We start from the raw sequence: 72,089 nt of genomic DNA on the forward strand, positions 1-72,089 counted from the left end.
AAATTCACATTAACTTCCAGGATGTACAAGAGAGAGTTATGCAGGGGTCTTAGATTCAGATCCAGTTACTTCATCCAGTGTGTATCACAGTTACATATGTCTGCTTTTAATGAGTTGCTTTATAAAGATTTGTGAGAGAAGTAACAGCAGTGAGTATGATGGTATCTAACTCATTATTACTGTGAGTGTACATACCTTTAATACTCTTGTTTAAAAGGTTAACTGAGTGAAAATAATGTGTCTCAGAATGAACTGCTGACCTAGACACACTGACCAAACCAGCACTGTTTTTCTTTAATGTTATTTCAGTCTTTATATGATAAATGTTATATTAATGCTTCACTGAGCGCATTTCATAAAGTAACTGAGGCAGTAATTCAGGGTACACATCGAATTCACCAGTGTTAAATCAACACCATTAGTGTAAAAATGTACACTTGTCAACACTCTCAGTGTTAATTTAACACGGGTGAATTTGCTGTGTATCTTTGTAGTAGTATATACATGTAGGAGTAAATGGCTGTAGGGCCGTGGTAATGGATTAATATTTTGTCAAAAAAAAATTCTGTAAACTGCTGAATTTGAAACACAGAAAGTAGTAAATCTGTTCTGATGAAGCTCATTTTGTCATAGGTCTATATCTCAGTGCAGTTATTTTAAACAGGAAAAACTGTACACTGGAAAATGAAAAATGTATTGTGATTATTATCTTCTAATCATCTGACTCTTGTGGGGGTTGTGTGTAAAAGGGGAAATAACACACCACTGATTGAGAGGTTATCAGCTCAGTTTACAATAAAAATGCATTTTGTAGTTATACAATTACAGACAGTTCACCACCCAAACAGTTCCTGCAGTGTGGTGGGCCTACAGGTGCCCTGAAATCTGAATAACAGCGAAAGCAGCTAGGCTTTAGATGCCTTGCTTAATCAGCCCATCAGCTGTGGATTGAGTGATAAACTATAAGCAGAAAACAGTGCACACAAAGAAGAACTAGTGGTTATGACTTCTCTTCCACATTTACAACCACACTGTAAAGAACAGGAATGAAATGGTAGTGAAAAATGCCCAGAGAGCAGAATCTAGAAACTAGAGCTTTTTGCTCTGTCACCTTCTGATGTGAACGTACAGTTAGAGTTAAAGAATTACAATTTTAAAGCTGAGCACTGAACCATTTCTTAGTTTAAATGATAGTGATTCCAGTGTTTAATGGTCTGGGACACAGCACAGTGCTTGTTGCACCACCATGATACGCTGGTCAAATCTGCAACCCACTTTACCCCTCTACTGTGTTCCAGAGAAACACTAAAGCACAAAGCATGAACACACACTAGACACAGCACCAGTACATCACAGGGCACTCACACTTATTGACACTTTTGCATGGGCAATCCACATAACCAATCATGAATATTAACAAATATCTCAGCAGACAATTCGAGCAAACACTGCACCTCACTGTAGCAGAGTTATCCCTTTGCTGTTTGTTTACAGTGAGTATTGTATCATTGACATCATGTTCCAGTTCAGTCCATGGGTACAGTGTCATTAACACTAGAGGGGTACCATGCCCAAGTCCAACTGAACTGTACCCGGGCCCACCTCTTTACTTTTGTAGCCAAAACATGACATGGAAAAAAAACATGCATCAATTTTTAAACAGTACTCAAGCCACGGCCTGGAAAAACATTAACACACATAAACCTGGCTGTGATGACGTGCAGTCACTGAAGCTGTAAACTTTTGCTTGTGTCAGAGGGAAAAAGCACATCTAGCAAAAACAAAGAGCCAATCAGAAATATCAAACAAATAACTTCATACTGAAAATCGAAAACACATTTTTTAAGATTGTTTCAGAGAGAATGGCACAAGTAAAAAAAATAAAATAATAACCTTGGCTTGCTTTGTGCTTGGGGCGGGGGTGGTGTTGCACTATCCAGCAATCTCACGAAAATCTCAGTTTACATGTGCAAAAGTACAAATTAACTCAAATTAACACAAGTGTGTTAACAAAATAACACACTTATGGAGTAGCACTTATTTTACCACGACAACGAGCCCAGTTAGAGTAAAAGAAGCGGCATGGCTATGTTACCTGAGTTTGCAGATGGTGTATTTGTTTTTTTAATTGTGTTAGAATAATGACAGACTCAGGAAAACATATTTCACACTCACATTTTAAAGAGGGGCCAAGAGGAAGATGCCATGTCTTTGAAAATTCCAAGGCACATAAGCTGGATATCAGTCCCACCGCAGATGACAATCATCTGGATAAAAAACTTGCAGTAAAGGGTGGTGAGAGTGTCGTACTAGTAGAAACAAATTTTTTGGATACCATGGAATTCATTCATGACTTTATGTGACTTAATGAAAGTTAATCTCGCCCCTGCAGCACATACAGTACGAACACTTATTTTGCTAATAATGGGAGTTGCTCTTGCCTGGTACAAACTAGGATTTCATGAGTACCACATTATAGTTAACCAGTTTGGCCTCCATAAAGCCTTGTCATGATGTTATATGTTCTGTAAAGGAATGGTGCAGACTTCCTGAGACAACAACTTATAAAAGTCCCAAATTGCATGGTTTATGTTCGTCCATCCTGCTGACTATTATGAAGTCTTTTAAAGTTTGCCACATGAATATTGTCTTTTTTGTAGACCAGTTTTTGCTCTTCACAATTTCCACTATGATGCAAATGCACATGCACAGAACATACTTAAAAGTTATGATTGTGAAAGTAATTGGATATTGTTTTTCACAGGGCTATTAATCTTCTATATGAGGATTATTTAAAGGATTTCCCACCTCATTCAATCTGATAGAAATTGTATTCGGAATGGCCTCAATCTAAATAATCGATTGAGATTGTGTTACCAGTCGGATTATTAATGGATTATCAGGCTGCATGTAAACATGACCTATGACTCTAACATGCCTGGGAGTAAACTGAAAATACCTGGTAAAATGTCATGATTTGCTGATTTCCTACTTTAATATTAGAAATAATTTAATAACACTTTACAAGAATGGTACATTAATGTCAAGTACATAAGACAGTAATACGCATTACTAAATAGATAGAAAACCTCACAATTAATCATTAAGTAATCATAAGAAACAAGGGCTACCATTAATTAGCATTATTTGAGGTTTTTATAAAATGCTAAAATAATGCTAGTTCTTGTTTCTATCATGACTTACAGATTAACTGTGACTTTATATAATTGTTTATCAATGCTTATTTTTGTCTTATTACTTAATGCAGTCTTAGGTTCCATGAATTAATGTATCCTTATTGCAAAGTGTTTCTATTAATTTTAACATAGAGGGAAAAATGTAAACTTTACAATATTATATAACATATTACAGAATTTATAATGAATTTTACAATAGGCAGTGTTATATTGAGGTATTTTCCCCAATTCATTTGATTCAGCAGGTAAACAGTAAAAAATATATTATTACTTATATTCTGGTGGAACATCTCACAACCAATTAGATTTAAGTGACAACAGGTCAGCGACAAGGTTGTGAATAAAAAGAGGCTGTCTTTGTAAAGACCAGTGAAGTTAAGATTTCATCATCTACAGAATATTCTTGATCATTAAATGGTTCAGAGAGTTTATATGCAAGGAACTTTGTTACATTATTAGTGAATGCATTTTGTCGCTGTATCCACAAATGCAAGTTAAAATTGTCATGCAACAAAGAAACTATGTACTGTGTAAAAAAGATCCAGAAATACTGCTGCTGTCTTTGGCCTGAGCTCATTTAAAAATTCCCTATCCTGATGATAAAGAGGACAGTACACAATTAGCCAGCATCCGGGTGGATGTCAAGCAAATTCTGCACATATTAAAGTGACATGGCCAGGGCTCTCAAGTCTCACACTTTGAGTGTGAGACACATGCATTTCAACATGCCACACATGGCATTTCTCATGCTGAGAAATGATTAACTTCGCAGCACAGAAATTAATCCTACTTTGCACTCCTACAGTCCTGAATTAGTGATCTATCGGCCAATCAGAACAACCCCCTCCCCCCACAACACGTAGGGTTTCCCACCGACAGAAAAATCCTACGACACCCCCCTTCCCCCCACCCCTATCTCACTCAAAGCAAACTTGAAAACTTGAGCACCCCTGTGAGGCACATCATGAAAAGATAAATACCACATAGAAGACCCTGAATTGTTGAGCAGCTGTAATGAATGTCGAGCAGCAACAGGAAAATATTTCACTTTCAAAACTACAGAAATCAGTCTCATTTCCCAAACACTTACACAGTGTTGTTAATAAAAGAGGTGAAGCTACACAGTGGTGAACATGATCCTGTCCCACATTTTGGAAATGTATTGCTGGTATCAAATTAGATTTTGAGCATATTTTCAAAAAGCAAATATATTTCTTAGTTTAAAAATTTAATTATGAAATCAATTTGGAATATTTTTAAAGTAATTTTTGTTTTTATTTACATTGTGCTCAGTGTCTGAACATTTTGGAAACGTTAATAAACTAAAATCATTATTTTGGCTTAAAACCCACTGTAAAAGACAAAAAGATGTGCATGTTTACTGAATACGATACGAAGTTGTGTGATTCTTTTTTTTAAATATTCACATTTTGTAATCATTTCACAATAAAATTTAATTAGGTTCGTAAAGTACATGGGCTTATCACAGTCTTTCCCTCAGACTGCTGAGATGCCTGACTGATAATAAAAGCAGTGTTGTGACAGGACTGTGTTTATTTTATGCCTTGACTCCTTTTCTGTAACACTTACCCAACACTGAGAGCGTATACACTGCAACTACTGTGTCTTTTTCACCTGCTGCTATCGCTTCCCAGAGTCCACTATCAGTCTTCTGTAAGTTCTTCAGTGTCAAGCTGTAGGTTTCATTATTGAACTCAACTCTGTCTTTGAGACGAGAAGAGGGTGTGATGTCTTTATATTTCTTTGAATATTCTAGAATGTTTTCAGTTTTATTAAACTTCCAGAATAATGTTCTAAACTCTGGTAGAGGCTCCTGTGTGTGCAGCTGAACTGAGTCACCAACCAACACAAACACATCACTGCACTCTGTAGAGAAAGAAAACAGGAAATGTTTTGGTTATTTTCTGATCATGTATAGTATTTTATATTGCATATGTATTGCTATAGTTTATGTTGTAATCTGTTATATACAGCATAATAAAAAAAAACTGTTCAGACATTTTGGATGGAATCCACCAGAGGTGCTTTGCTGTCTTTGCTGTGTTTCTCCTTGTCCATATCTTAGTAACCAAACAGAACACAAGAGACCCCACTTTGGATATTATAGCAGCAATTAAAAAACACTTTATCAACCACCTAGGATACCATTGTAACGGCTTAGTCACCACCTTGAATACCATAGCATCCATCTGAAATAGCTAAGCAACAGCTTAGTAACATCTCAGCACCTACCTGGAAACCATAGCAATGGCCTAGCCACATCTTAGCCACCACTTTTTATACCATAGCAACCACCTGGGATAGCTTAGCAACAGCTTAGTAACATCTCAGCACCTGCCTAGGATACCATAGTGATGTCTTACCAACACCTTAGCACCCATCATATAATAGATAACATAGATAAAGATAACATTTTTAGTGCCAGGCTGTGTGTTACAATCACTTTGTAGGAATAGCTGAGGCAAAATCTTAGCAACCATCTCTCATACTATATCAACAGCTTATGAACTCCTTAACAACCACCTATGATAGCAGCCAAACAAAATGTTAGCAACCACTTGGCATACCATAGCAATGGCCTAGCAACCACCTGGGATATCAGTTACATTACTACCAAAAGCCAAATCTACAACAGTTTAATAGATATAATAGTTCAGGCATTACCTGCCATGAAATTTGATTTTTGTTGGCACATGGACTTTTGTGATTGATCTGCTCCCTTAAATTTCACGTACAATTTATCTTGAAAGACACAATCGTTTCTCTGTTTTTGTTTTTTTTTTGCACATTACAGGGTGTGTTGTAAGTGCATCCAGAGACAAAGCCTTGTTATTTAGAAACTGAGGGAGTGAGGATAGCAATAGACATGTTCAAGATGAGCTGGTCCTCATGTCAGAGTAACAAACTAGTGACAGGAGAGGCGTCAAGATGAGAGCTGTGTAGTTAGATTTTTTATCTGCAGCGTGCCAAGTGATCCAGCACCCTCTGGACACTCATTTTAGATTTAATATTTCTTTGAAGAATATAAATCATTTAGCAGGGGATTATCATTATCATTAAGTGCTCCTTGATTCAGTGAGTTTTTATTTACACCATTGTCTACTGACCATAAATAAATAAATAAATAAATAAATAAAAATTCACTGCGGAGAACATTGTACAAGTGATATATATTGTTCATTTTCAAAAAAAAATAATAATACAGGAATTGTTTGAAGTCTGTGCAGAGTTTTATATTACAGATTTTCACTTTGCACAAGTAACTGATGCGACTTGGACAACGAAATGATTGAAGAAAAACCCTTTTTTGAAGTTTCTTCACATTAATTAAAATGAGAAGAAAATCAAAATATGAAAAGGCTGTTCCACCAGGAATCCCCTGTTACCTCACTCTGTTTCTGATGTAATGTCACTGTAATAACTTAGTAATCACTTTTTTGGATGATGTACGAATAGCAGTGGTGAGGACTGAATAAACAGCAGAAAAACTTTAATGAAGCAGAGAGTTTAAGGTTAAGAAATCTCCCTGAGACTAAAGCAGTGGCCCTGATCAGGGGATGTCCTGCTGAAACATTTTAACTGTGTTAACTTGCACTTTAACTGCACAGAAGCTTGTCTGAGCCACTGTTTAAGAGAGTTTTAAAACACCTCCTTGATAATTTATTTTAAATATAATTTATGTATAAGTTTTAACATAATTCATTTATAAATTATAATATAATTTAATACAGTAATGTTAACAAATCAGTTAAAGAAAGTAAGCAAAGTGAACAACAGTGTTTTTAAATCTCTGTAGTGTTCAGTACTAACAGTAAATGTAACTATTCAGTGTTTAAATCATAAAATACAGTTTATTTTAATACAGTGAGGCGTGAGTTTTTAACTTAATGATTTCATAACTTTACTTGAATTGTAATGTGAAAAAGACTAAAGCCTGATAATAATTTGATGTGAATCTGAATAATCTGAGGCAGAAAATTAGAATTTAGAAGAGTATTTACCTGTGAATGGGAGCGCAAAACATAGAATAATGATAATGATGATCTCCATTTTACTTTGTGAGTAAAGCCAGGAAATACATTCTGGGGAACTGAAAATGGTGACTTACATTAAGACCTCCTCTTTCTGAATGTTGAAGACGGAAGTATTGTCAAACCTTGTACTAAATACATATAAATATACATTTAAATAACAGTAATATACAAGGTTTGGCTTCCTCTGTTCAAGCAGAATATTTTAGCCAAGGCGGGAATACACCCTGGAGGGGGCGCCAGTCCTTCACAGGGCAACTCACACACTCACACCTACGGACACTTTTGAGTCACCAAGCCACATACCAACGTGTGTTTTTGGACTGTGGGAGGAAACCGGAGCACCCGGAGGAAACCCACGCAGACACAGGGAGAACACACCAACTCCTCCACTGGGCAATTATGTCTGGGAATTATACCGGTTGCCAATAATGTAATTTACAATTGCACTGTATATTTTGGCGGTGCTGGTGGTGAACAGAATAAATATGTGTAATCCTAAGACAACTTGAGCTCTCTTTTTTTGTGGCTGTATTAAACTTAAAGTCCAATGTACATCATGTACTGTGGTCCCATTCTAGTGAGAGTGTACTGGAAGCCTATGTTTACTTTAGTAACAGTAATCTCTTTTGCTCTGTTTGAACACATGTAGTTTGCTGATGTCATGGAGGCTTTCTCAGTTGGTGCAGAGGAAGTTGCACACATAGTTCTACTGACACTTTAGAAAGATAATAATACATCAGAGTTTTTATACAAAAAGCCCCCTGAAATGACACACATTGCTAAATTATTAGTGGAACAAAATGAAATGAACTCGGTGGCTGCACACCCACATTTTTTCCAAAGCAAACTAAAGCACTGCTCTAACACAGCTACATTAAGTGCTATGCAGGACATAGAATACGTTTGAGCAGATTGACAGAATCAGTCACACACTGGGGCTCCAAAACAATGTAGTGTCCTAAAAAACACCCATCCTTATTCATTCCCTATAGAGATGGTTCCCAGTCCTAGTTAGTGACCCCCTGCTCTTTATATCTTTGTGTTTTGTTGACATTACACGCCTGGTCTAACTTGTTCATTAGTTAATATGTTTATATCTCAAACTGTTACTAATCAGTGAAAGGTTGTTAAAAATCACCAATTTCCTGAGTAATGATCAACAGTGTAACTGGAGTGATTCAAGTAGTAGCCAGTGAGAAAGTGAGGAGAATACAAATGACTTTCAAGGATTAATGCTCTTAAATTCTCATACGATTGGTCCAGCATCTGGTATAAAGTCTTTCAAAGGAATATACGCTGTTTATAAACACAATTAATTCCAGAAGAAATGTTGATGCTCCTTCAGTGTTATTGTTGAGTGTCGGCAATTTTTGACAAAATGAAAAACTCAATAAATACTTAAAAAAATAAATGTAATAAATACAGCAAGTGTAATATGCTGCTTTCAAAGTCAGGTTAGAGATTGTAAAAGTTGTGTAGAGTCTGCCCGGCTTCACACTTATCTTATAAAGGAAGGATGTGGGTTTAACAGTGTGTCTTTAGCACCCAGGAGCAAGTCAGTTTGAAGCTTACTGTTTGAAAGTACAATCAGCCCTGGAGATTAAATTGGTAATTTTATAGATTTTAAAATCTTCATTAAGGACAATGGGGATATCCCTTGGCTTAACTTGCTCTCTGTCTGATTAACTGTTTGTTTTATGTCCTTCTGTTTCTCCCTCCTCCTAACCCTAACACTGACCCTAACTCAGATTAGCTTTAATAAGGCCAGCAAACTAATTAGCACACTGTCTCTGGAAATAGATTATTCAGATGAACTCTAATTGTGAAAGACTGCAATGTCTCCACACCTTTGGCTTTGCCAGAAAATGACCTTGAGGTGATCCTGGGTAAATATGGGCGGGCACAATATAAAAACAAAAGCAAAACTTAGGGGGTGGTATTTTCTAATACATTTTCTTTCTTCCAGGTTCTAATTCTCCCTTCCCTCTATGAAGAATGGACTCAACCAGGTAAGTAAAACTCAGCGTCTGGAGCTAGTACTCTTTTCCCTCTCATATGACCCATCTGCAGGTGAGTATCAGTAAGTACAGGTAAGTATACACAATGGTTTCTATTAGTGATGTGTAAGAGGTACTGTCACCACATCCCAATATGTCCCCTAGCGCTCCAGCTCTGAAGCCAACTGTGGGTGTGTGTGAAACAGTCAGAAAGGAGTGTGTCCGTGCGAAAAGTATACCTATGCAGACCGGAGGCAGCTCCGAGTGGCAGGTACAGCTACCCCCACACCATCTTTCCGTGCGAACTCGTGTCATGCTTTCACTTCCTCTCTTTTATAGTTCTGTACTTCCCCTCATCTACCAGGCCCTCTTTAGGGTGTTGTTATTTTCACCTAAAGCATTAGCATTAGCTTAGCACCATTATGTAAAACAGAAAGAACAGTTAACTCCATTAAAAGCAATACGCTGCTTAAATTAATAAAATGTCTTAAACGTATGTTTTTTCAACTTTAAAATCGATCTTCATATTTTAATATTTTTAGGCAAAAATAAATATTTAAAGAACCACTGACAGTTTCATTGGTGAATGGAGGGTCCCTTGGCACCGTTACTTTTCATTATTCAGTATTTGTAATGTGCAGTGTGCTTTAATAATACTGTTCACATCATCACAGTGTTCGCTCTGGACCCCAGTGAATTTAGATAATTCACCAGAGTAAAAATATGAAGCATAAATAAACACTCCATGTGACTTGACTGTGCTTTAAACCATCTTTTCTTAGCAAATTATTTATGGACGAGGAACCATCTGATCCCCTTGTGCTGCGGAATCATCAAAATGACAGTTTTATTCAGGGAAGCTAGAACCCTAACCACTAATTTAGTCAACACTGTGTGAGAAACGAGGAAGTTTTTTTAATAACTGGTAGCTCTTTAGAAACTTGTAGAAAAACAAAGACAGAGTAAGAGACAGATCAGAATATACATGAGGAAACTACATGGTTATACCACTCTCTTTGTGTAGTATGTTATATCAACAACATACTAAATATTTTTTCTCCTGTTTCTGATTTGTTTACAAAGTGGAATTCTCAGAAAAATCTCAGAATAATTCTGAAAAAAAAATGTCAATATAATTCAGAGAATAAAGTCAGAATATTTAGAGATGTTTTGGGTTATTGTTTGTTATAATATGTAGACAGACAGACTCACAGTCTGTGCTCCATGAGTGAGTTGTGAAAGAAGCAGTCAGTGAAGTGAACAGAATTATTTATTAAACACATTCACACGACACGACGACCGTCAGTGCAGCCCCTGACTGTGATGCATAAGGCTTTAGTTTATTGTACGAGTCTGAGCCGTAACACGATGGAGCCTCGTGGCCCCTGTGAAACATGCCCTCTTCTGAATAAACAGGTTCTTGCACTGATTCAGGGTTTAAATACTAATCACAATCTGGTCCTGATGTGGCAGAGGACTGAGTGTTTATTCCTGAAATCTATACCTTAGTATGACTTCAGCAACACGCTGCATTCCTCGGTTACACTGTAGTTGTGTCTGCCCCATTCTACGTGCAGCGAATTATTCCAGGATTATTCTCAGAATTATGACTTTATTTTCTGAATCTTTTCTTTTTTTTTGTCAGTGCCTTGTCCCTAAAACTCTGTCATAGACATGAGATGTACCTAAAGTATAATAATTAAATTAACAGATTAACTTCTCACTTTTAAGATCTTTTTAGTCCACTATTGCCCCCTAGAGGTAGAGGTGTTCAGTGTGAGAATATATATCATGGTTAGGACCAGACTGAGGGCACATGTCTACGTTTCTTGCTGCATTCTGCCACTGGCTCTGTTCACCGCATTTATGGAAATGAAGTAAATATTCTGAAGAGCACACAGCGATACCAGTCTTTGTCCACACCTGACTGGCTACATGAAGTGGGGTTGGGACATTTGTTTGCATACAATTCAAATCTGTCAAACATATTGATTGAAGAATAAAAACAGATTTGGGCACATGGATTTGAGAGAAATATATGAAAAACAACTTGTAAATAATGTAAATATTTGTACTTCAAAGAAGAGGTCTGTGTGCCTTTGTCTTAAAGTGATAGCATCATTTGTTTCTTGGTGGTCAACAAGGGGAAGAGCTCTGGTGTTCATACACAGTCCCAGTCTGACAAAAAACAAGGGTCTGTTTCTCTGCGTCGCTGGCTGGGCCAAGCTCATGGATGTATTTATTTGCAAGCCTGCAATTTAACAGGTGGTTCTAACAACAACAAAAACAACAACAGCATGCTTTTGATAAGACCTGGTCCAAAATATCTTGGTACAAATGTGATTTTAAGCAAAAAAAAAAACAATTCCAAAACAACACTGTCCAAAGCTGCATCTGCACTGAACACAATTAGCATAATACAGCGTTAAAGGAGTTAAACACTTGAGCGCAGCACTGAAAATAGAGTAAGTGTGTGAAGGTTTAGCTGTTTCTCTGTGGTGTGTGGTTTTCCTGCATCAACATCGCTGTTGGAATGTGGCTTTAAATAACAGAAGTATAGAATTGAATTTTAATTTATATTGCTGGTACAAACAAAGGGTTGTGCATTAAATTTGCAAGTAGCTAAATATTATGCACACACACACACACACACACACACACATACACACACACACACAACTACCATTAACACACATGACATGAATTATACTGGCAACATATTATTGAAATGTACATGAATTAAAATAAGACAATATTATGTTACAGTAAAATATCTGACTTTGACATTTTGTGACAAGGCTCCACTAAACAATCAGGAAAACACAAAAAACAAGAAAGTGACACACAGTGAATACAAAACCAAGACGCTGAAACAGTAAGAAGAATGTAAATAAGAGGTAGCAGCAGTGTTTTCCAAATCGTTTCTGACTTGTATTCAGGCGAAAATAGAAAACTAGACGAACCATTTTAAAAGTTTTAATCTGTGAACAGGTTTTATTATGCACTGTGATGGACTGGTGCCCAGTCCAGGGGGTGTTCTGCCTTGTGTCCAGCTCCAGATTCACCACAGCCCTGAACTGGAAAAGCGGTTACAGAAGGAATGGATGTAAGGGAAAAAAGGTTCAGTTTTCAGTTGGTCCAAAGAGTAATATAGTTTATATTGAGAGATTAGATAATATAACTCTTATTAACTGTGTAACTGTATGAGTTTAAGATGATTTCCTGAGTCTTCCTCTGATGTGGACAGTGATGACTGCAGACACCATGAGGATCAGAGCAGTGGAAAACCACACAATCTTCAGTAAACACACAGATACACCAGCAGAGGGAGACACTGAGTCTGAAACACACAACACACACACTGTAATAAACAAAGCCACCAAAATCTTTACATCTGTGACCTTTTTTTATTCTTTGGGTGGTTGTTAATTACAATTTCTCATAATTTCCACTGGCTGATCAATATCAGACTCTTTATATTGACTGTGCAAGTCTTGCTCAATCCCTGACTGCTACAGAAATGATGGTACACTAATGGCTGCACATAGGCCTCATAAAGCCAATGCTGTTAAATAGAGAGCCATTTGAGAGCTAAAAGGGTAATCTATATTTGTGAGCTGAGCCAGATGATCTGATCTAGACAACTACTCCCCTATGCTCTTGATCTATGAACCTGAACCTAAGAAAAAAACGCCCCTCATTATTAAGTGAGCACAGAAACACAGAAGTAAAGAACAATATAAATATATGAAGAAACTGATTTATTTTATAATAAAATGTAAATAATTACATTGAAGAGTACATAAATGTAAAATATTAACACATAAGTAAATCAGATTCTCTCTACATGATATATAGAGAGGGTAATTCTAAGTGTCAGATTATGATACTGTTATAAAACATCAATTAACTATGTATGTATGCATAAACATTTTTTTTTGCATGTCAGATTTTATGTATTAATAAACCTCAATAAACACCTTCATTAGCACAGTCCTGTTTAAGTTTTTCCATCTCCAAAACATCCCTCTTCCAGCTGACTGGGTTGCTATGGTTACAGATGATAACGCTGTTGCTGACAAACAGTGAAAGAGAGACCAGTCCAACTGCTGTCTCTTTCCTCTCGTCACAGGTTTCCTCATCACAGCTGGAGTTGACGGAGAGGTGATGAGTTCTACAGGAGACAGTGATGTTACAGGTTTCCTTGTTTAGCTGGTAAATCAGGACTGGAGCCTCCACTGGGTCTGGGGTAAAACACACACAGGCTCATCAGTGTAATGCAGACAGTCAGGGAACTTAAATCACTCAGCACTGACCACACAGATCATTAAGAGATACAGATCTGAACTGGTCAGTGTGCGTCAACACCACCAAGATCCAAATGAGAAGAGAAAACAATAAAAGCTTAAAGTGTGTTTACTTGTAATGTTAAAGCAATAAAACATATTGTGCATGTAGATAATATATTAACTTTTATTGATCAATCTTTTCTTTTAAAGGAGACTTCAATCCATTTTAGAAATCTTCTGCTTAATTAAATTTAAATGGTGGTAGAAACCAAACATCTGGGAAATGTAATGCCTCTAATGTATGCCCGTGTGGCGGCACGGTGGCTTGGTGGTTAGCACGTTCGCCTCCCAGCGCTGGGATCTTGGGTTCAAGTCCCATCTGGGTGGAGTTTCCATGTTCTCCCCGTGTCTGCGTGGGTTTCCTCCGGGGGCTCCGGTTTCCTCCCACAGTCCAAAAACATGGAGGGTAGGTGAATTGGCTTCTCTAATAACTGTCCTGGTGTGTGAATGAATGTCTGTATGTGTGAGCCCAGATATGGATTGGCGCTCTGTCCTGGGTTAAACCCTAGTGCCCGATGCAGTCCTCCAGGTGGACGGTCGTTTCTGGTCGAGAGTACGCTGTGCTCGTTTGGCTGCCGCTTCTCGCCAGTGTGTGTGAATTGAGCGTTCTGAGCAGTGTAGATTGTAAAGCGTCCTTGGGTGTCTAGAAAGGCGCTATATAAGTGTAACGATAATAATAATAATAAAAATAAACATTAACTCACACAAACCAAAATGATTACAAATATATTGGATATGTTACATGATAGTTTTGAAATGAGGTTTTAGTGTAAAATTAGTCGAATAAAGTCTAAGGATTCATAATTCTGAATGTAGTTTTTTGAGGTTTATCTGTATTATATATAAAAAGCACTTGTGCATGTTCATGGTTTCCTTTGATCTCTGGTTTGAATAACAAACATTAAATTAAGTCTGTTTATTTAAATCCTTGTGCAGTTTTATTACATTATTGTACTTGCATTTCAAAATTTATAAAAAATAAAATAAAAAAAGAAAAATCAGATACTAAACATTTTCCACTGCTTTGCTCTGTACTGAACAACACTTCTGGACGTGTGAGGATTCATTCAGATTCTCACAGATAGCTGTGCATGTCCAATATTTATACATGAGCAGTATTATTGTAGTATTGTTTCTGAAATCTGCAGTACTCTGATATTTCTTCATTAACTAATAGTAATGTTTAAATTTTAATGCCACTGATCTGACACGAGTGACCATACCTCCTCAGTTGGTAACAGTGACTCTTTTATAACTGGCCACTCTTAGACAAGCCACTCAAGCCGAGTGTAGTTTGTTTCTAAATGCATAAGCTTGAGTTTTCTTGGTTCAGTGTATGTATAAATAAATATTACAGAAGTACTGATAGATTAGTACTTTACTAATAATGCCACATTCTGGGTAGGATTCTGACCCACCACGAACCTGAACTGGATAAGCAGTTACAGACTATGAATGATGAATGTTGAATGAATGAATGTTATATAATTACACAATTTTGGGAGTAGGACCATGTCAAACTCCTCCCCTCAGCCCTGTAAACCCAGCAAACTCACATCATTTCTCTGTCTGACAAACTTGCTCCCACCTGCACCCAGGGGCGGACTGGGACAAAAATATCAGCCCTGGCATTTTGGACCAGACCGGCCCTCCACTGTCACGCCCTTGTCCTGTTGTCTGTTTTCCCCGCCATGTGCTCACTAAGCACATGGCTCTGTTTGTTATTGTTCATGTCTCCGCCCATGTCCCGCCTTTGTTCCTCCTCCTTGTCAGTCTCATTTGTAATCCGTCCCCCTCGTTATCTGTTCCAGGTGTCCGTTGTCTTTGTTAGGTATTTAAGTTCTCATGTGTCACTTCCTGGTTGTTGGTCATTTGTTTCCTTCTGTTTGTTTCCTTTGTCATTGTTTCATTTCCCATGTCATGTTGTTTCGGTCTCTAGTCTGTCTGTCCTGTTTGCTTTAGTTCTCTGTGTTTAGGTTTAGTCTGTCTAGCTCTTTGTAGTTTAGTTTAGTCTGCTTAGCTCCCTTTGTGTTGCCTTTCTGTTAAAGTCTCTTTGTTTTGTTATATTCTTTTGTTAATAAAGTATCTGTGTTTTAGTGTGTGCGTCCGCCTCCGTCAGTCCGCCCTCCGCGATCCTGACATCCACATTTGATAACGCACACCTTTTTGGTCTTTTGAATGTGTAAACAACTGTGCAACTGTTTGAAACCATATTGTTGAGTGGTGGCTTTACTACTGCATCTAGAATTATTAGTTTCTCTAGTAAAGAGGCACATAGCTGCATTGGCATAACATACGCAATAGACAAAATGATATCATTTTAAAAAGTGTGATTTTCTTTTATTTTTTCTACATTGTCCCTAACCACCTACATAAAAACAGATTTTTCCAGGGCCAAAAAGTTGCTTAGCCTTGGCCTAGACCACTACTCACCTCACAAACAATAATAGTTATAATAATTATATTAGAATTCTGCTCGCTGACTTACTGTTATTTTTGGTGAATGGTGGTTTTTAAAAGTGTTTTCACATTTAAAACTATTTAGTTCATGATGGAAGACATAAAGTGTACACAATGTCTCATAAGCAGCTGGAAAGGACATTATTAGCTTATTCCACCTGCATTTACAATATAAACTAACTTGGCCATAGAACATTAGCCAAAATTATTTTATTGACATTTTATAATTTTATCAAATTTACCAAGGGTTTGGGTTGCTTTAGCCTACTCATTACATAGCGGTGTTTAGAAAACAAACTCTTGTTTAATAGTGTGATTGGGTGTGATGTCGGCCCAGTATGCCAGATGGCCTGTCTGTCCCTGCCTCCCCTTCATTTCTACCCTTTCGATCCAACATGGACTTTGTGTAAGGGTGACACCCAGCCACCAGAGGGCAGCGGCAGACGGCTAATCAGCCATAACACCCCGCACCTGGTAACAGGTTTATAAAGTCTCACTAGAAGCAGACTGAGTTGCTGGTTCTTTGGCACTACGTGTGTGAGAGAGTCTAGCTGGTAATTTTGGTATCTGTCTGCTCATCTTTCCTCTGTTTTTTTCCTTCAGAAGGCTTAGAGGTGTCGTCCTCCCCTTCTTTTCTCTGTTTTATTAGAAGGTTGAGTGGTCTCGCTCTCCTTCTCCTACTATTTTTAGTGTTTTTCAGTTGGGAGTTACTCACTAAACCTCAGTGTTTCTCGAGGTAGCTAGTCTCACCTGGCGTCCTTTGTTTTCCCCTTCCCGCTCAAACCTTTCCCGAAAATAGGTGGGTTTGTGCGGGGTATTGTTTTTCCACCCATTTTACGTTTTCTGCCATTAATTCCTTTTTATTTATTTTATTTTCTCTTCGGTTCCCCTCCCTTACTGCTTGTCACTTGGGTCCACTCCTCAGTTTCGCTGGTAGCTCACCAGTTCCAGCCTCACCGGGGGCTACCATTACACTTTGGCTTTACAAACATTCTGAAACTACTCTGAACTGAGTTTGCCTCCCTGTTTTAGCCATTGAGAGTGTGATATGTGCTAGCAAATGCTATTTTATAACACGTTTCTCACTCATGATGATCATTATTTTTATGCTCTTTGAATTATAATTTCTAAATTGAGGCAAATATTTGCTGTAATTCCTCTTTTTGTACAAGATCTTTAATCTCTACAGGCCTAGTGTAAGCTGAAAGTGCATTCTTCCAGAATGTTGTAAACTGTGGTAGAGGCTCCTGTGTGTGTGTGCAGCTGAACTGAGTCACCAACCGACACAAACACATCACTGCACTCTGTAAAGGAAGAAGATACAACAAAAATTAATAATTCAGTTGCCGTAAGATAATACAGCATTTAAATGAATTTAGTGAAAATATATTTTAGATGTCTATCAATAATAATGATTAATTAGTTAATGTAATTCCATATTGTTTACATGTTAGTCCTGTTTAAAGTCTTTAACAGTAAATCTGTGTTTAGTCTACAGCTGTTTGTTCAGATTGAAACAGAGGAAACTCAACTGTGGAAAATTTTGGCTTTAAAAAATATTTAAAACATGTTTAGTCTTAGGTTTCTACATAGGTTTACTGCATCGAGTTTAGTCATGTTCTAAGTGAAAAGAAAAAACTTTAATTTAGCCGTATCACTTTCAGTGCTCAGGTTCTTTTTATTGGTTGCATTAGAAATAGAAAAATAAATAAAACATGTCTAAATATTTGTACAGTCCCCATTTAATTAGAACTTGCTTCAAATACAAATAAATAAAACCATAAAATAGTGTGTATATTAATGTGCAGAGGTGTGTTCTGTGGAGAGGAAGTGTTCACTTTTTTCACTTAGTCATCAACGAAACATCATGAACAACTACTCCATCTGACTGTGTGTTAACTGTAATTAAACATGTCTTTAATTTATTATTTAGTTTAACACATTTAGATTTAGCACAATCTCTACACTCCAGTGTCACATACTGACAATAAGCACCGTCTGTTTGGCCACCTGCCTCTGACATCATACATTCTAAACACTTAAAGGAATACAATGTAAGAATTGACTTTGTCTCCTGAGCTCCCCCTACCTGCTGCTGAATGTAATTCACATTTACAGTACTTCCTCAAGTCTCACACCCATCTATATCTCTCTCTCTCTCTCTCCTTCACAGAAACACGACCGGCTCTCGGTCACTGAACAAAAAATGGCTTTTTCCAGCAGTGAATTCTGAGGTGATCATCATTTGAAGTGAGGGGTGTGTGTGTGTGCTTTTAAACATTCAACAATATAATGTATTATATTTATGTATGTATAATGTTTATATAAAATCTCATAAACATTCGTAGCCGCAAAGTACTATTTAGTGTCCTCAATATATTATTTCATGGCCTCAAAATACTATATAGTGGCCATGACTTCCTAAATAAACCCACCATGTCACCTTAGGGACTCTGTATAATGTTTCTGTACTGTTCGGTAAAGCACTTGACATTGTGTATGAAAAGTGCTCTATGAATAAACTTGCCTTGTGTTGAAGGGATGATAATTCTTTGATGTTTGTATTTTTGATGAGACCTGGTTCAAATGTGTTTTAGGCCAAAACCAGTTCTAATGTAGTACTGCGCTGTCTGTGCCGTGCGTCACTGTCACAGGTAGTTTTTCTGTCTACCATTTTTACCAAAGGCCCAAAACTGCACTGAACACAATTAGTACAACACAGTGTGAAGAGAGTTGACCACTGGAGCACAGCACTGAAAAGACTTTCAGCATGTGAATGTTTAGTTGGTGTTTCTCTGTGGTTTGTGGACTTCCTGCATCACCACCGCTGTTGTACTGTGGCTTTAAACAACAGTAAATTAGATTTAAGTACATTTATTTTAAAATTTCAAACAAAGCGTTGTGCAGTCAACAGTCACTTAATTAAATATTTACAGATGTTACACACACAAACTTATATATACACACACACAACAACAACAAACTTATACACACAAGGTTATAGTGGCAACAACAATTGCAAGCTGCATACATTCAGATGAGAAAATGTTACAGTAAACTCTCAGTTTAAGATTTTGTGACAAGGCTTTTCTAACACAAGGATCTAAGAAAACAAGAAAATGACACTGAAGTACAGCTAAGAAACTGTAACAGCAAGAAAAATGAAAAAAAAAAAAAAAAAACAACACACAGCAGTGTTTTCAAATCATTTCTGACCTGTATTCAGTTCAAAACAAAAGACAGGAAACACTTGGATAGGTTTAATATTGGAACATACTGTCCTCTTATGGACTACCACCATGTCCAAACGTTCAGATTTCAGTTGGTCCAAAAATAAAGTTGTTTTAAGCTGTAACAGCTGTAATTAACTGTGTAACAGTATGCATTTAAGATTATTTCCTGAGTCTTCCTCTGATGTGGACAGTGATGACTGCAGACACCATGAGGATCAGAGCAGTGGAAAACAGCACAATCTTCAGTAAACACACAGATACACCAGCAGAGGGAGACGCTCTGAAGTCTGAAATACACAACACACACAAAGTAAGTCACCCGCCTGTCTACACCCAAGTTTAAATATATATTTTTACTTCACTTACTATTAATTTAAATACTTATTTATTCCTCTATTTTCTATTATCTGCATGTCCTTGTCGTTCCAGTAGGGTCTCCCATGGCGAAAAGTTTTGGAGTGAAGATGCAGACAAACATGATCCAAGAAGCACCCCTATGAACAGCCTAAAAGGAAAAAGTGCACCGTTACCTGGACCTACCCCTGGAGCCAGGCCTGGGTGTAGCGTCCGATGGTGAGTCCAAAAAGTCAGTGTGGGAGGATCATGTGGGTTCACCACCAACAAGATCCAGAGTAGGGGTGCGGTGCAATGCTCATCGAGCACAGAGTGGGGTGAAGGGGCCTCTGGCATCGTGGAACTTGGCAGCGGAACCTGGTTCTTGGCACGTGGAACGTAACCTCACTGAGGGGGAAAGAGCCAGAGCTGGTGCGTGAGGTTGAGAGATACCAGCTACATATAGTTGGGCTCACTTTACTTCAATTCTCATGTTGGCAATGACTGGGAAACTTGGAGAGGAGTGATTGGGAGGGACGGCCTCCTGATCTGAACCTGAGAGATGTATTGTTATTTGACTTCTGTGCTAGTCATGGTTTGTCCGTAACAAACACCATGTTCAAACACAAGGTGGATCATAAGTGTACTTGGTACCAGAGCACCCTGGGCCAAAGGGCAATGATTGACTTTGTGGTCGTGTCTTCTGACCTGAGGCCATATGTTTTGGACACTCAGGTAAAGAGAGGGGTGTTTCGTTGAGCGTTGGAAGGAGCACTTTGAGGAACCTTTAAACCCGACAGACATTGCAGCCGAGTGTGAAGCAGTGGTTGCCATGGTTATCTCCCAGAAACTGGTTGCATGCTCCTTTCAGGTCGGGGGTGAGAACCTACCCTAAGTGAAGGAGTTCAAGTATCTCAGGATCTTGTTCACGAGTGATGGGAAGAGGGATTGTGAGGTTGACCATTGGTTAGGTGCAGCGTCTGGAGTAATGCAGTTGTGGTGAAGAGAGCTGAGCCATAAAGCAAAGCTCTCAGTTTACCATCTGTCTACGTCCCCACTCTCACCTATGGTCATGAGCTCTGGGCAATGACAGAAAGAACAAGCTTGCGGATACAAGTGGACGAAATGAGTTTTCTCTGACGGGTTGCTGGGTGAACTCTCCTTGATCGTGTGAGGAGCTCAGTGATTCGGGAGGAGCTCAAAGTAGAGTCACTGCTCCTTCGTGTTGAGAGGAGCCAGTTGAGGTGGTTTGGGCAAATAATAACGATGCCTCCCACTGGAGGTATACTAGTCACGTCCAACTGGAAGAAGGCCCCCAGGGTAGACCCAGGAAACACTAGAGGAATTATATCTCCTGGCAGGCCTGGGAACGCCTGGGGATCCCCCAAGAGGAGCTGAACCGTGTTGTCACTATGACCCTGAGATGGATTAAGATTTTTCTTTTTTTAATGGTTTTGAAACATGAATCTTGTCATTAGCAAAATATTTAGTTAAAGTCTATGAGCCCAAAGCTGTGTTTCTTTTTTCACTTCCATCGTTACATTTGGCAAATTTGAACGGTGTGTAAACAAAATGGTTTACAATGGAAATGAAAAAACCTGCTGATTGTTTCTTGATGGTGATGAAGACAACAATGACTGTAAGAATGATTAAACCACTGAAATCAAGGCAAACCTAAGCCAGTTTGTTCCTTTACCTATTTTCTGATTATTGTCGGAGCCTAATGCTATAAAACAACAGTAAGTAATCTTACATAGAAATGAAAAATGGATTTTTATAACAGAATATACTTCAGCATGAGTTTACACCTTTTTCACCACAGAATCGTCTCATCTCCAAAACAGCTTTCTTCCAGCTGGCTGGGTTGCTATGGTTACAGATGATGGAACTTTCGTTGATAAACACTGAGAGGACAGTGTTTCCACTTTGTGCCTCTTTCTTATCTGGGCAGGATTTGTTATAACACATGAAGTTAATGGAGAGGTCATCACTTCTGCAGGAGACTGTGATGTTACAAGGGTCACTGCTTGACTGCTTTGGGAATGAACTAAGAACTGGAGCCTCCACTGGATCTGAGGTAGACACACACACACCAACAATAAATAATTCCTATCACGACCGTGGCACAGAGAAGTCTTAAAAATTCCTATAAAAGGTTTTAGTAAGGTTACAAACTGCAGTAAACTCAGTTTAAGTTGAGTTAGGTGTCTTTGTCACAAAGTATGCCATCACACTCTAATGATGGAGTCAGTATTTTAGATAGAATATGCTTTAATTTTCAGGGAATCTCAGGGGTGTGCTGCAATCAGGGGTGGACAAAGTAAACAAACCATGTACTTGGGTTAAATCACTGTTGCTCAAGTTAAAATAGTACTCCAGTAAATTAAGTCCTTGTCCTAGATTTCCTCTTGAGTAAAAGTACAAACGTATGTTCCTTCAAATGTATGTAAATGTGCACTATCTGAAATGTTATACATTTATATAGCATTAAACCACTCATCTCAATGTAAAGGTGTAGTGAAGTTAAGGCGTCCTGAGCAGAGAAAGAAGACACACTGTGCTCTGTTTTGCTGTTCTCAAGGCCTTGCTTTTCTCTCTCGGGACGGCTTATAGTCCCACCCTGTGCAAATAAGGGAAATCTTCCCAATAAGGCGCCACCCAGAAAGCACTTGTACTTAAGTATCAAAATGAAAAGTAGCATGATTTGTATGGCTCCAGTGTCCTATTATAATTTTTGTAATTAATCGAGGGATAAAGCATAAAACACTGAAGGCAATCTTTGTCCATTATGTAGAAATCAAGGCATTTTGTAATAAAGTACATCTCATAATGTAGTGGAGTAAAATGTATGACGTTTGACTTTGAAATATAGTTAAGATAAAATAAAAAATAAAAATACTTCAGTAAATTACAGACACACAAAAAAAAACTACATAAATACAGTAACACATTACATTTACTTCATTACTCTCCACCACATCCCACCACCTTCCATCCCATAAGACCTCTAAAGCCCTACTGAGATTGAAAGAGCTTCTCAGGGGAAGGTTGTTCTGTAAATAAAATGATGAACCCAGAGTGTGTTATAGTTTATAAAGGAAGTGTTAGTTACCGAAACAAGCTGCAGCCGCTGTCCACCACAGGTCCTCAGCACACTGTCATGGGGCACATTGGCTAAAATTTCATTGCTGGACACACCTCAGTTCTCCTCCATTTCAGGGGAGTCCAAACCCCATCTAACCAGCCTTGCTTCATGCCAAAGATTAGTAATGAAAAAGTAATGAAGTACAATGTATACATCATCAGTGTATTTTTATCTGTACTTTTTACTCACCAAATTTTGCAAACATTACCACAGCAATGCCATTGTCAAACATTCTCAGGTTTAAAAACATCATTGGCCGAGCAGAGCAGGCAGCATAGAGCTATTTTTAGAACAATTAAACACTATTGAATATATGTAAATTCTTACTCTGTGGCATATCCTCATGATCCACATCACACAAGTGCAAAATCACTACTGGAGGCAGCACTACCTTCGAGGAAAAAGAAACGTAATCCAAATCCAAAAGATGGGGGTGAATGTGATTGGGCATTGGGTGGATATTTTCAAATACCTCGCTTTAAAGCTCTGCCTAGACCCCCGTGATTGCCTGACTGCCAGACATGTATTTTGGATAGATGTTCAATATAATTACAACTTTTTTGTTACTTTAAACTAATCTGTTTCATAATTTGCTGGAAGTGTTGCAGAAATGCCAGTATATTGTTTACGTGAGTGGAGGATAATGTAACTGCCCCTAATGGAGCTCCAGAATGTAATAATGTCCTGAAGAAGTACTTTCCTGCACATTTGAGTTCTGTCTGCTGTCTCTCAAGTCGCTACAGAACGTTTTACAATAACGCTCTGCTTCCTCTGAGTCAGTTACTAAGACAAAGTGGAATAGTGCTGTTGCTGTTTCTGAGGAAGCAGAGCATTATTGTGAAATCTCAAGCTGTTTTCCTTTAGGTCAGAAGTTGGTTTACAGTTTTTATTAAAGAGCAGCTTTGATATTTGTTGTATGTACATTTCTTGACATGCGATATTAGCCTGTTGCTTATAATTAGGACACTGTCTCAGTTGGTGGCACTTTTGATGGTTGAGTTATATAGGCACTGAAAGTGTGTCATATTCACATTTTTCCTGGGTTACTTCACATGTCTAACAGTGAATTTCATCCCCCACCTTCATCACTTCTCTCACACATTTAGTCTAAATACTTGGAGACAAATACATTTAGGAAATGTCCTGCCCTTGATTCTATTTGATCTTTCACTTACTGTATCTTCTCAGTGGTTGTCAGGGAGGTGTGATGAGTAGATTCAGGGAGGCGGACACACTCGCTATAACACGGAATTTTAATAAAGAAATAACAAAACAAACGAACTAGACGAGAATCACGAAATAACATTAACGAGCAGGAAACAGGGCAAGCTAGAGATCACACATTACAAAACACAAACGAGAAACGCTACGAAGAAACGTGAGCGTGAAACAAACACAATGAAACCATGAAACAAACAAAGAGATGAACAAAATGACCGATACCAGGAAGTGAGGGAAGAGGGCTTAAATACATGAACCTAACAAGAAACAGCTGAAACGGATAACAAGGGAAACGATGAGGAGGCGGAACAAAGGCGGAGCTAGAGTGAAACATAAACAAAGCCATGTGCAGAGATAGGAAAACAACGGAGAGAGAGCCACATAGAAAAAGGAAAAACAACCAGAAAGTGTCAAGATGTGACAGACGCCCCCCCCAAGACACGCAACTCCCGGAGCGTGAAAAACGAGACTCTCCAGGAGCTGGCGCAGGAGGGGGCCAGAAGAACCAAAAACAGGAAACCAAAAGATTCAAGACAAGATAGGAAATGGAGATGGGAACAAGGGACTAGACTTAAACGGACACTTGACAGAACTAGAGAGAAGAGACGGAGAATAGGCAGGAGAAAACACACGTGACTGGACCTTGGGCTGAACACTGAACGGGGACTGAGACAAAACAGGAGCAGCTACACGTGACTGGACAGAGGACTGAAGAGGACTAACAGGGAATTTGACATGAGACTGGACAAAGGGTTTAACTGGAAACTGGACTTGAGGTAAGGGAACAGGGACCATGACATTAACAGGGATAGAGACGAATACAATGACAGGGACTAGAACGGAGACCAAGACTGACACGGGCACAGGGACAAGGACAGAGACAGGAACCAGAACAGGGACAGATACAGGAACAAAAACAACTGCAGGGTGCCCAGGACTGGCAAAAGTCTGAGGGACTGTCCAAGGTGCCAGCCTGGGTACAGTTCTGGGGATTGGCCTCGAAGTCCTTGAGGCCGGAGCCACAGTCACAGGTTCAGAAGTGGCCGGAGCCACAGTCACTGGCTTCGAAACGGCCGGAGCCACAGTCACTGGCTTCGAAACGGCCGGAGCCACAGTCTCAGGGGCAGAAGCGGCCAAGGGAGCCGCAGTCACTGGCTTAGAAGCGGCCGGAGCCACAGTCACAGGGGTAGAAACGGCCGGAGCCACAGTCACAGGGGTAGAAACGGCCGTAGCCACAGTCACAGGGGTAGAAACGGCCGTAGCCACAGTCTCGGAGATAGGAGCAGCTGAGGGAGCCGTACTCACGGAGACTGGAGACCCTGCGACGACGTCCAAGGAGGCAGGCTGAACTGCGACGACGTCCACGGAAGCAGACGGAACTGCGACGACGTCATCCACGGAGGCAGACGGAACTGCGACGACGTCATCCACGGAGGCAGACGGAACTGCGACGACGTCATCCACGGAGGCTGGAGAACGTGCGACGACGTCCACGAAGGCAGAGGAATCTGCGCCGTCGTCCACGGAAACAGAAGAGGCGGGCGTCGCTCCTTCAAAGACAGGAGAAGCGGACGCCGCCTTCAAGGAGAGCTCCAGGCGTGCCATGAGGCCTGTAAGCTTCTCCTGGAGGTCAGGAGTGAGCGCAGAGCGGTGTTTAGGAACTGGTGTCCTATCGACGACGTCCACGGAGGCAGAAGAATCTGCGACGTCGTCCATGGAGAGAGGCGCGGCCGGAGGCACCGCGCTCATGGAGACAGGCGCGGCCGTAGGCATTGCTCTCATGGAGACAGGCGCGGCCGTAGGCACCGCGCTCAGGGAAACAGGTGCGGCCGGAGGTGCCGCGGGCATGAAGACAGGTGCGGCCGAAGGTGCCGCGGGCACGGAGAGAGGCGCTACCGGAAGTGCCGCTCTTACAGGAACCGGAGTTGACACGCCCAGCAATGCAGGTGCTCGTGCTGCTCGCCGAGCACGCGTTTTGGATTTAACGGGTTTGGGCGCACTCTCGAGGGACTTTAAACTTAGGTCCTCCGGAGATGCGCCCCTGTTAGCCTCATTTCCCATGTCCTGTGATCTGAGGCTAACAGCCCTTGTCTATAACGCCCCCCCAAAAATCTCCCCGGATCTGAGGGGGTAATTATCTGGAGCTGGGTTTTCAGCCTGTTTTCACCTCCGGCTCCGTCGATTCCCGCTGGAGGAATCACTCGATTCATGAATCGAGTCTTCTGTTCGGGGAAAATGAACCGCACCGGAGATGAGTTGCAGCCGTTGACTCCACTCTGAAGCCGCTCTCAACGCCTCCTCCACGGGATCTTTGCGGAACGGAGTCCGGCGAATTACACCTCTCCTAAAGGGGTAGTCCGTGCTAGCTGTGTCCATTTTTGGATCGGTCATTCTGTCAGGGAGGTGTGATGAGTAGATTCAGGGAGGCGGACACACTCGCTATAACACGGAATTTTAATAAAGAAATAACAAAACAAACGAACTAGACGAGAATCACGAAATAACATTAACGAGCAGGAAACAGGGCAAGCTAGAGATCACACATTACAAAACACAAACGAGAAACGCTACGAAGAAACGTGAGCGTGAAACAAACACAATGAAACCATGAAACAAACAAAGAGATGAACAAAATGACCGATACTAGGAAGTGAGGGAAGAGGGCTTAAATACATGAACCTAACAAGAAACAGCTGAAACGGATAACAAGGGAAACGATGAGGAGGCGGAACAAAGGCGGAGCTAGAGTGAAACATAAACAAAGCCATGTGCAGAGATAGGAAAACAACGGAGAGAGAGCCACATAGAAAAAGGAAAAACAACCAGAAAGTGTCAAGATGTGACAGTGGTGTGTGTTTTTACTGCAACTATTTTCCACATGCTGTGTTACTAATGATGGATTTCTTTATAGATGCTTCATGCTTTAGATGTTTTTTTAGATCTCCAGAGTTGACAGCAGCCAAATATTTCTAAACTATGCATTCACTGGAATCCTCACTTTTAAAGAAACTGATGAACTTTTATTAAAATTTTATTTGAAGAGTTATGTTCAGTGCAACACTGACTCTAACAGTGTCTTGAATGATCAGTAACGACTGTGTAGGTTATTTGGAGAATTGTGTTTGTGGTTAAATCATCCCTTTGAATGATGAAATTTGAAATACAAAATTTTAGCAGTCCGGATTCATTTTATGAACTTTTTCATGGTGTATTAACGTCACTATGTGTGTGATCTGGTAAAAGTCATGCAATATAATTTATTGTTCTTATGTATTATTAAGATTTGGGTTTTTTCTAAGTTTTTCTAGCAATCCTACTATAACGCTGTTGAATGTAAAGGCGGATGCACGTGAGATGACTGACACAATGACAGACAAGGCCTGAGACAGAGGTGTACCTGTGATTTATCCATATTTTGCATTATGTTTTGTTTTAAAGCAGTGTATTAATGACTGAAATTCTAAATGTAGATTTAGACTTTTGTGTACATCAATGGTTAATGTATTTTTACAGTAATTTTATTCTTGACAGTTCCTGGTCTGTACACAATTACTGCAGTATTCTGCACACTGATTTACAACAGTTCCTGGAAAAATGCACTGAATGTATTTACTGTAAATACAAACATTTACAATAAATTATTGTATTATGCAATTGCTCTATTCTGTAAATTTAAATTAGTCGTGCTCCTGTAAAAAAAAAAAAAAAACAATAAAGGGCTGGGATCTCTGTTGCCAGGTATTTACTGTAAAATGTACAATAGTTCTTCATTCATAAAACAAACATTAAATAAAGTCAGTTCCTTTTAAGTCTTTGTGCAATTTCATTACATTACACTTCTCCCAGTTCCTGTATTTGCATTTCCACCATAATAATAATAAAAAAAAGAAACAGTTCTAACGGTTCAAACATATGTGATAATAAACATGTTCCACTACCAGTACCAGAGATTCTCACAGACAGCTGTACAGTATTTACACATGAGCAGCAGCATTGCATTATCTTTATGAAGTCTCCAGTTCTGTGATTTCTTTATGAATTAATAATAATGTTTGAATTTTAGTTAAAGACTGAAATGTGACCATTCCTCAGCAGCTGTTACTCGTTTTTAACTGGCCACTGTTGGACAGGCCGCTCTGGCTGAGTTTAATTTCTTTCTAAACTCTTAAGCTTTGTAAGTCATTTATTAATGAATAAAACATCAGACACACTATTTACTTTATATATTTAAAAATATTTAAAAACATATTTCATAATATACTTTGTATACAGTTATTTGAGTTGTGTTGGTTCAGGAGATGTATAAATAAAGTTCTGATACATTAGTCTTTTAATAATGCTGATTCGCTATGGATTTACAACACTTTTTGATCACCTCTGATAATCCCTAATTTATGATCTTTGAATCTGAATTAGTTCATTTGTACAATATTTCCTCTTTTTGTATAAGATCTTCAGTCTCCACAGGCCCAGTATGTGCTGAAAGTGCAGTGCTTTAACAACAACAGTGTTCACTGATATTCTGTAACACCCAACACTGAGAGCGTATACGCTGCAACTACTGTGTCTTTGTCACCTCCTGCTATCGCTTCATAGAGTCCACTATCAGTCTTCTGTAAGTTCTTCAGTGTCAGGCTGTAGGTTTCATTATTCAACTCCACTCTGTCTTTATAACTGGCAGAGGGTTCAATAATGTGAATTCCTTGTAATTTATAGTACCGTAGAACATTATCAGTTTTATTAAACTTCCAGAGAAATGTTTTAAACTGTGGTAGAGACTCCTGTGTGTGCAGCTGAACTGAGTCACCAACCGACACAAACACATCACTGGACTCTGTAGAGAAAGAAAATACCTTTAATTAATAATAACTCAGTTACTCTAAGTTAATACAGCAGTAAAATTACTTTCATTTAAAAATGTATCTTAGATGTTTAGTACCAATAATAATGATTCATTAGTGAATGTAATTGCATATTAAATACATGTTAGTCCTGTTAAAGGTCTTCAACTAGTAAACAGTGTCTCTTTATTTAGTCTACAGCTGTTTGTTCAGACTGACACTCAGCAGGTGAAGTGAGAAACAACTGTGGAAAATTCTGGCTTTAAACATTACAGCAATCATTATTTAATTATTAGGCTTAGGTTTAAACCTAGGTTTACTTCAGTCAGGTCAGCGCTCTCTTCTTTAGGTTACAGCTGTACACCTTTGTTTCAGTGAAATATTTGCTGATGTTCTCATTTGAAAAGAATAGAAGTAAATATGGCCCTGTTTATCAGGTTCAGTGCTCGGGTTCTGTTTGTGTTTGACATTAAAAATAAAGAAAAAGAATAAAATAAAACATTTTTCTAAATATTTGTACTGTCCACATTTTATTAGAACGTGCTTCAAATAAAATTAAATGTATAGAAATATAATAAATCAAATCAAATCATATGAACATTAATGTGCAGAAGTGTGTTCTGTGTGGAGGAAGTCTTTATTTATTTTCACTTATTCATGAAGTAAACATCTTCACACACTACTCCATCTGACTGTGTGTTAACTGTAATTTAATGTGTTTAATTTGTTATTGAGTTTAAAATATCATTTAGTTTAAGCCCAACCTCTACACAGCAGTGTCATGAAGTGTGAACAACGTCAGCACCGTCTGTAAAACTGACCCTCCTCAGAAATGATACATTACTCAGACACTAAACACTTCAGAGATTCATTTCAGAGATGTTCAGTTCTTACCTGTGCTGGAGCTCAGAGTGAACAGAGTGAAGATCAGCTGGAGCATCAGCGCCATGTTACAGTTTATGAGAAGCTTCGCTTTTAGAAGTAAGAAGGAAGCTCTGAATAACCCTCCCTCTGTCCGTTTGGTTCATTAAAATAAGTGTGAAAACACCCCAAGAGGCTTTCATTATTTCTATCTAATTCATAAAGAAAAAGATAAATACAATGTAATTAAAACAAAACAAAGACAGGGCCCAGACATTTTGGATTTGTATTTTATGAAGAATGTGCTCTTGAGGAACAGAGAGAATGATGCAGACTTTTCTCTTTTTTTAAATTATTTTTTGAATGCTGTTTTTTCTGGTGGAACTTTAGTGGGTGAGACTAGGTTTGGCTTATGTGATGTCAGATCTGCCACAGAACCAATAAAAGTGATATGATGACATCACTTACCTCCCTAAAGACACACTGTCTTCCAGCTCATAATGCCTCTAAAGCCCTGTTGGGGGTGACAGAGCTTCTCAGGGGAAAGTTATGTAACATGTCACATGTCTCTACAGCGATGAAAATCATGAACCTAATTATAATATTGAACTGTGTTATAGTTTATAAAGGAAGTGTTAGTTACTGAAACAAGCTGCAGCCACTGTCCACCGCAGGTCCTCAGCACAGTGTCATGGGGGACATTGACTAAAGTTTCATTGCTGGACACCTCTCAGTTCTCCTCCACTTCAGGGGACTCTAAACCCTGGCTAACCAGGCTAGCTTCATGCTAATACTACTGCTGCTCTCCTGACGCTGTGTTTGCATTAAGACCACAATGACACTGTCAAACATTCACAGATTTGAAATGCACTGTCTCAGCAGAGCAGGCAGCATTAACACTGATAGAATATAACATTGGTAAATACTTACTCTGGCAGATCTTTAAGATCAGTATACATGTAAAACTGAGTGGACAGTTGCTAACTCACTCATTCATACAGTTATATTAACTTTGCTCATCACATCTGTGTTACAGGGTATTTTTTTCTAGTCACAGTTCACACATTAACTTAAGAATTTCTACACTTTGTTCAAATATTTAAACAGAGAAATATAGACAAAAATATACAAAATCTTTGTGAAAATGCTTTTGTGGAACTCTTAGAACACACAGCGATGTACTTATTGTGCTTACTTTGTGTGTGAAAGTTTAGTTGGTGTTTCTCTGCAGTTTGTTCAGTTTCTGTTTATTACTTTCCTGCTCTATGTTCTGACTTCCTCCTTCACCATCACTGCCCCACTGTGGCTTTAAAAAGCAGTAGTTTAGAATTTCAAGCAAATGTATAAAAAAGAATAATATATTGCACTTTTCAAAACAATTAAACTTTGTAATAAATAGACAGTAAATCATTCTGAGCTGGCAGTATTTGTGTAAAAACAAGCCTAAACAGGTGTAACTACTCACACAGAATCACAGCTCTCACACAAATATGAACGGAAAAACCCATATTTTAATATTCCAGAGGTTATTTGCATTGATGATTAATAGGTAAATGTGGCCGTTACGAAAGCAGAACATGGGGCTGGTTCACCTGTGCACGTTTTGAAGAAGGTTGTGATTTATGAAGAGAAAACATGAATAAATTAATGATTTGGGGAAAGTAATTGCTATTTTTCTGCTGTTATTTCAGTTTCTTCACAGCGGCGGAGAGAAAGCTCCAAATAGGGGAGAAAAACATTAAATAAACAGATACACAAGTCCAGGTAAATTAGACTATCACAGAGTAGTTAACTATGATTTAAATATTGTCAGTGTTTATAGAAATAAGGTTAAATGTTGGTGTTGCTCGTGCTGAGTAAGTGTTACTTTCATTAAACAGACTGCTTCTTTAATATGTATTTATTCACACACACTCAGAGAAAAGGTACATTAGATGTATGTTATTGTCACTAACAAACAGTGTAAATGTATCTTTAAAGTTACTAAAACTACGTTACATTCTATTCTCCAGAAAGAGAGGTGAATATTTGTAAGATTTTATTACAGAACTGTGTAAGAGGAACATAAATCTTGGAGATGAAAAGGGGTGTATACTATTGCTAGTATGAGTAATGTTTTTTTCTATACATATGAAAGTATACATATGAAAACTGTAGGAACCCTTGGTGCCCCAGGACTAATTGATGCATGTGGCCTCCAAACTCCCCAGATCTCAATCTATTGAGCACCTGAGACATGTGCTGGTGTGAATGGCGAAGGCTGGTGATTGTAATGTTATCGGCGTATAATATATATAACGATGTCATACAGTGGTGCAAAACAGGATCATTTTAAATACTTGAGCTTATTTTAAAGCAGCTTTAAATACAAACAGCTTTACATCATTCAGACTAAATATGTCTGACTCTGCCAGGGGGTCAGGTCTTGGTCATTTTCAGTCCTTTAAGAACCTGTTCTGAATCTGTTGGGCTTTATACTCTTACATTTGTAAGAAAGTTGACTCACTGCTTGTAGGGCAGTTACTGAGCAGTGCCTGGAGGAGACTGTGAAATGAACATTCAGGAACAGCAAAGACAGTAAGACTTTTTAATATTCTTGATACAAATTTTATTAATTCAATGTTTTTCTTTTTCTCTCAATTCCTCTGGATTGTGCGGTTTCTGTCTGCGATGTAAAAACACATGCGGGTTTGTGGGTTTTCTGGGTGAAACTAGGAATACTGAAGTTAACCCATGCTGCTGCATTCTAGATCTGGCATAGGCCAGGAAACATAATATAGAATTAATAAAATAGTAAATTATTTATTGATCAAAAACAGCTCCTTCTAAGAGTGACAAGTTTTTTTTTTTTTAAACCTGGTTTTCTGCAGTTTACTTGACGTTTAGAACCGATTGCCAGCTCACAACAATTTTCACTGAATATTAAGAAACGAGGAGAGTGTCTGTGATGTCACAACACAAGCGTCACAACAAGGAGGAGCCAGGAAGAGGAGGGAACAAGGTGGGCCCAACTGACTGGGTTTATTTTACATTTGACATCACCATCTCATAACAACTAATGCTGCTACTCTGTGCCTTTTAATATATAATTTTCAAGAAAAACCCTCCAATTGCTTGTTAAATTTCCCTGCAACTACAGTACATCGGGATTTAGAAAGCCTCCACAGAAAGCCACATTCATAGGAAACCTTTTGTACAAATTCAGTATAAAACTGTGAAGTCCATGATCTTAAATGAGTATTATTTATTTCAAAGTTCTTTTGAAATACAACAAAATTACAAACATAAATTACAACAAACGAACTACAAACTGTACTGAGTTAATGAGTGAATGATTTAGACAAACTGTATTAAACTAATGAAATAAGGTTAGTTATGAAATATATAGTAGTTTTAAGTACAGTATTCAATGCTCAGCCTCAAACACCATTCATTTGTCATCTTTGCACAGGGGCTCCGTGAAACATGGGGCCAGCGGTAGTTGCTGGTCAATGAGGGAACCATGAGTGGACTTAGAGAACGATGTGAGTGACACTGAGTTTACGCCATGGAGCATCACCAGTTTGTGTGAAAACAGAATGCTGAGCCTAAATGCAATTAAGGAAATCAAAATATCATCTTTTTTCACTGAGCTAATTTTATGTTATGGCTATGATTTAGGAACACACTCTGTAATTCAGGAGGATATGTCAGCCACAATGTCATAGGTCTGTATTTCATCATGCTTTTGTTAAAGTAATGCTTTTAAAATGGGTATTTTTTAGATTTACAACCCCCCCCACCCCGCCCACCTCTTCTACTGCAAAATGAAAATGTTTCCGTTTGTCTCGCTCCAGCTCAGGGTAGCGTCACTAATTCCCTGTGTTCTCAGCGTTTCTTCAGTCTGTAAAAGAAAAAGAAAACATCACCACTGATAGTAAATACATTAATTTATTGTCTGTAATTGCTTATCCATTCACCAGGGGGCAGGGAGCCCTAGCCCTAGACACGGCACCCAGGGAGCAGATGGGGGTTAGGTGCCTTACTCAAAGGTACTTCAGTCATGACTTTCCGGCTCTGGGGATCGAACCTTCTGGATACAAGCCCAGTTAATAAGTTGTGATTAATTGCGCATGTGGTTTGACAGCAGTCAATCTTGTCAAAAAACACAAAAAATAACAAAAAACACTGTAAATGTGTGCGAACCAAAGCATTTATAAACACCAAGAAATCAGTGCTGTCACCACTGCCACTGTGTTAGTTTTTGTGGAGACATATGATGTTTTCATTTGTTTTCTCTCTTGCTCTCGTGGGAGGCGGTCACATTTTTCTCCCTCTCCGCTCCTTATCTTTACTGCTTGGCTTCTCTGGTCTTGTCTTGCCTACCCTCAGAGACTTACTTAGCACCGCTCTTTGAACTAAAATTAGGAATGGAATTGATCAACTGGTCTCTCAACGCTGTTGACACCTTCTCATGGAGGAGCTTGGGCTCGGGGGAGCCCACCTGCCCCAATGAAACGACGCCGGCTGGATATGCCAAGGATGGATGGGGAGGTGGCATGTGGTGTGTCTGGCTCCTCTTTCCATTGAGAACATTGAAGATGTATACCTATTTGGATTTATGATCGTGGGCTTTCACCCCCCCCCCCCCCCCCAAACACACCTCCTACTGCTTTTGTCCACGTCACTGAAACTATCTGTGTGTATTGCTTGTGTGCTATAGGTGTTGTTTTTTTCAAGATCACACACTGTGTTTCCTTAAGGCACAGTCTGTGACGTTTTTTTTACCACCACTTCCCTGCTGTTTCTTCTAACTGTAAGATGGCATGGGCACCTGCTGCCGTCGCATATGTTGTGCACACCTAACCCCTGTTTATGTGAGTGAACAGACAAAAAGTAATTTCGCTACAATGTTGTACTTGTATAACTTTGTATTTCACAATTTTAGATTAGATTAGATTAGATTAGATTCCATTCCATTCCATTTATTTGTCACATACAATGTGCCCAATGCATCACTTTTTCACAGTAAAATGCAGAAAACCTGGAAGAATAAAAATCCACTGTTACACATCACTTAACCCCTTTAATGTAAAAAAACAACAACATGAGTATTTGCATATTCAAACAAAATGACTCTGATGTGGAAAACGTGCCAAAATGATTAGTACAAGATCCATTACACTGATGTAATGCCAGTTGACATCTTAAGAGATGTCATTAAGTGTCTAGGTCAGTGAGTGTGGGGAAAGTCTGTTTTCTGGTTTGTTTACATTCAGACACTCCACTTTTAAGGTGGAATGGAATGTTTGAGGGAAAAAACAACGTTGTTTGTACGTGGCTGAAATTAAACGTGTCAAGTTTTAATTCACTACTTGAATTACCACAGAAACTCATCTGTTACTCGAGTCGTTTAGTTCTGTACCACTTTCAGTGTGTGTTTACTTTCAGTTCCTTCTACAGCAAAAATAAGTATTACCCACCTATGGAGCAGGAATAGAGCAACATCCTCATTTGGTTTCATGCTTTTCAGCATCTTTTCATTGTCTGCATTGTCTCCACTGTGTGTTGCTGTGAAACTATGTTTGTGAAATAGGACAGAACCTGTTCCACTTTGGTGTAAAAGGGCTGTCCATGTCCTGGCTTGTTCACAATGTAAACAAAGTCAAACCTAGTTTTACTGAACTGTTATCAGCAGCAGGTCAAATCACCACGTCAATATACTGTGACTGCTCTGGTGAAAATAGTGGTGATGTTCTAGCACTTGTTTCATAATATTTCTTCTCTGAATTAACTTTACCTTTAACATAATTGACATTTCAGAGAAAGAAAAAACCTCCCCTTACAGTGAAAGAGGAACTGTCCAAAACAAATTCACTCCAGAGTGGTGCGTTCAGAACTGAAGACTTGTAAAGTGCTGATGTGCAGAAATGATTAAGACGTATCAGAATATTTTTAACCTTAAATTTTTTGAACGCACAAGAGGGGAACTTTTACTGTGTGCTTCAAAATGTCAATTGCATTATATCAGACCCTGATATTAGCTTCACTAGCAGCATTAATTAGAGCTGTTAAAAATTCCATGTACATTATATTTATAACAGATCGAGAGAGAGAGAGAGTTGAGGCTTCCAATGAAATACTATCATTTTCTTAGCTTCTGTGAGAACAGCCAGGACAATGTACATCCAGTAACAAAGTGGGTAAAGTAGCAGGTACTTCCTCACAAACCTGACCAACTTAGAGACGACTTGTACCACAATGTGGACACCAGTGTGCTCTCCCAAAACATTTGACGAAAGGTTCCACAAGCCTTCAGTGAACATAGTGCACAATGAGTCACACAGGACTTTCATAATATAATATGCTAAGTAATATACTACACATTCCTGCTGTGGTGTGTTTTCCATATGGAAAGATGGCACATGAATGGACAGCGTCTGCTTAAGACATGAGGGCTACCTCTCGGGCATAAGCCACGCTTGGCACAGATCCATTTTGCCAGGGCCAGCACAGACATGTATTTGCTAGAAGTGGGCCAAACCTGCTTTGATCATTGTGAATACGTGGGCCACTCTTGGTTCAGATGCAGTTCACCAGAACAGACAGACAGTTGGCCAACAGTGCCACATCTTTCCCAGTTGTGGCCCACATCAGAAATGTCCCTGGGTAGGTGCTCTTCTAATACTACATTTGTGTTTCTTCCTAAGAAGAACCGAACACCTGTCTGCTGTGTCTGCAGTACTATAGCAACAAGACTCTCACACTTTTCAATAAGACAACTCACATTTTAATGTGGGAAATGTAGGAGGGAAGAGATGTCATAGTAATGGCATCCTATTAAAACACTACCTTCAAATTCAGTGAGCTTGATTTTACCCGTGGCAATGACCAGTGATTAGGGGGTGTGTCCCAAAACTTTTGTCCATATAGAATGTAATGAAAAAGTATTCCTGAAAGTGGCCTCTAGCATTTGGTAACACAATAGTGGTGATTTAAAGGTCTGTAGTCTGCATCCTGGCTCTTCAGGTGAGAAATTATTTTCAGTTCAGATTTGACTAAGGTTAGATATAATAATAATAATACATTTTATTTCATAGGCACCTTTCTGTCACTCAAGGACACCTTACAAAGAGTATAAAGTAAACAATAAACATAAATAATACCGAAAAACACACAAGTATACAGTATTGGAAAAAAATAAACAATGTAACTGAGTCTTTTTTAAGGAAAGGCAATCTTGAACCGGTGGGTTTTGAGTGAAGACTTGGATTGTGGGAGTGAGTTTATGTTCCGTATGTCGGGGGGTAAAGTGTTCCAAAGCTGGGGAGCAGAGCGGCTGAAAGCTCTAATTCCCCTGGAGGTGAGACGGGAAGGGGGAACAGTCAAGTGAATGGAGGAGGAGGACCTGAGGGTGTGAGATGGAGTTACAACATGGAGGAGATTGGAAAGATACGGTGATTGTGGATTGCCTTGAATATTAACAGAAGGATCTTGATGGAAGTAGATCTCTAGATTGGTTTGTCATTTCATTATGTTTCATTTACAGAACAAAACTGACCTTCTAACATTCATGGACGAATAATGTGACTCTAAATGACAAGTTAAAAGGCAAATAAGAATTAAAAAGCATTCTACTTATTTATTTCAATAAATCTTTAATGTAATCTTAAAAATGCTAATTTATTTTGGGGTGAACTATGAGAACATGTTGACAGGCTGTGTTAGCTCTTACAGAAGCAAAGGCATGTTTGCTTGCAACATAGTATCAATCATGCAATGGAAAAAAAAGCTTCTTTTCCCCAGAAAATTGTTAAGATTGCTATAGACATGGTTTAAAATGAAAATGAAAATACCTGCTGATTGTTTCTTGATGGTGATGAAGACAACAATGACTATAAGAATGATTAAACCCACTGAAATCAAGGCAAACCTAAGCCAGGTTATTATTATTTCATATCTGGGCAGATTTTGTTATAACACATAGAGCTAATGGGCGGCATGGTGGCGCAGCAGGTAGGTGTCGCAGTCACAAAGCTCCAGGTGACTGTCTGTGAGGAGTGTGGTGTGTTCTCTCTGTGTCTGTGTGGGTTTTCTCCGGGTGACTGTCTGTGAGGAGTGTGGTGTGTTCTCCCTGTGTCTGTGTCTGTGTGGGTTTCCTCCGGGTGACTGTCTGTGAGGAGTGTGGTGTGTTCTCTCTGTGTCTGTGTGGGTTTTCTCCGGGTGACTGTCTGTGAGGAGTGTGGTGTGTTCTCCCTGTGTCTGTGTGGGTTTCCTCCGGGTGACTGTCTGTGAGGAGTGTGGTGTGTTCTCTCTGTGTCTGTGTGGGTTTTCTCCGGGTGACTGTCTGTGAGGAGTGTGGTGTGTTCTCCCTGTGTCTGTTTGGGTTTCCTCCGGGTGACTGTCTGTGAGGAGTGTGGTGTGTTCTCCCTGTGTCTGTGTGGGTTTCCTCCGGGTGACTGTCTGTGAGGAGTGTGGTGTGTTCTCTCTGTGTCTGTGTGGGTTTTCTCCGGGTGGTCCGGTTTCTTCCCACAGTCCAAAAACACACGTTCGTAGGTGGATTGGCGACTCAAATGTGTCCGTAGGTGTGAGTGAATGTGTGTGTGTCTGTGTTGCCCTGTGAAGGTTGCCCAGGGTGTGTTACCCAATGATTCCAGGTAGGCTCTGTACCCACCGCGACCCTGAACTGGATAAGGGTTACACATAATGAATGAATGAATGAACATAGAGCTAATGGAGAAGTCATGACCTCTGCAGGAGACGGTGATGTTACAAGGGTTACTGCTGGATCACTTTGGGAATGATCTAAGAACTGGAGCCTCCACTGGATCTGAGGTATACACACACACACACACACACACCACCAATAATTAATTCCTATGAAAGCCGTGGCACAGAGAGGTCTTAAAATTTCTTTAAAAGGTTATATTAAGGTCACAAACAGCAGCAAACTCAGTTTAAGTTTCATTAGTGTTGATCAGTTTTAGTAACCTTCCAGATAAATGTAAACTCTGGTAGAGGCTCCTGTGTGTGCAGCTGAACCACCAAACACCTCACTGCACTCTGAAGAGGAAGAAAATACAATAAAAACATTAATTAATAATAACACAGTTGCCCTAAGATTATACAGCATTTAAATGAATTTGGTGAAAATATATTTTAGATGTCTGTATCAATAATAATGATTAGTTAGTTATTGTAATTCCATATTGTTTACATGTTAGTCTTGTTTAAAGTCTTTAACAGTAAATCTATGTTTAGTCCACAGCTGTTTGTTCAGATTGAAACAGAGGAGACTCAACTGTGGAGAATTTTGGCTTTAAAAAATATTTAAAACAATGTTTAGTCTTAGGTTTCTACACAGGTTTACTGCATCGAGTTTAGTCATGTTCTAAGTGAAAAGAACAAACTTTTATGTAGCCGCATCACTTTCAGTGCTCAGGTTCTTTTTATTGGTTGCATTAGACATAGAAATTCAATAAACAAAACATTTGTACAGTCCCAACTTTATTAGAACTTCAAATACAATTAAATAAAACCATAAAATAGTGTGTATATTAATGTGCAGAGGTGTGTTCTGTGGAGAGGAAGTGTTCACTTTTTTCACTTAGTCATCAACAAAACATTAACAACTACTCCATCTGACTGTGTGTTAACTGTAATTCAACATTTCTTTAATTTATTATTTAGTTTAACACATGATTTAGATTAGGCACAATCTGTACTCTCCAGTGTCACATACTGACAACAAGCACCGTCTGTTTGGCCACCTGCCTCTGACATCATACATTCTAAACACTTAAAGGAATACAATGTAAGAATTGGCTTTGATGTCTCCTGAGCGCCCCCTACCTGCTGCTGAATGTAATTCACATTTACAGTACTTTCATGAAATCAAGTCTCACACCCATCTCTCTCTCTCTCTCTCTTTCTCTCTCTCTGTGTTCATCATTTGAAGTGAGGGGTTTATTTATATACACACACCAGTAGGTGGCAGTAAAGCATCATGATTCACAAAATTAACGTGTTTGCACGTTCATAACGCGTTAACACATACATACCTTCGCGTGTTAACACGAAATTATATGCTATGTGTTAACGCGGAGAATCCAACACATTTAGAGACCAACGGCGTTCCATACAGGTCTGTAAGTCCTTAGCTATGGAATGCGTTTGGTCTCTAAACGTGTTGAATTCTCTGTGTATATATACCACTCACTTCAAATGATGACCACCACAGAATTCACTGCTGAAAAAAGCCATTTTTAAATAAAATAAAATAAAATAAAACATGAGTAAATTAATGTATCTTTAAACATATTATACATGTTTACAGAAAGAGGAGGATCTGGAAAGTTCATTTCACTATGGGTTTGACAACGTATTATTTAGCAGTATGCTTTTAAAAGGATGTATATAATTTATCAATGTGAGTGAATTGCACCTCGGTATGAATCACACACATGGTGTGAGAGAATAGTAATGCTTGTTTGATTTAAAATTATGAAAAGCTTTAGAGCATGTTATGAAGTTTATGTAATAATATGCATGTTTACAAATTTTAAGGTATTAAACACCAGAGTCTTTTATTGTGAAAACTAAACTTCTAGTTGCCATGGGGATAAGCTTACTATTATTGCTGTCTTCACACTGTTCATGAAGGGCTCAACGTAGCCATAGGTCAGCACTTAGCTCACTATGAATAATTCAGATGAAACGTAGGGACTACGTTCACAAAGGATTTATGTTTTGTGTCAGCTACAGTGGTTGATGCAAATCCTATTATGAAAATGTAAGTACGCAAGGATTTGAGGCCTCCCATTGGCGAAAACCTTAAGAAGCGTGTAAACATGTCATTTTTGGTCAAAATTTTACGTTTTAACACGCACATTTTTAATAACGTGTTAACGTGCATGTGTTCACACGTTTAGAACCCAATGGCGTTCCATACTTAGCCATCAATACGTGTTCTTGTCTGTACTTGTATTCTTTGGAAACGTCATCAGTCTCAGCCCAAGTACTTTTCTGTTCCGCATCTAGCCAAGTACAGTTCAAATACCCAGACGTGTTCTTGCTCCGCCCGTAATGTCAAGGATGCACTGGGACGTGACTTCTGTAGACTTGAGTCAGATATCCCAGAATGCATTTCGCACCAACCTCAGTGCTATTAATGTTTTTGCGGCAATGAGACTGTGACTCATCAAGTACGTTCCAATTACATGACGACCACAGCGTCCTCGGGAGTTTGTACTCGCGAGTGGAACTAGAGATCACATTTTGTTATTGGCTAATGCTCATTATTTTTTTGTTTAAATAATAGGCAATTAATCTGTATAACACATTAATTTACGGAGCCCCTAAGGTAACATGGTGGGTTTATTTAGCAAGTTTTGGCCACTATATAGTATTTTGAGGCCACAAAATAACATATTGATGCCAAAAAATAGTATTTTGAGGCCACGAAATAGTATTTTGAAGCCACTAAATAATATATTGAGGCCACAAAATAATATATTTCAGATTTCAGTTGGTCCAAAAAAAATTATAATGAGAGATTACATAATAGAATGTTTTAAGCTGTAACAGCTGTAATTAACTGTGTAACAGTATGAGTTTAAGATGATTTCCTGAGTCTTCCTCTGATGTGGACAGTGACGACTGCAGACACCATGAGGATCAGAGCAGTGGAAAACAGCACAATCTTCAGTAAACACACAGATACACCAGCAGAGGGAGAAACTGAGTCTGAAACACACAACACACACAAATTGTCACCCAACTGTCTACACCCAAGTTTAAATATATATTTTTATTTCACTTACCATTAATATAATTGCTTATTTATTTCTCTATTTTCTATTTTCTATTATCTATTTCCTTGTCTTTACAACAATGAGATTTTTTTTGATGAACTGAGCCATTGACTGACTGGCTGAAAAGAACCAGATCGCAAGAATCAATTTTCCTCTCTGGTTTTGACTGCTGTATCAGATCCTGGGAAGCCATGTGGGAGCCATGGATAAACAGGTTTCACTCTTCCCTTATCATCATCAATTGTATATGGGTGTTTGTTTTCTTTTCTGTCTCTACTTTTGGGACGCACTGTGTCTCAATACACACCTTCATTAGCACAGTCCAGTTTAAGTTTTTCCATCTCCAAAACATCCCTCTTCCAGCTGACTGGGTTGCTATGGTTACAGATGATGGCACTGTTGCTGACAAACAGTGTAAGAACACAACCTTCAAATGCTGTCTCTTTCCTCTTTTCACAGGTTTCCTCATCACAGCTGGAGTTTATAGAGAGGTGATGAGTTCTACAGGAGACAGTGATGTTACAGGTTTCCTTGTTTAGCTGGTATTTCAGGACTGGAGCCTCCACTGGGTCTGGGGTAAAACATATGCAGACAGTTAGGCAAGATAAATCACTCAGCACTGATCACACTCATTAAAACCCTCAATCAAACTACTTCTCATCCTGATCTCATCCTGTACCTCTGAATGACTAGCATTCCTATAATTTTTGGGGTACAGCTTCATACGCATTTATACCCTGAACACTTTTCCAAAAACATCAGCCTTTATGGACGTGGTTCATGCATTTTCTTCCTTGTACTCTCTCTGTATTTCTTCCTCTCTCGAGGTTCGAGGCGCATTAAAAATGATCAGGGCTATCACTTTGGAGGGCCAAGCCAGGCAACATCCCTGCTGTCTTGGGACCACTGAAGTTGAAAAATGCATGTATTAATGCTACCAAGCCAACTGTTAATGAGCCTCATTCATAAAACCTTTCTTAAAAACACAAGCAAACTGCATGTAATTTACCAGTTAAATGGACAAACTTTCCGCCAGATTTATAAACACTGCATAAACACCAGATTTTTAGTAGAATAGATAGATAGATAGATCACTTTATTAATCCCAATGGGGGAATTGAAGTGTCACAGCAGCACAAGTACAGTAAAAAACAGGACATATTACAATAGGAATAAAAATAAGAGTAAGGATATATCAAAAGTAATCTATAAGAAAGTGTGATGTGCAGTAGTTTTCTGGCATTGTAACATGGATGTTACTAAATAAAGTTTTTTTCCATTGCATGTAATAAAGGTAATAAATCAGGTCCTGGAGAGGGTGAGATATGTTGTCCATTACAGTTGTGAGTTTGTTGGGTGTCCTTCCTTTGACTATTACCTTAAAACCCAGTGAGCAGCCCGGTCCAGTGAGTCACTCCAGGTCCTTCATGATGTGGGATGTGAGTGTGACAAGCCTGTAGTCGTTGTACAAAGAGGCGACTAACAACATCTTTGGGACAGGAACCAGGCAGGATGTTTTCCAGAGTACTGGAACTCGCTGTTGCTTGAAACTCAGATTGAAGATATGCTGGGAAATCTCACACAACCTTTGTACCCTCCTAAATTGTTCCCTGTCCTTTGACTTGAAGGCCTGCTTCTTCTTGTTTAACATATGGGGAAACAACGCACATGTTGACTGGGATATCAGCATCAGTGCAGAAATTAATATAGACTGTAATGCAGTCTGTAATCCCATTTATGTCCTCATCAGCTGGTTCACACAAAACTCCGCAGTCAGTTGTCTCAAAGCAAGCCTGCAGAGCCTTCTCTACTTCTGGTGTCCACCTCCTGTTTGTTTTCTTTTCCACAGGTTTCTTTAAGACTACTGGTCGGTATGTAGGAGATAGTAGAACCAGGTTGAGGAAGAGCATGTGAACTGTAAGAGTCCTTCACATTTGTATGCAAAAGATCTAGCACTCTGTTCTCCTTGGATGTACATTTCACAAACTGGAGGAAATGTGGTAGTGAAGAGGAGACTGAAACATGATTAAAATCTCCTGAGATGGCAATGAAGCTGTTAGGATTCTGAGTCTGCAGTCTCGCTATAACAGAGTGTATGATGTCACATGTCACTTCCGCGATAGCTGCCAGTGGGATGTAAACAACTACAACAATATCAGTCATTAATTCCCTCAGCAGATAGTACGGGCGTAAGCTGACAGCTTTAAATTCATCGTTCAAGCAACAGTGACGCACTTTCACAGTAACATGTCCCAGTGTAAACCATATGTTGTTAACAAACAATGCAATGCCTCCACCTTTCCTCTTACCACTCAGTTTAGCATCTCTGTAACGCTGAACCATCTGAAAGCCAGGAATCAAGACATTAAAGTCTAGAATATCAGCATGAAGCCATGTTTCAGAAAAACACAGTACACTGCATTTCCGATGCTGGGTCTCAGTCAGTGCAATCAGCTCATCCATTTTATTCCCCATGATGATGAAGGGGATGAAAGGCTTGTAAAGGTTTAGAGGTAGAGGTTTGAGGGGTAGATTTATTGCATGCATTTGGGGCCAAAATCATCTTAATTCTAAAGTTTGGACTTCTATGGCAAAGAAGGAAGCAAAAAGGAATACAGATTATGCAGTAAAACAATGAATATTAATAGAAAGCAGAGACTAAGGATATTAAAGAAAGGTACACGGACAAGGACCAGGGAACAGAGATAGGAAATTTAACAGAGAACAAGACAGATTAATGTAAAGAGGAACACTAAGGTGTAATACTCAAGATAGACAGCGCAAGAAAGAGTAAAACAATACAAAGACAGAAATCTGACTCAAAGAATCACAAGAGAAACACAGAGAGGTGCACCAAGAAAACAGACTCAGGCCGTTAGATGCAAAGACTAGACATTAAAGCAAAAGATTGCAGACAAACACAGCAATGAAGAAAAAATAACAAACAAGGGACACCTGGAGCAGCAGGGGCATAGGGCAGACACAGGAGACAAGCCTGAAATAGGTCCTTATTTACTATTCCCTATATTACTCACTATACAGTGCACTATTATACGAAACTGAATTCAGTAAGGTAGTGAATGATTTTGATCACTACCTCCTGCAGGTGTTTACCAAATGATACCAAGCATTGTGGGTATCCCAATGTGTAGTTTACATGGGTTGTATCATTTGCAGTGCATTGTGGGATTGTTTGAGTGCACTGAAAATTGTCCACTATGTTTTCAGATACTTCTACAAAATGGCGAAACCCCAAGAAATTTGTATTATATAGTGATTAAACAACAGTCTTTGGGAACTCTTATTCCATAGTATATGTAAACAGAAAACACATAAAAGGACAGAAAGCAGGGAGAAGTTGCAAAGAGGATAAAAAAACCAGAGAACAAAGAGATTAGCAAAATAAGAGAGAAAATATGATGATTGACTAGACTGCAATTTTTGTACTTGGTTCCCATTTTAAAAAACTTACCCAGCACAGAGAGTGTGAAATTGGCAACTACTTTCACTTCTTGGCCTGATGTTTTTGCTTTATAGACTCCACTATCATTCTTCTGTAAGTTCTTCAGTGTCAGACTGTAGCTTTCCTCATTGAACTCCACTCTACCTCCCTAAAGGTTTTTTGTGTCTTTATGTTTTTTTAAATATATTACAATATTTTTTGTTTCATTAAACACCCAGGCAAAGGTAGTAAACTCCGGTACATGAGCCTGTGTGTTGAGTTGAACAGCATGACCAACCAACCCAAACACATCACTGGACACTGTAGAAAAAAAAAAGACAAAGACAAGTCGTTTATTTATTTTGTGATTGTTCCAGCTGACTTTATATATCTTGGAATGTTGGGAATATTTCCCTTCAAAAGGAGAGTCATTTTAATCAGGAGATTGTCCAGAGTTCTTTTTTTGAGCATTTGTTGTTCATCTGCTCCAAAACCAAATTTACAATACTAAAATGGTCTCTTGTATCAAACACGGAATCCCACTCTTTGTGAGCCTCTCAGTATGTGTGTGTGGAGAGGCAGAGAGAGTGGAGGGAACGGGGGCTATGGTGAATGTGGGCTCTCTTGACCCGTCATTCAGTGTGGAGAAGCAATAGAGGGGAGAGAGGGAGGGGATGGGCAGTTTTTCACATTCAAACGTATATGTTTAATGTATTGGGGTGATGTCGAAATTTTGCTTACATTTGCAAGTATATGGCCTTAAATGCCATTGCTGCGTTGCTGCGTAGTGTAGTGTATACACAGATCAACCATAACTTTATGACGACATCCTTGTTTCGACAATCACTTTCCACTCTTTGATTTCCACAGACCACCAAACCATTTGTTGCTCTGTATAGTTTAATTCACACTGATCTTCAATGTTCAGGACCTCCACTGGACACCTCCACTTTGGGTGGTGGATCATTCTCAGTACAGCACTTCCATCTGGTGGTGGTGTGTTAATGTGTGTTGTGCTGGAACAAGTGGATCAGATAAAGCAGTGCTGCTGGAGTTTTAAATCACTGTGTCCACTCACTGTCCACTTTGTTAAACACACACATCTTGTTGGTCCACCTTGTAGATGTAAAGTGAGAGACATTAGCTCATCTGATGCTGCGCAGTGTGTGGTGGTCATCCTCTAGTTCTTTGTCAGTGGACACAGCATGCTAAATGCTGGAGGTTCTTGGTTGGTAGACTAGTCTCAGTCCAGCACTGACACTGAGGGATTTAAAAAAAGCCACCACCCAAATCATACATGCTCTGTGGCGGTGCTGACCTTTGATGAACAGGGTGAAAGGGAGCAGTCAGGGTGGATGGACTCCAGTATAACTGTATAATCTGCTGCTCATGTGGTCAGCGGAGCTAAGTTAATGGACAGTGAGTTTAGAAACATGGAGGTGTCCCTAATGTTATGGCTGATGAGTTTATATGCAGTAGGCTGCGTGATTAATCATATTTTTATAGTTATCACAATATGCATTTTTGCAATAAAATTTTGTACCAAAAAGGAAGACACAGGATGTGGGAATACTTTGGTTTTAAATGAGATGGCCATGCTCAGTCCAAAGTTTTCTGCAAAGCATGCTGCCGACTCCTTGTAGTTACCATCACAGGAAACACGATAGGAAACTTTACCATCATTTAAGGCGGTGGTTCCCAAAGATTTTGGGCACAGCAAGGCAATGAGGCCGGTGGGTCATAGCGAGATCCCCGCGTGCGAATTCAAGAGACGCCTTGGCTGTTCTGGGCACATTCCCGATAGCGCGAAGCACACGAGACGCTGCCGCCATATTTTTGTGATCTGCGAAATGTGCGAAAGTTTGAGAACGTCTGACTCACAGTTCAACCACACACACAAAAAAAGTTTGGTGAAGTGTTTCGCAAAATCTAAAAGCCTTCCTTTCATGATGATGCAGCTCCACGATCCTTATTTTTTTTTTCTAAATATTGTATGAAGTTTTTATCTTATGTTTTATAAAAGGAAATAAATATTTAAAAAAAGGACCAATATATACATTCCTAGTAAGTCTATTTTTGCTTGTTAGAACCTAATAATGCCCAATATGGCTTTTCACGGCCCAAACATAAACCATGCAATGTATATTTGAAGTAATTTATAAAACAAAACAAAAAAAACTTATGAAAAAATAGATTTTGATTTCCAAAAAAAAAAAATACTATGAAATACCACATGTGATTCTCTTTTTAGACTTGAATAAATATCAAAATAAATATATTTGGAGCACTCAACCTTTTCTGGTAAAGTTCTATAAATAAATCAACATCTGTGGTTCACTGTTGATTTCTCTAGAGTCATTTATTGTGAAAAAAAAAAAAACTGAGTGTCTACATTTGAACTATCTTAGGGTCAAAAACCACATATTTTTCTACTTTAAAGTGCCCTTTTACACAAAAACCCAACTATTTTCATTTATTCCAAGTACTTAAAAAGTAATCATTCTAATTTGGCAGTTAGCTATTAATCGGAAATTCAGAAAAATAATTAGAACCAAAAAGGTGTATTTAGTCTACAGCTTGATCACATATTTAATCTTTATTCAGATAAAACTCAGCAGGAGAAGTGGGAAATAGAGGAGACTCAACTGTGGAAAATTTTGGTTTTAAAAAATACAGCAATCAATATTTAATTATTAGGCTTAGGTTTAAACCTAGGTTTACTTCAGTCAGGTCAGCGCACTCTTCTTTAGGTTACAGCTGTACATCTTTGTTCCAGTGAAATATTTGCTGATGTTCTAATTTGAAAAAACTGAAAGTAAATATGGCCCTGTTTATCAGTTTCTGTTTATGTGTTTGACATTAAAAATAAAGAAAAAAATATTTGTCTAAATATATGTACAAACCGGATTCCAAAAAATTTGGGACACTAAACAAATTGTGAATAAAAACTGAATGCAATGATGTGGAGATGCCAACATCTAATATTTTATTCAGAATAGAAAACAAATCACAGATCAAAAGTTTAAACTGAGAGAATGTATCATTTTAAGGGAAAAATATGTTGTTTCAAAATTTCATGGCATCAACAAATCCCAAAAAAGTTGGGACAAGGCCATTTTTTACCACTGTGTGGCATCCCCCCTTCTTACAACACTCAACAGACGTCTGGGGACAGAGGAGATCAGTTTCTCAAGTTTAGAAATAGGAATGCTCTCCCATTCATGTCTAATACAGGCCTCTAACTGTTCAATCGTCTTGGGCCTTCTTTGTCGCACCTTCCTCTTTATGATGCGCCAAATGTTCTCTACAGGTGAAAGACCTGGACTGCAGGCTGCCATTTCAGTCCCCGGATCCTTCTCCTACGTAGCCATGATGCAGAATGTAGTCTGGCATTATCTTGTTGAAAAATGCAGGGTCTTCCCTGAGAGAGATGACATCTATATGGGAGCATATGTTGTTCTAGAACCTGAACATAGTTCTCTGCCCATGCCACAAGCACTCATGCAACCCCATACCATCAGTGATGCAGGCTTCTGAATGGAGCGTTGATAACAGCTTGGGTTATCCTTGTCCTCTCTGGTCTGGTTGACATGGCGTCCCAGTGTTCCATAAAGAACTTCAAATCGTGACTCATCTGACCACAGAACAGTCTTCCATTTTGCCATACTCCATTTTAAAAGACCCCTGGCCCAGTGCAAACGTCTGAGCTTGTGGAGCTTGCTTAGAAATGGCTTCCTCTTTGCACTGTAGAGTTTCAGCTGGCAACGGCGGATGGCACGGTGGATTGTGTTCACTGACCATGCTTTCTGGAAGTATTCCTGAGCCCATTCTGTTATTTCCTTGACAGTGGCATTTCTGTTTGAGGTGCAGTGACGTTTAAGGGCCCGGAGATCACGAGCATCCAGTAGAGTTTTACGGCCTTGACCCTTACGCACAGCAATTGTTCCAGATTCTCTGAATCTTTTGATGATCTTATGCACGGTTGATGATGATAACTTAAAAGTCTTTGCTATGTTACGCTGGGTAACACCATTCTGGTATCGCTGCACTATCTTTCTGCACAACAATGGTGGAATTGGTGATCCTCTTACCAGAGAGACACTGACACTCTGAGAAGCTCTTTTTATACACAATCATGTTGTCAATTGACCTAATTAGTGTTAATTGGTCTTCCAATGAATAAAATATTGACATTTGCCATCTCCACATCATTGCATTCAGTTTTAATTCACAATTTGTTTAGTGTCCCAACTTTTTTGGAATCCAGTTTGTATATTTCCCATTTAAAATTAAATATATAGAAATACTAATAAATCAAACCAAGTCATATGTACATTAATGTGCAGACGTACGTTTAAGTATTCACTTATTTTCACTTATTCATCAAGTAAAACATCTTCAGACACTACTCCATCTGACTGTGTGTTAACTGTAATTTAACGTGTTTAATTTGTTATTGAGCTTAAAATATCATTTAGTTTAAGCCCAACCTCTACACAGCAGTGTCATGAAGTGTGAACAACGTCAGCACCGTCTGTGAAACTGACCCTCCTCAGAAATGATACATTACTCAGACACTAAACACTTCAGAGATTCATTTCAGAGATGTTCAGTTCTTACCTGTGCTGGAGCTCAGAGTGAACAGAGTGAAGATCAGCTGGAGCATCAGCGCCATGTTACAGTTTATGAGAAGCTTCGTTTTTAGAAGTAAGAAGGAAGCTCTGAATAATCCCTCCTCTGTCCGTTTGGTTCATTAAAAAAACTATGAAAACACCCCAAAAGGCTTTCATTATTTCTTTCTAACTCATAAAGACAAAGATAAATACAATGTAATTAAAACAAAACAAAGACAGTGCCCAGACATTTTGGATTTGTATTTTATGAAGAATGTGCTCTTGAGGAACAGAGAGAATGATGCAGACTTCTCTTTTGAGAGTTTTTTTTTAAATTTATTTTTTAATGCAGTTTTCTCTGGTGGAACTTTAGTGGGTGGGACTAGGTTTGGTTTGTGATGTCAGATCAGCCACAGAACCAATAAGTGTGATATGATGTCATCACTCACCTCCCTAAAGACACACTGTCTTTCAGTCCATTTGGCCTCTAAAGCCCTGTTGGGGGTGACAGAGCTTCTCAGGGGAAAGTTATGTAACATGTCACATGTCTCTACAGCGATGAAAATCATGAACCTAATTATAAAATTGAACTGTGTTATAGTTTATAAAGGAAGTGTTAGTTACTGAAACAAGCTGCAGCCACTGTCCACCGCAGGTCCTCAGTACAGTGTCATGGGGGACATTGGCTAAAGTTTCATTGCTGGACACCTCTCAGTTCTCCTCCATTTCAGGGGACTCTAAACCCTGTCTAACCAGGCTAGCTTCATGCTAATACTACTGCTGCTCTCCTGATGCTGTGTTTGCATTAAGACGACAATGACACTGTCAAACATTCACAGATTTGAAATGTACTGTCTCAGCAGAGCAGGCAGCATTAACACTGATAGAATTTAACATTGGTAAATGCTTACTCTGGCAGATCTTTAAGATCAGTATACATGTAAAACTGAGTGGACAGTTGCTAACTCACTCATTCATACAGTTATATTAACTTTGCTCATCAAATCTGTGTTACAGTGTATTTTTTACTAGTCACAGTTCACAAATGAACTTAAGAATTTCTACACTTTGTTCAAATATTTAAACAGAGAAATATAGACAAAAATATACAAAATCTTTGTGAAAATGCTTTTGTGGAACTTTTAGAACACACAGCGATGTACTTAATGTGCTTACTTTGTGTGTGAAAGTTTAGTTGGTGTTTCTCTGCAGTTTGTTCAGTTTCTGTTTATTACTTTCCTGCTCTATGTTCTGACTTCCTCCTTCACCATCACTGCCCCACTGTGGCTTTAAAAAGCAGTAGTTTAGAATTTCAAGTAAATGTATAAAAAAAAAAAGAATATATTGCACTTTTCAAAACAATTAAACTTTATAATAAATAGACAATAATAGACAGTAAATCATTCTGAGCTGGCAGTAGTTGTGTAATAACAAGCCTAAACATGTGTAACTACTCACACAGAATCACAGCTCTCACACAAATATGAACGGAGAAGCCCATATTTAAATATTCAGGAGGTTATTTGCATTGATGATTAATAGGTAAATGTGGCCGTTACGGAAGCGGAACATGGGGCTGGTTCACCTGTGCACGTTTTGAAGAAGGTTGTGATTTATGAAGAGAAAACATGAATAAATTAATGATTTGGGGACAGTAATTGCTATTTTTCTGCTGTTATTTTCTGTTTCTTCACAGCGTTGGAAACATTAAATAAACACAGAAACACAAGTCCAGGTAAATTAGACTATCACAGAGTAGTTAACTATGATTTAAATATGGTTAATGTTTATAGAAATAAGGTTAAATGTTGGTGTTGCTCGTGCAGAGTAATAGTGTTACTTTCATTAAACAGACTGCTTCTTTAATATGTATTTATTCACACACTCTCAGAGAAAAAGTACATTAGAGGTGCGTTATTGTCACTAACAAACAGTGTAAATGTATCTTTAAAGTTACAAGAGTGTTGTTCTCTAAAGGTACGTTACATTCTATTCACCAGAAAGAGAGGTGAATATTTGTAAGATTTTATTACAGAACTGTGTAAGAGGAACATAAATCTTGGAGATGAAATGGGGTGTATACTATGGCTAGTATGAGTAATGTTTTTTTCTATACATATGAAAGTATACATATGAAAACTGTAGGAACCCTTGGTGCCCCAAGACTAATTGATGCATGTGGCCTCCAAACTCCCCAGATCTCAATCTATTGAGCACCTGAGACATGTGCTGGTGTGAATGGCGAAGGCTGTTGATTGTAATGTTATCAGCGTATAATATATATAACGATGTAATACAGTGGTGCAAAACAGGATCATTTTAAATACTTGAACTTATTTTAAAGCAGCTTTAAATACAAATGGCTTTAAATCATTCAGACTAAATATGTCTGACTCTGCCAGGGGGTCAGGTCTTGGTCATTTTCAGTCCTTTAAGAACCTGTTCTGAATCTGTTGGGCTTTATACTCTTACATTTGTAAGAAAGTTGACTCACTGCTTGTGGAGCAGTTACTGAACAGTGCCTGGAGGAGACTGTGAAATGAACATTCAGGAACAGCAAAGACAGTAAGACTTTTTAATGTCCTTGATACACATTTTATTAATTCAATGTTTTTCTTTTTTTCTCAATTCCTCTGGATTGTGCAGTTTCTGTCTGCGATGTAAAAACACATGCGGGTTTGTGGGTTTTCTGGGTGAAACTAGGAATACTGAAGATAGCCCATACTGCTGCATTCTAGATCTGGCATAGGCCAGGAAACATAATATGAGCAAGAAATAATAAAATAGTAAATTATTTATTGATCAAAAATAACTCCTTCTAAGAGTAACAAGTTTTTTATTATTATTATTTTTTTTATTTAAACCTGGTTCTCTGCAGTTTACTTGATGTTTAGAACCGATTGCCAGCTCACAACAGTTTTCACTGCATATTAAGAAACGAGGAGAGTGTCTGTGATGTCACAACAGAAGCGTCACAACAAGGAGGAGCCAGGAGGAGGAGGGAACAAGGTGGGCCCAACTGACTGGGTTTATTTTACATTTGACATCACCATCTCATAACAACTAATGCTGCTACTCTGTGCCTTTAATATATACTATTCAAGAAAAACCCCCCAATTGCTTGTTAAATTTCCCTGCAACTACAGTACATCGGGATTTAGAAAGCCTCCACAGAAAGCCACAGTCATAGGAAATAGGTATTTCTTTTGAAATACAACAAAATTACAACAAACGAACTACAAACTCTACTGAGTTATTGAGTGAATGATTTAGACAAACTGTATTAAACTAATGAAATAAAGTTAGTTCTGAATATATAAATAGTAGTTTTAAGCACAGTATTCAATGCTCAGCCTCAAACACCATTCATTTGTCATCTTTGCACAGGGGCTCCGTGAAACATGGGGCCAGCGGTGGTTGCTGGTCAATGAGGGAACCATGAGTGGACTTAGAGAACGAAGTGAGTGACACTGTGAATTTACACCATGGAGCATCACCAGTTTGTGTGAAAACAGAATGCTGACCCTAAATGCAATTAAGGAAATCAAAATATCATCTTTTTTCACTGAGCTAATTTTATGTTATGGCTATGATTTAGGAACACACTCTGTAATTCAGGAGGATATGTCCGCCACAATGTCATAGGTCTGTATTTCATAGGTATGTCATAGGTCTCTATTTCATCATGCTTTTGTTAAAATAATGCTTTTAAAATTGGTATTTTTTAGATTTACACCCCCACCCCCGTCTGATTTCAGTGTCCTCTTCTACTGCAAAATGAAAATGTTTCCGTTTGTCTCGCTCCAGCTCAGGGTAGCGTCGTTACTAATTCCCTGTATTCTCAGCGTTTCTTCAGTCTGTAAAAGAAAAAAAAAACATCACCACTGATAGTAAATACATTAATTTATTGTCTGTAATTGCTTATCCATTCACCAGGGGGCAGGGAGCCCTAGCCCTAGACACGGCACCCAGGGAGCAGATGGGGCCTAGGTGCCTTACTCAAAGGCACTTCAGTCATGACCTTCCGGCTCTGGGGATCGAACCTTCCGGATACAAGCCCAGTTAATAAGTTGTGAATTATTGCGCATGTGGTTTGACAGCAGTCAATCTTGTCAAAAAACACAAAAACAAAACAAAAAAAAAACCTCCGCTCCTTATCTTTCCTGCTTGGCTTCTCTGGTCTTGTCTTGCCTACCCTCAGAGACTCTCTTAGCACCGCTCTTCAAATTAAAATTAGGAATGGAATTGATCAACTGGTCTCTCAACGCTGTTGACACCATCTTCTCATGGAGGAGCTTGGGCTCGGGGGAGCCCACCTGCCCCAATGAAACGACGCCGGCTGGATATGCCATGGATGGATGTGGAGGTGGCGTGTGGTGTGTCTGGCTCCTCTTTCCATTGAGGACATTGAAGATGTATACCTATTTGGATTTATGATCGTGGGCTTTCTGCTGATTGGATTGACGGTGCCCTTTTTATCGGGAAATTAAAAGAGTTGAGTCAGTTGTAAACAGTCCAAAGAAACTGACCAACATGATTGATGGGATAGACAGAGCAGTTGGCACACAGACTGGGACTGTGAGTAGAAGCTTGGATTCCATCATGGAGCACCGAACGGCTTTGAACTCCAAGATTAAACTTTTGGAAGACAAGTGCAAAAATGGAACTTTGAATCAGAGGGACTATTAGCTCAAAATTCAGCTCAGGTCTCTGATCTCAACAAACTGAACTTATCTGTTTTGGCTGCCCCAGCTACCAACAGCCTTGATCTGCTGATAGTCAAACTCCCCCGGAGGAACAGTTGCTATGGAGATCTGCTGCACCCTCCCGTCTTGAACTGTTGAACTGCTGGGCTCAAGGACAAGTGATCGCTTCACCATTCTGCGGACTTTTTTCACAGACTGCACCTTGCCCCCCACCCACCCAAAAACGCCTCCTACTGCTTTTGTTCACGTCACTGAAACTATCTGTGTGTATTGCTTGTGTGCTATAGGTGTTGTTTTTTTCAAGATCACACACTGTGTTTCCTTAAGGCACAGTCTGTGACCTTTTCTTTTTACCACCACTTCCCTGCTGTTTCTTCTAACTTTAAGATGGCGCGGGCACCTGCTGCCGTCGCATATGTTGCGCACACCTAACCCCTGTTTATGTGAGTGGACAGACGAAAAGTAATTTTGCTACAAGGTTTTACTTGTATAACTTTGTATGTGACAAATAAATGGAATCTAATCTAATCTAATCTAATCTTATCTAATCTAATCTTATCTAATCTAAAATTGTGAAATACAATGTGCCTAATGCATCACGTTTTTCACAGTAAAATGCAGAAAACCTGGAAGAATAAAAATCCACTGTTACACATCACTTAACCCCTTTAATGTAAAAAAAAAAAAAAATCAACATAAGGATTTGCATATTCAAACAAAATGACACTGATGTGGAAAACGTGCCAAAATGATTAGTACAAGATCCATTACACTGATTTAATGCCAGTTGACATCTTAAGAGATGTCATTAAGTGTCTAGGTCAAGGAGTGTGAGGAAAGTCTGTTCTGTGGGTTGTTTACATTCAGACACTCCACTTTTAAGGTGGAATGGTATGTTTGAGGGAAAAAACAACGTTGTTTGTACGTGGCTGAAATTAAACGTGTCAAGTTTTAATTCACTACTTGAATTACCACAGAAACTCATCTGTTACTTGAGTTGTTTAGTTCTGTACCACTTTCAGTGTGTGTTTACTTTCAGTTCCTTCTACAGCAAAAATAAGTATTACCCACCTATGGAGCAGGAATAGAGCAACATCCTCATTTGGTTTCATGCTTTTCAGTGTCTTTTCATTGTCTTTATTGTATTCCACTGTGTGTTGCTGTGAAATTGACAGGTGTGTGAAATAGGACAGAACCCGTTCCACTTTGGTGGAAAAGGGCTGTCCATGTCCTGGCTTGTTCACAATGTAAACAAAGTCAAACCTAGTTTTACTGAACTGTTATCAGCAGCAGGTCAAATCACCACGTCAATATACTGTGACTGCTCTGGTGAAAATAGTGGTGATGTTCTAGCACCTGTTACATAATATTTCTTCTCTGAATTAACTTTACCTTTAACATAATTGACATTTCAGAGAGTGAATAAACCTCCCCTTACAGTGAAAGAGGAACTGTCCAAAACAAATTCACTCCAGAGTGGTGCGTTCAGAACTGAAGACTTGTAAAGTGCTGATGTGCAGAAATGATTAAGACGTGACAGAATATTTTTAACCTTAAATTTTTTGAACGCACAAGAGGGGAACTTTTACTGTGTGCTTTAAAATGTCAATTGCATTATATCAGACCCTGATATTAGCTTCACTAGCAGCATTAATTCGAGCTGTTAAAAACTCCATGTACTTTATATTTATAACAGATCAAGAGAGAGAGAGAGAGAGAGAGAGAGTTGAGGCTTCCAATGAAATACTATCATTTTCTTAGCTTCTGTGAGAACAGCCAGGACAATGTACATCCAGTAACAAAGTGGGTAAAGTAGCAGGTACTTCCTCACAAACCTGACCAACTTAGAGACGACTTGTACCACAATGTGGACACCAGTGTGCTCTCCCAAAACATTTGACGAAAGGTTCCACAAGCCTTCAGTGAACATAGTGCACAATGAGTCACACAGGACTTTCATAATATAATATGCTAAGTAATATACTACACATTCCTGCTGTGGTGTGTTTTCCATATGGAAAGATGGCACATGAATGGACAGCGTCTGCTTAAGACATGAGGGCTACCTCTCGGGCATAAGCCACGCTTGGCACAGATCCATTTTGCCAGGGCCAGCACAGACATGTATTTGCTAGAAGTGAGCCAAACCTGCTTTGATCATTGTGAATACGTGGGCCACTTTTGGTTCAGTTGCAGTTCACCAGAACAGACAGACAGTTGGCCAACAGTGACACATCTTTCCCAGTTGTGGCCCACATCAGAAAGATCCCTGGGTAGGTGCTCTTCTAATATTACATTTTTGTTTCTTCCTAAGAAGAACCGAACACCTGTCTGCTGTGTCTGCAGTACTATAGCAACAAGACTCTCACACTTTTCAATAAGACAACTCACATTTTAATGTGGGAAATGTAGGAGGGAAGAAACGTCATAGTAATGGCATCCTATTAAAATACTACCTTCAAATTCAGTGAGCTTGATTTTACCCGTGGCAATGACCAGTGATTAGGAGGTGTGTCCCAAAACTTTTGTCCATATAGAATGTAATGAAAAAGTATTCCTGAAAGTGGCCTCTAGCATTTGGTAACACAATAGTGGTGATTTAAAGGTCTGTAGTCTGCATCCTGGCTCTTCAGGTGAGAAATTATTTTCAGTTCAGATTTGACTAAGGTTAGATATAATAATAATAATACATTTTATTTCATAGGCACCTTTCTGTCACTCAAGGACACCTTACAAAGAGTATAAAGTAAACAATAAACATAAATAATACCGAAAAACACACAAGTATACAGTATTGGAAAAAAATAAACAATGTAACTGAGTCATTTTTAAGGAAAGGCAATCTTGAACCGGTGGGTTTTGAGTGAAGACTTGGATTGTGGGAGTGAGTTTATGTTCCGTATGTCGGGGGGTAAAGTGTTCCAAAGCTGGGGAGCAGAGCGGCTGAAAGCTCTAATTCCCCTGGAGGTGAGACGGGCGGGGGAACAGTCAAGTGAATGGAGGAGGAGGACCTGAGGGTTTGAGATGGAGTTACAACATGGACGAGATTGGAAAGATAAGGTGGAGACAGATTGTGGATTGCCTTGAATATTAACAGAAGGATCTTGATGCAAGTACATCTCTAGATTGGTTTGTCATTTCATTATGTTTCATTTACAGAACAAAATTGACCTTCTAACATTCATGAACGAATAATGTGACTCTAAATGACAAGTTAAAAGGCAAATAAGAATTAAAAAGCATTCTACTTATTTATTTCAATTAAATACTGTCAATAAATCTTTAATATAATCTTTAAAATGCAGATTTATTTTGGGGTGAACTATGGGAACATGTTTACAGGCTGTGTTAGCTCTTACAGAAGCAAAGGTATGTTTGCTTGCAACATAGTATCCATCATGTAATGGAAAAAAAAGCTTCTTTTCCCCAGAAAATTGTTAAGATAAGATTGTTATAGACAAGGTTTAAAACGGAAATGAAAATACCTGCTAATTGTTTCTTGATGGTGATGAAGACAACAATGACTATAAGAATGATTAAACCCACTGAAATCAAGGCAAACCTAAGGCAGTTTATTATTATTTCATCTCTGGGCAGGTTTTGTTACAACACATAGAGCTAATGGAGAAGTCATGACCTCTGCAGGAGACGGTGATGTTACAAGGGTCACTGCTGGATCACTTTGGGAATAAACTAAGAACTGGACCCTTCACTGGATCTGAGGTACACACACACACACACACACACACACACCAACAATGATTAATTCCTATGACGGCCGTGGCACAGAGAAGTCTTAAAATTCCTATAAAAGGTTATATTAAGGTCACAAACTGCAGTAAACTCAGTTTAAGTTTCATTAGTTTTTATCAGTTTTATTAAACTTCCAGATAAATGTTCTAAACTGTGGTAGAGGCTACTGTGTGTGCAGCTGAACTGAGTCACCAACCGACACAAACACATCACTGGACTCTGTAGTGGAAGAAAATACAATAAAAACATGAATTAATAATAACTCAGTTGCCCTAAGATTATACAGCATTTAAATGAATTTGGTGAAAATCTACAAACTGGATTCCAAAAAATTTGGGACACTAAACAAATTGTGAATAAAAACTGAATGCAATGATGTGGAGACGGCAAATGTCAATATTTTATTCGTAATAGAACATAGTTGACAGATCAAAAGTTTAATCTGAGTAAATGTAACATTTTAAAGGAAAAATATGTTGATTCAAAATTTCACAGTGTCAACAAATCCCAAAAACGTTGGGACAAGTAGCAATAAGTGGCTGGAAAAAGGAAATTGAGCATATAACAAACAGCTGGAAGACCAATTAACACTAATTAGGTCAATTGACAACATGATTGGGATAAAAAGAGCTTCTCAGAGTGTCAGCGTCTCTCTGAAGCCAAGATGGTAAGAGGATCACCAATTCCACCATTGTTGTGCAGAAAGATAGTGCAGCGATACCAGAATGGTGTTACCCAGCGTAAAATAGCAAAGACTTTTAAGTTATCATCATCAACCGTGCATAACATCATCAAAAGATTCAGAGAATCTGGAATAATTGCTGTGTGTAAGGGTCAAAGCCGTAAAACTCTACTGGATGCTGGTGATCTCCGGGCCCTTAAACGTCACTGCACCTCAAACAGGAACGCCACTGTCAAGGAAATAACAGAATGGGCTCAGGAATACTTCCAGAAAGCATGGTCAGTGAACACAATCCACCGTGCCATCCGCCGTTGCCAGCTGAAACTCTACAGTGCAAAGAGGAAGCCATTTCTAAGCAAGCTCCACAAGCTCAGACGTTGGCACTGGGCCAGGGGTCTTTTAAAATGGAGTGTAGCAAAATGAAAGACTGTTCTGTGGTCAGATGAGTCACGATTTGAAGTTCTTTATGGAACACTGGGACGCCATGTCATCCGGACCAGAGAGGACAAGGATAACCCAAGTTGTTATCAACGCTCCGTTCAGAAGCCTGCATCACTGATGGTATGGGGTTGCATGAGTGCTTGTGGCATGGGCAGCTTGCATGTCTGGAAAGGCACCATTAATGCAGAGAACTATGTTCAGGTTCTAGAACAACATATGCTCCCATCTAGACGTCATCTCTTTCAGGGAAGACCCTGCATTTTTCAACAAGATAATGTCAGACCACATTCTGCAGCAATCACAACATCATGGCTACGTAGGAGAATGATCCGGGGACTGAAATGGCAGCCTGCAGTCCAGATCTTTCACCTGTAGAGAACATTGGGCGCATCATAAAGAGGAAGGTGCCACAAAGAAGGCCCAAGACGATTGAACAGTTAGAGGCCTGTATTAGACATGAATGGGAGAGCGTTCCTATTTCTAAAGTTGCGAAACTGGTCTCCTGAAATGAAAAATTGAAACAACATATTTTTCCCTTAAAATGATACATTCTCTCAGTTTAAACTTTTGATCTGTGATTGGTGTTCTATTCTGAATAAAATATTAGATGTTGGCACCTCCACATCATTGCATTCAGTTTTTATTCACAATTTGTTTAGTGTCCAACTTTTTTGGAATCCGGTTTGTATTTAACATTTTAGTATTTTGGACAAAAATATCTTCTTGTATTTGTTTTGTAGAGATTTGAGTAACTTTCCTTTATGCGGTATTTTCTTATATATTTATATATATTATTACTATTAAAACTATAATGCATTACACTTTATATCAGCGTTCATTAACCAGTTTAAACTCTGGCTTAAATGCGCTCTCTCTCTCTCTCTCTCTCTCTCTCTCTCATTATATATATATATAACCAAGCACATATTAAAAGAACGTGAAATTAGAATTCAGAGATGAAATACAGACAGTGTGCTACAGTAGATGATATGACGCAAAGCATTTTACTGATGTACTAAGTATTCAGTTTGCAAAATATTGTGATTTGTGGTTATTTACAACAGAAATGTTGTCTTTTGAACAGCAGATGGCAGCAAAGATGTCAGCGTGTCTGTAGTCACCTGGTTGGACGCATTTAAATTGGCCAGTGAAGCTAGTTAGCAAGTTTCACCTTATTCTTAACAAGAAAATGGCTAGAAGAAACTTTATCTTGCGTTGTAGGCGGACTCTGCACTCGGGTCCTTTTTTAAATGACAATCCTGGACGTTATGTCCTTCAGTCAACGTTAATTAGGTATAGTTCAGTCCCCGTGCAGCTAAACTGTACTCTCCTAGAGTTTGTATTAAGCTTGTATTGTGCGATGATCTGTAGAGGTGGTACAGTATTATGTACAGATGTAGCTACTTTATTAAAGAAATTCCTAAAATGCAGGACACCCTGCTAAAGAAAAGCAATTGTATGATTGCTGACCCAACACAACACATCCTATTTAAGACAGTTATTAGCTACGAGCTAGTAGTGGGACACGGTATTTCAGTCACAGAATCCGTTTGTGTTGGATGTGTTAGATGTGGGTTGGAATTGAAACATGCAGAAGGTAGATCTGTTCCCACATATTGATCAACACGTATTACAGCTTTGTTTATTTTTATAGAATGGAAACCATGAAAAGGGGCCTGGCCTGGGCCAGGGGGAGACAGGTAAACAATTCTGCAGCAGATCGTCTAATTAACGACATCACTGAATACTGCCAGGTTCGGGAAAGCGTTCAGCACCACACCAAGGTACTGTTTAAACATTCTCATGAATATTCATAATATTGTGCTCAAATGAATTAGTTTATTTGAAAAGTGAGTGGAGATTGTCTTCGTGTGTGAATGTGTGACCCTCCAATGAATAACGCAGATGCATGTATTATTGGTGCTAGATGTTTTATACATTAATTTTCCAAAATCTCATGCAACGTCACAATACGTAGTCACCTTTATATTGGGACTGAATCACGGCTGTGACACATCCACCACTGCAAAGGAAAACTGAAACATGTGTAAAGTCTCCTAGCTCCTCAGTAGAATGATGATGAACACTTTTCACATGAAATTAAAGAAAAAAAGCAAAAAGAAGCCAAAATATACCAGATGACAAAAAAACATAATATTGTTACCTCCAATTCATTTGTTAACAGAATAGATTCAGATTTAGGACAATGAGACATGATAACAGGGCTGTAGCTCATTAATAAAGGGAAACCTTGCATTTTAAATCTATAATACCACATCCAAACTTTCCTTCTCCTAGAGCAAAATGTTTATTTTCACAACTGTACAATATACATTTCACTAACATCCTCATCACTCTGTAATATTCTGTTTGTCATAGGTATTTACTACAATTTATATGTACAGACAACAACACGCTGAAATATCTGACATGCCATTTTTTATGTTTACAGTAGTTGAAGTTTGTTTGTTAGTTTAATACTGTTCATAAACTCAGTGCTGTGCAGTCACCGTGTTGCTTGTTGCTTGTGCACTTGCTAAAACACAATTTTTTGTAACATGTTAATCAAAAATAAATGATTCTAATTATGTTTGTGTTATTTTAATGTGGTGCACTCTATGGGGAACAGGGCATCATTTGAACCCAGAGATTAATTTGTGCTACTGTTGCAGCCAGTTCAGGTTACCAGGCACCACTGGTTTCTAGTGGCACTAGGGGTCGTCCACGTTACTCCATCACCAGAGACCAGCTGTCATTTCTCAGGTCGTGTGGTTTTACAATGCCACAGATGGCTGATATTCTGCGTGTGTCTCTGAGTACAGTAAAACGCTGTGTGAGGTGTGTAAATATATTTAACTCCTATAATGTCATTGTTGATGTAATGAAGTGAATCGTATATTTAATGTGTGCATTAATTATGAGAAATACCTGCAGTGTTGTAACTAACTCCAGAGGTGAATATTGGTTTATGACTTTTGACCATAAGATCTACACTGACAAAATCCTACTAGGAAGAAGAGAACAGAAACTTGAAATAGAAATATAATGCAGTATAAATGAAGTGTGTGTGCATAGGTCTGAATGTATGTATGAAATATTTATAGTTGTATTGTCTCTGGTTTTCAGACTCTCACATTCTGCGTCATATTCTGATATGTCAGACTCTGCTTTGGATAACATGATTAGAGACATAGTGGCTGGAAATGACAAGCTTGGACCAGAGGCTGTTAGGGCACAATTACGTGTGAATGGAAGACATGTGCAGAGACACAGAGTGCATGCAAATATGAGACAGGTCGACCCTACAGCAGCAGCACTCAGAGCAATGTCTCAGACTCTGCATCGGAGAGTGTACTGTGTGGCTGGTACAAAATCACAATGTTCTTCAGTTGAAAACACAAAAATTTATTTAACTCCATAATTGAACTTAATTGAAATTGAAGTTTTAGCAGCTGCTGCACAACTCAGGGAGCCCTGAAGTGCCTGAAGTTCCACTCAGTTTTTTCTGCCTGTTATACACACCAAAAACAATTGAAAAAGTATCTTTCTAGAATCACTTATAGAATTGTAGCAATCAGAAGCATAAACACTTTTTTTCTACCTGTATATTTTTTCCTACAAGTGAAGCAAGCTCAAAGGGTAAATAAATGTAGCACTTTTCACACTTAGTGGGTTATACCAGTTTCTTTTTAATAGCAGATATTTAATTTCGGCTACCCCTCAGGGCTTCATTTACATGAGGAAAAAAAAGAGATAGGTGCTAAATGCTGAATGAGGGGCAGTCTAACTCAATAAACTGCACATAGAAGAAACACAATTATATAACTTAATTATAAATATATAAATCATAAGCACAGCTGAAAAAAACTGGTGGTCAAAATCGGTACAGGCTGTGTGTTGGCCATTACATATTTTTTTTACCCTTCAGACTCACTTCTCGTGTAGAAAACATATTTGTTTTGACGGCTGAAATTGATGTTAGAAATAGTTTTTTCACAGTTTGTTTGTATAACAGACAGAATACAATAAAAATGTGGAACTTGGTCTCTGGAACATACTTTAAACTTTTATTTTAATCTTGTCGACATAACCCTGGCTGTATATGTTGGAATTTACAACAGTTTAGCATACCTCTTCTACTGCTGATCTGCTACAGTATCCCAGGACCTGTGGGTTATTCTAAAAACCAATAATTCTTATGTTAATCAGGTAACTTAAGCCTAGCAGTAATTCTGCTTTTTGAATACCCACTGCATGTTGCTGCTATGTAGTACAGTGAATTATTTGGCCATTTCCCAATTTTTTTTGTTTATTGTGGCACGTCACACTTGATTGTTGTAGATCGTCAAACATGTTTTAACAGAAGACAACATGAGAAATCACAGTTTTTAAATAGTCATTCCATTTCATGAAAAAAGTAAATATATGCAATGAACATTTAAAAGCAGCATTTTGTGTTTACATGTCTTTGTCTTATATTAAAATTAGTTTTATTATCTGAAACTTTTAAATGTCACAAATTAGCAACAATATGAAAACACTAAACTTTCCCGAAACCTAGGGATCCTCTTAAAGCCATGTCCATTAGTTCATGAAATTCCTCCTCGTCTTTCATTCCCCGAGGCAAAAACAGACGTAAAAAGCACACGTAGAGGCATAGGGTAGCCTCCGGACCATAAAAATCAATCATACAATTTAGCTGGAACCGCAGTGGAGGAACAGAGTCTGCACCAGTCACAAATGTTAGGAGGTCTTCAAATGTGATATCCATGTTCTCTTCTGAAATAAAATCAATATAAAAGCGGAAAATCAAATTACAGCCTGATCCAACTTCAGTGGAAATTCCTCAAGACAAGTTCAAATGAGACTCAGTGGTGTGTGTGGCCTCCATGTGCCTGTCGACCTCCCTACAAAACCTGGGTAATGGTGAATCTGCCAATCTTGGTGTTCTCTGGCAAATGCCAATCACCCTGCACGGTGTTGGGCTCTAAGCACAAGCCCCACTTGTGGAAGTTGGACCCTCTTACCATCCTCATGGAGTCTGTTTCTGACAGTTTGTGGATATTAATGGCCTGCTGGACTTCATTTTGCAGGGCTCTGGCACTGCTCCTCCTGTTCCTCCTTACACAAAGAGATAGCGGTCCTGCTGCTGGGTTGTTGCCCTCCTATGGCCCCCTCCACGTCTCCTGGTGTACTGACCTGACTCCTGGTATCTCCTCCATGCTCTGGACACTGTGCTGACAGACACAGCAAACCTTCTTGCCACAGCAAGCATTGATGTGCCATCCTGGATGAGCTGCACTACCTGAGCAACTTCTGTGGGTTGTAGACACCGTCTCATGTTTCCTCTAGGGGTGAGAGCACTGACAGAACGCAAAAGTGCCGAAAATATGAGAACAGAAAAGTGGTCTGTGGTCACCAACTGCAGAAACACTCCTTGATGGGGGTTGTCTTGCTAATTGCCTCTCATTTTTATCTGTTGTCTGTTCCATTTACACAACAGCAGGTGAAACTGATTCACAATCAATGTGGCTTTCTAACTGGACCGGCTGATTTCACAGAAGAGTGAATGACTTGGAGTTACATTGTGATGTTTAAGTGTTCCCTTTATTTTTTTTGAGCAGTGTATTAACAGTGATCTGAAGAGGAACACATCACGCACCCAAGAATGGATATATCCACACAGCCCAATACTCTCACTGCTCCAACTACTCCATGTTCTCAAACATTCCTTCTATAAGAAGTATTAATTTGGTCATCAGTTTGTCACCAGTTCAGTCTATAGCCGGTTCAGTCTGTACCCAGTCCAGTCCAACATGTTGCAAATACAGTCTAGGCTGCTGCCAGTCTGTTTCCAGTCCAGTGTGTGGCTGTTGCCAGCCCAGTCTGAGTTCAGTCTGTTCCCTTTCCAAAAAAGTAATATTAGAAATTTGTACCTCCTTTACGGGGGACACGAGGTTATATAAGTAAGACATGTCATAAACACTCTAATATACAGAAGAACATAGTAAAGACCTTTTGACTCAAACCTTTCTGTCAGGGGGTGTGAAGAGTAGATTCAGGGAGGCGGACACACTCGCTACAACACGGAATTTTAATAAAGAAATAACAAAACAAACGAACTAGACGAGAAACACGAAATAACATTAACGAGCAGGAACGAGAAAACACAAACGAGAAACACTACGAAGAAACGTGAGCGTGAAACAAACACAACGAACCCATGAAACAAACAAAGCGAGAAAATCAAAACTCAAAATGACCGATACCAGGAAGTGAGGGAAGAGGGCTTAAATACATGAACTAACTAGACACACCTGACACGGATAACGAGAGACAATGACAAAGAGGCGGAACGAAGGCGGAGCTAGGAATGAACATAAACAAAGCCATGTGCAGGGATAGGAAAACAACAAAGAGAGAGCCCAATAGAAAGGGGAAAACAAACCAGAAAGTGTCAAGATGTGACAGACGCCCCCCCCAAGACGCGCAACTCCCGGAGCGCGAAAAACGAGACTCTCCAGGAGCTGGCGCAGGAGGGGGCCAGAAGAAACAAGACAAACTAGAAAAGACTCAGAATGGAAAAGGGAAACGAGAGAAGACAGGAGAAAACACACGTGACTGAACCTTTGATTGAACACTAAATGGGGACTGAGACGGAACAGGAGCAGATACACGTGACAAGACAGGTGATGGGACTGGGAACTGGACATGAGACTGGACAAAGGGTTTAACAGGGTACTGGACTGGACTAGGCAGGGGAACAGGAACCAAGACATTAACAGGGACTGACACTAATACAGTGACAGGAACTGGGATAGAAACAAAGACAGACAAAGGCACAGGGACAAGGACAGAGACAGGAACCAGAACAGGAACAGAAACAGGAACAAAAACAACTGGTGGGTGCCCAGGACTGGCCAATGTCCGTGGAAATGTCTGAGGGACCAGCCTGGGCACAGCTCTGGGGATCGGCCCCGAAGTCCTTGGGGCCGGAGCCACTGTCTCAGGGGCAGAAACGGCCGAAGCCACAGTCTCAGGGGCAGAAACGGCCGGAGCCACAGTCTCAGGGGCCGAAACGGCCGTAGCCACAGTCTCAGGGGCCGAAACGGCCGTAGCCACAGTCTCAGGGGCCGAAACGGCCGAAGCCAAAGTCACAGATATAGGAGCGGCTGGGGGAGCCGTACTCACGGAGACTGGAGACCCTGCGACGACGTCCAAGGAGACAGGGGAACCTGCAGTGACGTCCACGGAGGCAGACGGAACTGCGACGACGTCCACGGAGGCAGGCGGAACTGCGACGACGTCATCCACGGAGGCAGGCGGAACTGCGACGACGTCATCCACGGAGGCAGAAGGATGTGCGACGATGTCCACGAAGGCAGAGGAATCTGCGACGTCGTCCACGGAGACTGGAGAACGTGCGACGACATCCACGGAGGCAGAGGAATCTGCGACGTCGTCCATGGAAACAGAAGAACGTGCGACGACGTCCACGGAGGCAGAAGAATCTGCGCCGTCGTCCACGGAGACTGGAGAATGTGCGACGACGTCCACGGAGGCAGAAGAATCTGCGCCGTCGTCCACGGAGACTGGAGAACGTGCGACGACGTCCACGGAGGCAGAGGAATCTGCGCCGTCGTCCACGGAGACTGGAGAACGTGCGACGACGTCCACGGAGGCAGAGGAATCTGCGACGTCGTCCACGGAGACTGGAGAACGTGCGACGACGTCCACGGAGGCAGAGGAATCTGCGACGTCGTCCACGGAGACATGAGAGGCGGGCGTCGCTCTCATGAAGACAGGAGAGGCGCGCGCCGCCTTCAAGGAGAGCTCCAGGCGTGCCATGAGGCCTGTAAGCTTCTCCTGGATGTCAGGAGTGAGCGCAGAGCGGTGCTTGGGAACTGGGTGCCTAGCGACGACGTCCATGGAAACAGGAGGCCCTGCAGCGACGTCGTCCATGGAGACAGGCGCGGCCGTAGGCGCCGCGCTGAGGAAGACAGGCGCGGCCGTAGGAGCTGCTCTCAAGGAGACAGGCGCGGCCGTAGGCACCGCGCTCAGGAAGACAGGCGCGGCCGTAGGCACCGCGCTCAGGGGGACAGGCGCGGCCGGAGGTGCTGCGCTCATGGAGCCAGGTGCGGCCGGAGGTGCCGCTCTTCCAGGAACAGGAGCGGCCGGAGGTGCCGCTTTTACGGGAGCAGGAGTTGAAACGCCCAGCGAGGCAGGTGCTCGTGCTGCTCGGCGAGCACGAGTTGTGGATTTAGCGGGTTTGGGCGCACTCTCGAGGGACTTCTCTGACCGTAGTTCCCCCGGAGATGCACCTCTGTTAGCCTCATTCCCCATGTCCTGTGCTCTGAGGCTAACAGCCCTTGTCCATAACGCCCCCCCAAAAATCTCTCCGGACCTGAGGGGGTAATTCTCTGGAGCTGGGTTTTTAGCCTGCTTTCTCCTCCGGCTCCGTCGATTCCCGCTGGAGGAATCACTCGATTCATGAATCGATTCCTCTGTTCGGGGGAAAGGAACCACACCGGACATGCGCTGAAGCCGTTGACTCCACTCCGAAGCCGCTTTCAACGCCTCCTCCACGGGATCTTTGCGGAACGGAGTACGGCGAATTACTCCTCTCTTAAACGGGTAGTCCGTGCTAGCTGTGTCCATTTTTGGATCGGTCATTCTGTCAGGGGGTGTGAAGAGTAGATTCAGGGAGGCGGACACACTCGCTACAACACGGAATTTTAATAAAGAAATAACAAAACAAACGAACTAGACGAGAAACACGAAATAACATTAACGAGCAGGAACGAGAAAACACAAACGAGAAACACTACGAAGAAACGTGAGCGTGAAACAAACACAACGAACCCATGAAACAAACAAAGCGAGAAAATCAAAACTCAAAATGACCGATACCAGGAAGTGAGGGAAGAGGGCTTAAATACATGAACTAACTAGACACACCTGACACGGATAACGAGAGACAATGACAAAGAGGCGGAACGAAGGCGGAGCTAGGAATGAACATAAACAAAGCCATGTGCAGGGATAGGAAAACAACAAAGAGAGAGCCCAATAGAAAGGGGAAAACAAACCAGAAAGTGTCAAGATGTGACAGACGCCCCCCCCCCCGCTCTTACAGGAACCGCACCGGAGCTGAGCTGCGTCCTTGTTTTGATCGGTCATTCTGTCAGGGTAATGTTATTTCGTGTTTCTCGTCTGGTTCGTTTGTTTTGTTATTTCTCTTTATTAAACCTTCCGTGTTATAGCGAGTGTGTCCGCCTCCCTGAATCTACTCATCACACCACCCTGACACTTTCTCAGTGTGGCAGTGCAGTAATAACAAACTCCATTAACAACTCAAGTCTTCAACCCTGGTCAATTTACATATTTTATTTGTTTAATAAACATTTACATTGAAATAAGTGGTGTTTATAAATGTTTAAAACCAAAAGTATGGAATGTATAAAATGTAGGAGGCATTACATATGTTATGCTTACATTTTGTTCCCTGTCAGATTCTGAAAAGAAATACGAAACGTGGACTAAAACTACACTTTCTGTAGTTTGACAAGCATATTTTGACGAGGGTTTTCAAAATGTTTGTATCAGACTGTTGGCTATCATATACTTACATGAAATCATTTACTGAAATTTCTTACCTGTGATACAGATGATGTGTGATTATCTGTTCGTATACGGTAGGCAGGTCAGTCAGTGAAACTGTGAATATATTTGGTACACCACACTCTGCAATAAAGTCCCCCAGTGTCCTTTTGAGTTCATCAAGCTCATTAAGCGTGGTACATACAGCTACCAGGAATATTTATAATAACATATATATATATATATATATATATATATATTAGGAACACATTGTTAGGAACATGAACACCTAATACTTCATACAGTTCTCTAATCATGCCAATTATGAAGCAGCAGTGCAATGCATGAAATCATGCAGTAATAGGTCAGCAGCTTAAATTAGTGCTCACATCATCCATCATAGAAATAAAATTCTGATCTCAGTGATTGTGGTAGGATTGTTGGCATCACACATTTGCCCCATCTTCACTGTTAGCCATATATAAATTTTACTCACCTTTTGTAAATTGTTTTGCATCTCCTCATCCTGGAAATGACTTAGGTCAAATGATGAGAAATCAGTCTTCTGGCGCCACATGAGTAAAAACAGCTCTCGACTAAGGTTTCTCACACCTGGTCCATTGTGCATAAAGGACCAAGCGATGAGTTTGCCTCCAGTATAAAACTTGTTTTGGCTTAATGCCCTTTGGTCATAGCTGAAAAGCAGTTGCCCAGGTTTCCCTACAAAAACTCCAAGTCTCTGCTGGATCTCAATCATAAGTAGTCTAAAACATAATGACAAGACGAATGTATGATTAAAATGTAATTATGTGTCATTTATATGCAACAAAATCACTTTAATACTTCATTTAATACTAACCTGAAAAACTCTCTTCTTGGACCTCCGCCAAGTCCTCTGCCATCTCTCCAACAAATTCAACATTTGGAACTTTATGCCAGTTAAAGTACAACCTTGAGAAGGCAGTACATGCACTCTGAAGAATGTATTTTCGTCTAACTATTACAGTGATAGTCATAGTTAAGTCAATGTGCTCTTCTCTGAATTCCTTCAAAATTTGAGCCAGGTCTTTTTCATCCGGGAGAAACAGGACAAGAGAATGATGAAACCAATCAAAAATATATGAAGGACTTACTAACTAACTGTGAGGGAGCAAACTATAACTGCAGATGGAGCTAAAACATAACATTCACCTAGAGACACTTTTGGGTTGCCAATCCACCTAACAATTTGTGTTTTTGGACAGTGGGTGGAAACCGGACCACCCAGAGGAAACCCACACAGACACAGGGAGAACACACCAAACTACTCACACACAGTCACCTGGAGCAGGACTCTGGAGCAGGACCCTGGAGCTGTGTGACTGCAAAACTACCTGCTGCACGACTGTGCAGCCCAAAAACTCAAAATATTGTAGTGAATGTATTCATTTTTTGATAAAACACTAGATTTAGAATTATGTTGTTTTAATCTTAATATATTAAATTACATCATTTGAAATCATAACATGAACAATAGCAATATTTTGGGTGCATGTACATACATATTCAATATTATTTTGATCTGGAGTTGCCAGGAGAACCTCTTCAATATCAGATCCACATGAGTCCACAAAGAAGTCTTCCCTGTATGATATGAAAAAGAACAAATTTAATTATACCATAGTATAATTTACTTTTATGTAATTATGATGAAATATTGATTACCCATGTAAATGAGCTACAGTGGATTGGGGTGTAGAGGGTGGAACCTGGCTGAGAGCTGCAGTGCATTGGGGTGTAGAGGGTGGAACCTGGCTGAGAGCTGCAGTGGATTGGGTGGTAGAGGGTGGAACCTGGCTGAGAGCTGCAGTGCATTGGGTGATAGAGGGTGGAACCTAGCTGAGAGCTGTAGTGGATTGGGGTGTAGAGGGTGGAACCTGGCTGAGAGCTGCAGTGCATTGGGTGGTAGAGGGTGGAACCTGGCTGAGAGCTGTAGTGGATTGGGGTGTAGAGGGTGGAACCTGGCTGGGAGCTGCAGTGGATTGGGGTGTAGAGGGTGGAACCTGGCTGAGAGCTGCAGTGGATTGGGGTGTAGAGGGTGGAACCTGGCTGAGAGCTGTAGTGGATTGGGGTGTAGAGGGTGGAACCTGGCTGGGAGCTGCAGTGGATTGGGGTGTAGAGGGTGGAACCTGGCTGAGAGCTGCAGTGGATTGGGTGGTAGAGGGTGGAACCTGGCTGGGAGCTGCAGTGGATTGGGGTGTAGTGTTAGATGGAGCTTGGCCTGAGAAACCCTGAAAAAACAAACAAACAAACAAACAAAGATAACAGCAATCAAAACAGCTTCTTCCCACTGGCTGTTAGGACCCTCAACCAGATGTTTGCCTATTCCAAAATGAACTATGTAAAATGTATTTCCTTAAAATTAGCTACTTCATTACATGACAATTTATTACTGTGGAATATCAACGTTCCCAGAACCCAGAATGGCTAATAAATTGATTGCTTTTGCCATAGATAATCGTGATGCAGTCAGCAATAGGCTACCTGTTGTATATTTCATATTCTCATAAATACTGTACATGGGTTTAAATCATAGTTCATTTACAGCAGTGTCTATGCATTCTTACTTTATATATATATATATATATATATATATATATATATATATATATATATATATATATATATATATATATAATATATTAGTTCTCTCATATATTCATATATATATATATATATATATATGCATACATTTTTATTTATTTATTTTTTAAATCAGCTTTAGCATGTTTGACTTATTTTAGAGCTAAGCTAGATGAATGTATAATGCTGACCTTCCCATGGCATTGTTGCTTTATATTTCTCTAAGACACAAGCTTCGCAGATTTAGAGGAATTATCATTCGTTGACCATTTACTCTGCACAGTTCAAATTCTCCAGGCAGATCAGGGAAATTTTCTCTGAGTGTCTGAAAAAATTCCCTTTCATCTGAATCCAACAGCACAACAACACGATGTGGTGATGAGGAATCTGAAAGATTATTAACACCACATGGAATAAAACAAAAACAAAGTACTGACAAAGTATTCATACACAGAGCAGATAACGGACATAATCTAAGGTTTTGAGTATAGAACAACAGGTGTGTGTGTCTGTGTGTTTACCTCTGTTAGAGCTGTACCGTTGGGCTGAAGGATTATGTAAGACAGAAACTCTGAAAGTTATTTGTCTTCTTGCCCGGTTTCTTCTGCGTTGGCAGATTGGTCCACCACCCTCAGCATTACGAAACATTTCAAATCTACACATATTATGAACATAAAGTTAAAGTTTATAAATAATATCTGTGTTTAGAAAAAAATGCTTTGATTATATAATTAAGACCAGAAAAT

The 72,089-nt window shown here is 39.5% G+C and overlaps 2 protein-coding genes and 1 pseudogene across 2 annotated transcripts in view; all 3 read right to left on the bottom strand.

The window, feature by feature from the left end:
- Window positions 1-7,268, bottom strand: part of LOC136675496 (SLAM family member 5-like) — a 24,074-nt gene extending 16,806 nt beyond the window's left edge. Inside the window, exons 1-2 of the mRNA XM_066652046.1 lie at window positions 7,220-7,268; window positions 4,788-5,084 (exon numbers count right to left, since the gene is read on the bottom strand). Of these exons, the coding sequence (XP_066508143.1) occupies window positions 4,788-5,084; window positions 7,220-7,268 (346 nt within the window). The remainder of the gene's footprint in view (window positions 1-4,787; window positions 5,085-7,219) is intronic.
- A 4,718-nt stretch (window positions 7,269-11,986) lies between these two features.
- Window positions 11,987-29,780, bottom strand: LOC136676016 (CD48 antigen-like; annotated as a pseudogene).
- Window positions 29,781-41,285: 11,505 nt separating this feature from the next.
- Window positions 41,286-49,601, bottom strand: LOC136675358 (SLAM family member 7-like). The gene is given in 4 exon segments (XM_066651861.1): window positions 41,286-41,416; window positions 41,792-42,055; window positions 44,957-45,247; window positions 49,547-49,601. Coding segments are annotated over 4 exon segments (741 nt in total).
- Between the last annotated feature and the right edge of the window lie 22,488 nt (window positions 49,602-72,089).

The sequence above is a fragment of the Hoplias malabaricus genome, chromosome X1, assembly GCF_029633855.1.
Source record: "Hoplias malabaricus isolate fHopMal1 chromosome X1, fHopMal1.hap1, whole genome shotgun sequence".
NCBI lineage: Eukaryota > Metazoa > Chordata > Actinopteri > Characiformes > Erythrinidae > Hoplias > Hoplias malabaricus.